Raw genomic sequence first — 72089 nt, 5'->3', positions numbered from 1 at the left:
ATACTGTAAGATTTGAGTACAGATGAAGTATGATAGTACTTATGCTTCTTTTTTCTTGTAAAATCAATATGAATATATTTGTGTTCAAAATACACCAGAAGATCATTCAATAGTCGAATTGAAATGAGTAATGTATCTATAACTTATAATTATGGTTCGATGAAAAGCACAGAACGACATTGTATGTTTACTAGCAGTAAGTTGGCCTCACTGTTTGTTTGGTATCACAACATGTAGTTGTCATTCGCTGCCCAGAAGCCAGTATCTCAGTATGTGCATAATTTAAATGATTGATTTTGTGCTTACTATTCCTGGTTAAAAAATTAAAAATATAATTAGTTAAAAATATTTATGATTCCCGTGCACGGTTTTTATCAGAACTACTTATAACTACTGCAGATCAAAACGTCTAATAACTACTCGAGATCAGAACTACTATAACGACTGCATATCGGAACTGCTGGATCTTTGTCACTTTACAAAAACTAATGTAACCTGTTCGTTCAATCGACGGGTTCAACATGTATTCTTAGTTTCTACGATCCAAACACTTCGTTATTATAGTAATAACGATACATGACACTTGAAAGAAAATTTTAGATCACTTGCACATATCGCTTTCGCTTATAGATTGATTTATTATCGTCAGATGAGAGTCTTTTGGCTAATATTACATCAATTTCAAAGATAATTGTGTCAGAATATCAAATTGCAATGATCCACATTTAAAAATTTTAACTTGATTCATGGTTTATTTTTGACGTAGGAACACGGAATTGACAGAGAAACTCGCATACGTTCTTACTTTAGTGAGTTATTGCAGTGACAAATATAAGAAAAGGAAGAAACGTCCCAAAGGACACACATACACTTTCACTTTCTACATTATCCACTTTGTTCATTTAAATGATTTTTGTTCTGTGATGTTCTTTGTTTGTCTAATCATCTTAGACCTTATCTTTAGCTGTGTTATAATTGAATTTTTTCTCTTAAGGTCCTCCTCCATGTGGATTGATTTCCTAGATTCATTTTCTTATTGTGTTATCAAAGGATTTTTAGATTGGCTTCATTTTTGATTTACTAAATTGGTTATTCACACACAGTTGTTACATCTGGTACCATACTTACTTCAACTTCGGCTAACAACAAGCATACCTCCCACTCCCACCCCAACTGACTTGATATGATAGCCTGAATCTGATTCGACTGTAGCTGCAGTTTTATCCGTCGTAGGGTACAATTATGCTGCATAGCTGTTTCCTCAATTGTTGACAATACGAGTCCGTGATACAGAATGTACGTCTATCGAAACTACCAATATTCCAAACTCTGTCTGTAGATCGGTTATGGTAGATAGGCTTGTGTAAAACATAGTTCTTAAAAGAACAAAATAATTGAGTATGTAATTCACTACAGTGACGTCATAAATCCAATTTCATCACTTGCACGTGAAAAGCAATGCAGATTTGAACTGACAATCTATGAAAACAAAATCAGTGTCCGGTTATATAGTCCATGTATGTGTTGTTTGGTTTTCTTAAATGCCAATATATGCAAAGTATAGACCAAATTATTCATCATTTTCAGTCTTATATAATTCATCAGAAACGTTTTTGCACAACTCAAAATAAGATGTTTTACCTCATTAACATACACAATTATTAGGTGCTAGATATTTGATATTATATACAAATGAAAGGTTTGTTAATTTGAAAAATTCTTCTTGCTTTTTATCTACACGATATAAACTGATTCTGCAAACTATGTCTTAAAGATAAAAGTTTAAGGATTAACTAGATCTAAAGAAAAGAGAAGATATTAATTCTGTATATATAAAGATATTCAAGTGGAATCTGTATTTTACTTGAAGAAACAGTACAATTATCATTTGAAATTTATGAATGATGTATGTTACAATCCACCATTTTCTACATAAGAAAATGTCTGTACCATGTCAGGAATATAACAGTTGTTGTCCAATCGTTTGATAGGTCTGAGCTTATGATTTTGCCATTTGATTATGGACTTTCCTTTTAGAATTTTCCTCGGATTTCAGTATGTTCGTAACTTTACTTTTTGGTTGGCTTAAAACGATAAGTTAAATGTCAAAACTTAGTAAACTATTATATACACTTGGAAAAAGATACCACTTCAACCGGGTTTTTCACACAAATCAAAACATTATAGTTATGTGATCATTTATTAGCCCGAAAGTATAGAAATTTTGCCATTTAGCTTTTTGATCAGACCATAGGCATGAAACCAGAATTTAATTAAATGAATATGTTGACAAACAAGAGGATGTTCTTGGTACTAAAACTGGAAGTGTTTAACTGTATGCTAACAAATAGAAAAGTTAAATAGCATAATTTATTTTGTTCCGAAACGAGAATATGGTTCAGTTGACTACAAATACCGAGTGAAACCACCGTTCTCAAAAGTCATCGAAACTAATAGTCTTCTCCTCCCATTGATAAAAGGTTGATTTGGTTGCTGTGGTAGGTATTTTTCAATTACTGTTGCATTGCTTGAGCTAATTCTGAACAAGTGTTACTCTCTCATTTTTCATGACGACGACAAATCATGTCCCAGATATGCTCAGTGAATGAATTATCACAGGATTTGCGCCGGAAAGGAAAACAACTCATACAACATCAATATCAAAGCTCAATTCATAGAATGACAAGACGGTTAGCATCGGTGATTCGCCAGAACGATGGTTCACTCGGGGTTTTTATTTTTGTATTTATTTTTACCACTGATACATGTTCTAGTTTTCCTGAAAAGGTAATTGTACTATTGAAATTTCTAGCTTGAAGCACCCATAGTTACCAATTTTACAAATTAAAACATTTCTTCTTGTTTCCCGAAATATCATATTTAATATGTACAAATTATACTCTTTACTTTTTCAACCCGTTTCTTTTATGTATGTCATTGGTTGATAACAAAATTGCATCATTTATATACATTTTCAGCTATATGTAATATCAAAAATTATAATAAATTATTTTCCTTCGTGAGAAAAATACAGGGTTATGCAATACTTTTATAATGTGTATATTTTTGTGTTTTTTAACATTAAAAGTTGATTTGTTTCTTTAAAAAAAAGTACATTTTCAATGCGTTTTTTGTGGATAATATGTAAGTGAAAATGTAGTTATAATCAGCACACAATCTTTGAAGGTTCAGTTAAATCACAAAAATACTGAACTCTGAGGAAAATTCAAAACGGAAAGTCCCTAAACAAATGGCAAAATCAAATGATCAAACACATCAAACGAATGGATAACTATTGTCATATTCCTAAATTGGTACAGGCATTTTCTTATGTAGAAAATGGTGAAGTTATCAAGTCATTAAAGACGTGGTAAGAGAAGATACTAAACTGTAGATAATATACTTACTCTTTAAAGTATTAAACAAATATGGCTTAAATATTAATGATTCTCCTCCTTTTGACATTAAAATTAAAACTTAATACCCAAAGGAAGTTATGGAAATTGAAGTTCATGTATGCCACCCTACAACTTAAATCTTCGGTGTTGTATAATTATTCTCGAAATCAATAACCAATCCTAAGGGGGAAAAGTAAGTTTATGCTACAACAATCTTTTCAATAGTTTTTTTTTTATTTAAATCTTTATTGATTGATCTCATTATTTCATACAAGGATAGTTGATACCCTTTATTCAAAGGATATATATTATAGGTTTAAAAATGCCTGTTGTTTCTAAAGATGAAAAAGTAAAAGGGAAACATTATGTGATTAAAATATAATTGCATTTTTGAACGAGATCGGAATGCAAATACAGGGACCCACTATCACTGACTCACATTTATATCATTGTATCCATTGAAAAACTATTTGCATATACATGTTCTATATCTTTTTAAAGAATGGCAATACATGCAATCGTCTCCAATAGCGCAATATAAAGTTTTGTTGCACCATACGGGGCATGAATATAATTGTCAATTATTCAAGCTACTATTCCAATCTTTCTACCAGCAATTTCGAAAGCTTTTGTTCACCACGAGTACATGATAAAAGCGTTTGGAGGTTATCATATCACAACTTAAAAACAACTTTCAAATAATTTGAAGATTTTGCGTTACCAACTTTCATGGAATTTAAAGATTTTGATTTTCTATTTTAAGGTATAAATGAATTGTTTATTTCAAAACTGTAAATCCGGAGTTTCCAGCAATTTGAATATCCTGCCTAACCCATTTTCATGCGATTTAAAGATTTTGTTCTTCTTATTTTTGGAACCGATCAATTGTAAACTTCAAAATTGAAAACTGGAGTAAAAAACATTCTTTGCCATACTTATGCATGAAAAGAGCATTCTTGGATAATCTATATCAATAATATTGAATACATACAACTCTTGTGTAACGTAACCTGCGTGTCTGATTATCGATTTGTAATATTCTGGTTCTGGATTAAGTTTCATCGTAAGTTACAGAATATTACTTTTATAAATGAGGACCATTCATTGTGCAACGGATAAACAAAACTGTTTCTAAATTCTTTCGCTGTTTTACTATCTATGGACAGAACAATTGATTGTCATTTGTGAATATTGATGTTTAGATTAATGCATGTTTTTTAAACTGTTATAAAGTTGAACCCATATAAGTAGTCAGCATCATCTACAAAAAGGTGTTTCAAAAGTGAAACGAAGAACGAGTTTTTACCAGTAACGAGTTTTGAATGTATTTGTATTATTGTATTACAATTTGGTGCTTGATGTTTTTGTCTCGCACCAGATCGGAGGTAGGACTTCGTATTGTGTTTGTGGAAACGGGGAATGCTGGTAATATTGACAGTTTTAATGAACCTTTGTCGTCTTATTGGAATCATTTGACTCTTTTATCGGACTATGGATACAGTAGTGTAAAAGAAAGTACACTAAAATTTATGGTCAGGTCATGCAAGGATAGTTTTGTATCTATGAACACATCAGACGGCACATATGAAATAGTTATCGGAAGCTACGCAGGTAAACAAGTTTCTTTCAGATATAACAGAACTGGGATTTTTGACATTCCGCAACCTGAGCTGTTAAATTGTCATGGATTCCGACCATTTTGGATCCATTGGACAAATGAGTCTTTTTCTATAGGTAAAGGTTTTAATACAAGCAGTGGTAAAATTAAAGAATTGTCATGGATTCAGTCTCACATAGTTTCAGAGGTAGGAATTATGACAGGGTTTGGCTCAACAGGGGAATGGATAATCTACTACGGAGGTAAATATTTTGATCATGGTTTTTATAAATATAATATATTATAATTTTTTTGTGTTACTAACTTTCCGTTTTCTTACCTTTTGTTTCATAATCCTTGCATAGTGGATTCATTATTATTCCTTGGATACAAATATTCGTGGATTACGTGAGTACTGACGAACCATGAAATCAAATGTTCAACGAATAACACATTTTTGATAGGCTTGTTTGCAGACTTATATAAAACCACGAAATTAAATCTCTACGAAGATGCAAGTTTTTTTTTCCACGAAAATTGGTACCCACGAAAGTAAATCAATCCACAGTACTTGCGTATTTCAATTTATTGTACCTTATCAATCGCATATCAACAACACATTGTAAAATAAGGCTGTCGATCACGATTTGTTTTTGCCGTGGATTTGTATACATCATTATCATATACTTATAGAAAAAATGGTATAATTGTACCCCTTGATAAAACTAATTTGAACATAAAGTTATTCATTCAATTAGAAAAATTGCCTAAGCCGTGTGAAATAACTTTTGTTATCAACTGCGTCCGGTATATATAAACTGTTTCCTGTTAATTTTGCATGTTTTTCTTCAACATTATCGCAAAGCATTTCGACTTCAATCTGCAAATTCCGGACTATAAAACTCAGTGGTACATTTTTGTAAAAACATAATTAGATGATATAAAAGAAATATTAGGAGACAGGAAAATATATTATTAAAAAATGTAAAACAAATAGTTTAATAAATTAATTTAAAAAAAAAATCTTCTTTGTATGTCTTCTGTTGAAGTATATGGTAAAAAGAACATAAAATGTCATTTTTCATATCAGAGCCCTTATCAGCCCATGGTAAAAATCCGACCTCGAGTCTATCGGCTGTCGATCTGATATATTGACCTAGGGCTGATAAAAGGTATGATATGAAGAATGCCATGTTATAATCTATATATATACATATACAAGAGAGGCAATAGAAATTAAATAAAATCGAAACAAACTGACAGCCTTGGTAAAATACGAAAACAACTAAAAGACAACAACAAAACAAAAACAAAAAACTCTATAGAAAACTAACAACTAAGAAACACCAACACCACCAAAAACCAGGGATGATATCTGGGACTCCAGACAGGTAAGCAAGCAGAAGCAGAAAATCCTACACATATGTCACCTGTCTTGTTTCTCATGCATGTAAGTACATAATCGGTGATTAATCTTATACAGTAGTTGATTTTCGAGGAAAAGAGGACTCGATTATGGTCACGACCATTGATCGTATCCGTCGTTATCTGTGCAACAGATATTCCATACCGGTCAATCAATTCCTGATGGCGTCCATTAAAGGAGGGATGATCTTATTAGCAGGGTAAGAGTAGAATGATTTCAAATGGACATTTTAAACACTTTCCTTAGGTGAATTTCAATTGAAACCGTTGATGTATATACAGGGTAACACCGTCTTTATTTTGTCCAGTGTCCTCTTAGCTGAGTTGTCCCTCATATACTGTTTTACCTCACATTTTTTGATAATACGTATAATTTAAAAACTGCTTCCATTCGTGTATCCACCAAAACTGTATCTTCTGATATACCAAAATTTGTACAAAATGCAACTAGAGATGAAAAGTTTTATAATTCTATTTTCGTTGATTTTGGCAATCGACCAATATCCTTGCAGTCACATATTTGCATCATCACGATAAGCAGCAGCCGATTCATTATTATTAATTTCGACGAACTGTTATATCTCTTTAAATGATTTATCTCATATAAAAGCATATTTTATAAATTCAACTTTTACAGATTGCAACACAGATATACGAGCTGTTCCTTGGTCTTGTTCCTTGAACGAAAATAGTATGGGAACTACTGTTAATCAGAAAGATGGGATAACTGGTGCTAGTAATTACCACAGAAGAGATATTCCCTCAGATTTCAAAATAGACAAGAAATCCCTGTCGTCGTACAAAAGAAGTAAAACGAGTGCTCCTGATTCCAGATTTTCTGCTTCCTGTATTGGAGGCGTTGGCGTAGCAGTGATTGTGATAGTCTTGGTGTCTGTTGTCTTTATTGACGTTTGGTCGGTAAAGATGAAGACGTGTAGTCGTAAACAAGAATAGTAAACTATGGAAACAGTTTGTTTAAAAAGGCATATTAAACATGTTAAAGTCCATATTCGGTCTTTTCTCACAGTCTTTGTCTGCCGACTTAAGCCAATCGTGACATCAAAGCCGTCCAACCAACTAACAGAGTTACCAAATGGCCAAGATAATTAAGGCTACAGTATTTTATCGATGTTCAAGTCCTACAAATACATTAAGACAAATCAATGTAAAAATTGAAAATTGACGCATGAACTCAGAAATGAGTGTTAGTCAAATGGGCTACAAAGTAGTATCTGATTTTTCCCACTGCAAAGTTTTTCCTATAAAAGTGGAATTCACGGTAATCTACTTAACTTATTCACAACTGTTATCGTTACTTTAAAAGCAAAGAACACTATTGTTGCCTTCAGATATTTTTGATAAAACAAATATTAACAGAATCAGAAAACAAGAAACTTTATAAAAAGAAAAATCACAAAAATTCCGACCTCCGATGAATATTCAAAAAGGACAGTCCCTTATCAAATGACAAACATCAAAAGCTCAAATGCATCAAACGAGGGGATAACAACTGTCCTATTCCTGACTTGGTACGAGCATTTTCTTACATAGAAAATGGTGAATTAAACCTGGTTTTATAGCTTGCAAAACCTTTCACTTGTATAACAGTCGCGTAAAATTCCATTATATTGACAACGATGTGCGAACAAAACAAACAGACATAATAGGTTAAAATGTCAAAATAGGGGTACAATAGGTCAACAGTATGTAATACTCACTTTAAAAACAAACAAATATATAACAAAGAAACACAAAAAGCCATAATTATAACCAAAACACAAGAGCAAAAAACTTTAAAGAAAGACAGAAATACAAATATTTACCATTGCACAATATCACAATAACGAGATGTACAAGTACCGAACCACGAGAAAAGTGTTTTCCTTCTGTTGGGAATACCAGCTGTTTTTATATATACTGCTACAATGCAGAAGAAATTTAACGTGAGAGCCGTTTAAATATTGATTAAATTGTACCGTTGCTTCAGTACATATTTACTTGATACGTCAGTACTATTCTTGAAAACAACATCACCTTACACGAGCTTTTTTGTTCTCAAGGACGAACGATACAGTAGAGAACCATGCATTTACACAGTCAATTAATATTATTATACTTAATGTAAAAATGCCATATTTTGATTGGCTAATACAAGGGTGTTAATTTACTCTATCACATGGCTGAGAGGGTGACAATTTTTTTTTTAATTTTACCCTCTTGTCCAGAGCAATCAAACATCGATAATTTAAAGGACAATGGATTGCATTTACATCAAGTAATTAAAAACAGTGCTTAAGTTCTACGTTATGACTCAGATTTTATCATTTGAGGGTGAAAAAAACATAACACACTTTTTTTTCTAATACCCGTAACGTTGTTATGTACGTGACGTCGTAGAAAATACTTTTTAACGAATAAATCTGTAAAAGACAATAATGATAGGACATTCAGTATAATAAATTAAATAACACATTAGTGAGAGGGTGATATAGCAGATTGATACCCCTCGAAAAATTATTGTCACAATGTTTTTTCGTGGTAACAATCTGCTCTATCACCCTTTCAGCTTTTGTTATTTATATAATAGCAATGTCCTCATCAAGAAACTCCGTATTCTAAATATTCAGTTTCTCTTTGTCTGTTGTTTTTCGTTTGTTTTTATATTAGTACAGTGTCATTTTCTCAAATGTCATATGACAGAGGAACATTAAACTGTCATAAAAAGAACATCTAAATCTTAATTCAGTTCGACTGTTATGTTGTAATAAAACGGTTTGCCGAACATTGAAAAGCTTAAGTTGTATTAAAGTTAAACTTAGAGAAATTTATTTCACCGGCAGTCGATATCAATGTTAACTCACATTTCTTATTAACAACTACTATCGTAACCTTTAAATCCAAAATTAACACTAAACTTGTTGTTTCCAGATATATGTGTTCAATAAAATAATTAACAGCATCGGGAAAGGAAAAATTGTCTTTCGTTTGATTACAAAATGATTATGTAAATACTCCTACAATACAGTTTTAAAAGTTGACATTTAACTAAGCAGCCGGTTTAGTTCTAAATATTAGTACCGTTCACACATAGTATTTGTACAAGACCTATATCAATTTATCGAAGTAAACATTTACTAGCTTACGTCAGTTCAATTCTTGTGAACAGGGTTACCGAAGACGTGATTCTTTATTCTTATGGACGATATAGGAAGGTGCAATAATAATTGGTGTGTTCGGTCTCCAGAAGCTTCAAATTTTAAAGATAAGACGAAACTTCCAAAATAAAGGCTATGCATTGTCCAATTTTTCAATACAGCTTAATTATATTGACAAAACATTTTTATGCCCCATTTATGGGCATTATGTTTTCTGGACTGTGCCTTCGTCTGTTCGTCCGTCCGTTCGTCCGTCCATTCGTCCGTCTGTCCCGCTTCATGTTAAAGTTTTTGGTCGAGGAAGTTTTTTATGAAGTTGAAGTCCAATGGACTTGAAACTTAGTAACCATGTTCCCTGTGATATGATCTTTCTAATTTAAACGCCATATTAGAGATTTTATGCAATTTTCACGGATCACTGAACATAAAAAATAATAGTGTGGATGGGCATCCGTGTGCTTGGGACACATTCTTGTTGATTCTGTGATAACTTGGACAGACACCCCATGAGGGCCCTCAAACTTCTTTTGTAAATACTTTTACAATTAGGTTTAAAAAGTGGGCATTGAACTTAATAGCCGATGTTGTTCTATATATTGGTACCGTTCATACCTGTTATTGTACAAGACCTATATACTTTATGGAAGTAAATATTTACTATCTTACGTCAGGTAAATTATTGATAGTGGAGACACCTACGACTGATTCTTTATTCTTATGAGTGATGTTGAAATGTGCAGTTAATTTATGTACTAGTCAATCATCAAAGACATTTTTCTATCGAGAAACTATGTCTTCCTCATAATCACTTCCTCTTTGATGCTGTTTATTCTATATTTAAAACAGTGTCATTCTCTCAAATGTAATATATAGAGAATTTATCTATAATTGTCTTAAAAAGAGCATTTTTCTTCCTATATCCGACGCAGTTCTTATAATACTTGATTTGTTTAGTCTCCAGAAGCTTAAAAGGGTTAGACGAACCATCTAAAAATAAAGAATATGTATTGTCTGCTTTTCAATAAAGCTTTATATGTGTGTAATTGTTTTCTTTTGTTCGCATATACTGTAGACGCAGAAATTTTCGTGGAGGATTTAATTTCGTTTATTTCGTGAAAAGAATATATCCACGAAATTAAACCCCCCACGAACATTTAACATTTATTTATCACTTCCATTTATTGGAATCCACAAAATTAAATCCCGATGAAATCTTTTTAAGACACAAAAACACGAAATTTTAACCCCACGAAAATTAGTGTTTCTACAGTAGTTGCAAAGCCGTAACTATTACAGAAATTTTTTGAAATATGATTTTTCAGTTGTAAGTTTAGTTTTCGATTCCGAATCATAATTTTTTTTTCAGCCTACTATTCAAATAATGATATGCATATCAGAAGTCAATATAACTACTGTAGTAATCATACATTTTCAACCAAAAAGTAAAGAAAATAATTCAAGTCCAACCCGAATGTAAAATAATTCTATATTTGTAATATGCATTAAAGCAAATTTTAGTTCATAGGCGGAAATTCGAAAAGTTTTACTTTTATGATTTTAAAGGTCAAAGAATCAAATAGTCATTTGTTTTAACATTCATGTTGGGCTTAAGGAACTGATATTAATTAAAGGGAATTAATGGGACATGTTATTAAAACAGTTTTTGTCACTCTTATTATTTACTCTAAGGGGTTCGTTATGACGAACTTGGGCGGACGTTTGAAAGAGTATTAATTTAAGGATTGATATTATATTGGGTGGTATCTAGATTTTATGATTTGCTGATTACGTACATGTCTATTAAAGTCATATAGGAGCACTATTAACAACAAAACAATGACATTTAATAAGAACAATACGCTCGATTGTTCGAAACATACCAGGGTATAACAGCAAATTAACTTGACTACACACAGTTTGCGAAAATCCAAATGCTATTCAACACTTCGATATACCTACGAAAACACATACACATCTAAAACAAGCAAACACAAAGCCGACTAAAAAAAATAGTGTGATTAATCATGTTTTTTTATTAGATCTTGTCCACTCAAGTTTATATTTTAATATTTAGTTTAAATTTGCTTATTTGTAAACTATTATAATAGTAACTTTGTGATACTTTAAATACCTGAAAACAAAGAAATGATAACAAACGTACCAAACTTTAAATTTACAAAAGATGATTGCAATAAAAACTTAAGCCGTTAGTTTTCTCGTTTGAATTGTTTTACATTCGTTATTTTGGGCCTTTTAATATTTATCTATTCGGCATTGGCATTTCTCATTGTTGAAGGCCGTAAGGTGACACAGTTGTTAATTCTTGTGTAATTTTGTCTCTTGTGAAGAGTTGTCTCATAGGCAATCATACCACATCTTGTATCTTATATGAATCTGGCACTAACAAGAAGTCGTCCTTTCGAATGCAAAACTATAATAAAATATTATCGAAACATTAAGAGCACTGACACAATTATCCAACCTAAGACAGGTGGGAAATTATTATCTTCATATTAATCAAGTATGGTCAATATAAGATTATACAACGACGCCTATAAGAGGTTACAAGGTAATGATATACGAATGAAAGTTCCACCTAACTATGTCAACAATACTTCATGGGTCCTATAATATAATTCTAGCTGTGTCATATACTATATGCTTTTTAATCAGCCTTCTCTCTCTAAGGTAACAGAACTTTGCCAGAGATGAAACGGTAAGTACATTTGATTGTAAAGAAGTCTTTGAAGTACATTATTTTAAGCTTGAACAAGTGTCGCACCGATAAAAATTCTACGGTCGCCATCACGAATGGATAACAAAATGTAAATAATGTCACATTAAGTGCATTTCCTACTTCTCAAATAGGTATCGTTATCATATTTTAGGCTAAGGTTGTGTTTTTTTTCTTTGTTTAACAGAAGAAAAAAATATGCTTCCGATTTTTTTTTAAATTTTGAAAGAGTTTAAGAAAATCTTTGAGAATTGAAAAATACATATATATCATATAACAAAGTTTATAAAACTTAGTGCATTCGTAGCGCCACGTCTTACACTTTGAATGCTAATGACAAATAAGTATATGAATATGCAAAGAACTACATGATCAAATCGACCAGTTGACTTTTCGTCATTTTTCTGTCATAGAAAAACACGTAATACTATACGTATAGCATATATTTTTAGTAATGAATCTATTTTTACGTTTTTTGGAAAGTTTCACTCTTGCTGGCTCAATGCCAATCATACCACACTTGCTCTTATTTTTTAATGACTATGTTAGTGTTGGCAGGTAGGAAAAAATAATTTAATGGTACAAGTTAATTAATCAGATAGTTTGACAATAGTCCAAATTAGCGATAGTGTCATTTATTTGTAAAATAGACAATTATAAAAATAAAGATTTTGTTTAGCCTAAATTATGATTTCCCCCCTATTCTTAGCAGTCATATTTAAACGAATTTTGAGGTATTAAAAAGAACTGTATTAGTACGTAAATTGGAATAAAACATAGTACACGGATTCCCTATTCGCGCTATCATTTTTTATGTTCAATGGACCGTGAAATTGGGATTAAAACTCAACTTTGGCATTACAATTAGAGAGATCATATCATAGAGAACATGTGTACTAAGTTTCAAGTTGATTTGACTTCAACTTCATCAAAAACTACTTTGACCAAAAACTTTAATTTGAAGCTGGACAGACGGACGGACGCACATACCGAAAAACATAATGCCCATAAATGGGGCATAATATACATATATGTTTGTCCAAATAATTATGACGTCTTTGAAGGCTATTTTTAAGGTAGATTCATGGTATACCGCCATCTTGGATTGGACAATCGCAGTACAAAATCGGTCCAATTATTTGCCTAAATCTGCAAATTTGGAGACAGATTTGCAATTCAATGGTTAGACTGTTTTTTCTATTTGAAGACAAATTGTTAATTAATCGTATTATTCAAAATATTTTAACAAATATCAATTGTTTTGGTATAAAAATTATTTTTTTTCAAATGAGCCATTTAAGGGGAAATAACTCTTTTAGTACAAAATTTATACTGGGCTTATAGGGAAATTTTTTATTTTTACTTGTAGCAAGAAAACAAGTTCGGTGACACCATGTTTTCTTTTTATTTTCTTAAAACATATTATGAAACCTTTCTTCTCACAATTTATTTCAAAATTCTATCTCATAGAATTTTTTTATGCACACTAATGTGTTTTTTCATGAATAAACTAACCAAATTTTGGCAATTTTCAACGACCCATAGCTTAAAAATAGCACGGTGACCCATACTTTTTATTAAATTTTTGAAAAGAGCATAATAAAATCTTCATTTTGGCAAATTATGAAAAAATTCTGTCTCAAAAAATATATACTTGTGATCTACCTTAATTTTTGCTATGACGCTCACCTGTCGATGTAAGGCGTCACAGAAAAAACATAGCCTTTCAAGACGTCATAATTATTTGGACTAACATGTATGCATGCAATATTTTTTCAAATACCATTAGTTAGGTAAAATATAAGGCTCCTATTCGATGTTTTCTGAAATGCTAAACAAATTAATAGACATTTTAGAAAATAACATCACAAAAATACTGAACTCCGATGAAAATTCAAAACGGAAAGTCCCTAATCAAATGGCAAAATCAAATGATAAAATATATCAAACGAATGAACAACAAATGTCATACTCCTGACTTGGTACAGGCATTTTCAAATGTAGAAAATGGTGAATTGAACCTGGTTTTATAGCGCTAAATCTCCCACTTCAGTCGCATCAAATTTCATTATATTGACAACGAAGCATGAACAAAATGTCACAAATAGGGCACAACAACAACTCGAACCCCATCAAAAACTGGGGTAGGTTTCAGATTCTGCTCCACATTTGGCACCCGTCGTGTTGTTCATGTTATTACAAAGCCGGTAAATGTAGTCTAATTTAGTAGGTCACATTCGTGTAAAGGGAACGGGTTTGTACATGCAAGGAAAAGGTTTGTATACTTTCAGTCCAAAGATACAGTATGAAATTGTTTGGTTGTGGTTTGTCATTACGTCGTCTAATCTTTTAATTACCAAACGTGACTTATTCCAGATTGTGACTGTTTTGCTGAGTGTGAATTCGCATTACTATAAGACGTGTTACGTTACTTGTCTATCCCAAATTCATGTATTTAGTTCAAATGTTTAATGTTATATTTGTAATTCTCATCGGATTTTGTCAAATGTGTTGACGTCTTTTCTATTATATTCATGTGTTATGGTAAAGAAAATTAATCACCGCCTCAATTTATTAGATTTGATTTTGTTCAACGTAATCTGTACGATGTTTTACGTTTGAAGTTAGATTCACAACAAACCGGACATATCTATATAATATGGTTAATTGCTACCTTAGTTTGCTACTAATAAGTATTGAAATGTGCATTGTTATTAAATGTAATATCAGTATTTAGTTCAAATATAATCTTAAATCAATCTTAATTCTATCTTATTCATTCAAATGTGACGTAGTTTTTCATTTTTTGATGATCTGTTTTACAAATTCAAATGTGACGTCATTTTTTGGTAATTTTTTACAATTTTACAATTTCTAATATGACGTCACTTGGCGTTGAGGTTTTAACTTATTGGGATGTGTCTATTTTTTTGTGTTGCAATTTGTCGGGTTATGTAATGTATTTCGGTTGTTTCCTGTAATTAGTTAATACTTCAGTTTTATCATGTATATCTCTTGTATAGTCATTTTATAAAATTTACTGTTTGCAAAAGTATAAATTATTCTAAATAATAGGGATGTTCTGGTACCTAACAAAAAACCCCGGCCGTTTTTGGCACAACTTTTTTTAACTTTTGGTCCTCGATGCTGTTCAACTTTGTACTTGTTTCGGCTTTCAAACTTTTGTATATGGGCGTCACTAGCGACTAGTAAGTCTTGTGTGGACTTCTGGCGTATTAAAATTTTAAACTTGTTGCCTTTTGTTAGCTATTATTCGTGTGTTTCTTTGTCAATTGTGTTCTCCTATTTATTTATATTGTAGTCCTGTAATGTTGTGTTGTCATTTTAATGTTATATTTCACAGAACATAAAAGAGGGAGGTTTGGCATGCCACAAAACCAGGTTCAACCCACCAGTTTTTCCTTTAAAAAAATGTCTTATACCAAGTCAGGAATATGACCATTGTTATATTATAGTTCGTTTCTGTGTGTGCTACATTTTAACGTTGTGTTTCCGTTGTGTCGTTTGTTTTCTCTTATTTTTGTGTGTGAATGCACATTACTATAAGACGTGTCACGGTACTTATCTATCCTAAATTCATGTATTTGGTTTTGATGTTATATTTGTTATTCTCATAGGATTTTGTCTAATGCTTAGTCCGTTTCTGTGTGTGTTACATTTTAATGTTGTGTCGTTGTTCTCCTATAGTTAATGCGTTTCCCTCAGTTTTAGTTTGTTACCCCGATTTTGTTTTTTGTCCATGGATTTATGAGTTTTGAACAACGGTATACTACTGTTGCCTTTATTTGGCGAGTGTGCAACAGGAAATGTGTTGATATTGTGTCGAGCGACTGGTATTCCAATACAAATGTGTTGAATAACTGTCATCTGTTTAACAGATTTTACTGTATTCTTGATACAAAACAAATTTCTTTCAACGTTTTATCAGATTTCCACCACAACATCGACTCAATTTGCTAGGTTTGTCGGATTATGTCATCATGCTTCAGTGTCTAACTTTATATCGTCGTATCAAATATTTTGCGACATAACAAAGCCCTGATACTGCATTTTTCAATATGTTTGTAAGCAGTCATTTTAATATATTAAAAATACACCGATCTATACGCATATTTTAACCAATGTTATTATTTTTTTTACTTTCATTTCCAATCAAATTAGTTTTTATTGTTTCATGCATGTTATGAAAAATACACCGATCTATGTACATATTTTAACCAATGTCATTGTTTTTTTTTTTTTTTTTTTTTTACTTTCATTTCCAATCAAATTAATTTTAAGGGTTTCATATGGGTATTTTATATTTTAGATATACGTTACTGATTGTTCTGGTTTGTGTATTGCCATCCGTACTAAATGTACCAATCAGACGTGATCTTCATAGCTTACGGATGGAACAAACGCATCCAATCAAAAGCATCTTACCAGTCAGAGTTGCAATAACAACAACCAATGGAAAACAACGACAAAAACGCTCAGATTTGATTTCCATCAGCTGTATGACACAAGAATGTGTAGAGCGTCTAACACAAGCTTTGGCCATCTTAAATCAGACGAACATTGATGCAGCTAGACCAAGTGGCAGATGGGGATGATACAATAGATAACCTGTCTGAAAAACGTTCGTTGAAAAGGTGAAAGACGCCGGAAAATAATATGAAAAATAAAGAGATTTTGTGATGAAAGTCGCTTTTTCTGTATTTATTATCAATCTGCGGGTTTTTCTTTACTTAAACTATTGTTTGTGTACGGAAAACATATTGGAATTCATTGCAAAACACATTAGACGTTAATAAAACGTAGTTTTTTTATTTTAACTTTTTGTTCAGCATATATCTTCATCGTCCTAATATCTTCTCTGTATCACCTTAGGGCTTTGCTGTGAATTGACTCAGTGTCTGTATGCAAAATATATCATTTTCCCGACAGGCAACTAGCACCGTTTGATTTGAACTTGTTGATGGAAAAAAGCCCATGAAGCTTCTTCTCTGTCGGATGTTTTGCAATTCCACAGGATTGTTGCTTTTTCTTATGGTGTTACGCTTGCGCTGGATGCTCTTATGGCTATGGTTTATGGGCATCTTGATTTTGTCCATGTTTTTAATTTGTTTGTTCTGAATATTGCTATTCTGGTGAAAAATTCCTTTTCTTTTCCTGTTACTTTCTCTTAAGTGTTTATACAAGGTACATTCACCAAAATAAAACAAAGCAAAAAATAATAGCAGTATCCTTACTCGATTCATATCTTCTTAGATTTAGATTTAATGTACCTATTAAAAAATGAAAAATAAATGGATGACAAATAAATGAGTGACACATGTGATAATAATTAACTAAACACAAAAATACCTATATAAAGATAAGGAAATATGTTATAATGAGACAACTATTCACCAAAATTCAAATGAAGTGGATGAAAGCAATTATAGGCACACACGCAGAACTATTTCCATTTAGCTTTAAAGCTCAAGTAACCATGTAGGTCTCTCATCAATCTTGGTTAAATTAAGGGTAAATATTATCCTGCTCGTGTCATGACTTTATGAGAGAAGGGTAGTAGTTAGAGGTTTAGCGCTATAAAACCAGGTTCAATCCACAATTTTCTAAATTTGAAAATGCATGTACCACGTCAGGAATATGACAGTTGTTAATTCCATTCGTTTGATGTGCTTTATCATTTGATTTATCATTTTATTTTGCCATTTGATTAGGAACTTTCCGTTTTGAATTTTCCTCGGAGTTCGGTGTTTTGGTTGTTTTTTTTTCATATAATTTTACTGTGTGAAGCTAATGTACAAGATAAAACCGTCAACTTATTTCTTAAAAACGATAAAGAACTTGGCGATCACCAACTCTTCACGTACACAAGAGAAATGAACAACTATAGATCATCGTATATTGAGTTCTGATGATTTAGAGATTGAAATATTTGAATGTGGTTGTTCCACGTGCTGAAATAGTTTGTGTTTTCCACTGGCGTTGGGGAATGTACTCTTATTTTTTCATTTTCATTTTTTTTTTCTTTTTGTTTGATAAATTTTCTTTAATATCTTATCTTATTTTCACTTAATTGATAAAATTGAGAATGGAAATGGGGAATGTGTCAAAGAGACAACAACCCGACCAAATAAAAAAACAACAACAGAGGGTCACCAACAGGTCTTCAATGTAGCGAGAAATTCCCGCACCCGGAGGCGTCCTGGTTTGTTCTTGCTCTATTCCATTCGATACTATAATAACAGTAGTAGTGTGTATATTTTAAGGATTAGAGCAAGAACACCGTATTAGAATAAGTCCCAAAATATGTTTATGTAAAATAATATTAACTCTAGATAAAATAAACCCAGTTTTGATTAAAAAAAATTATTGAGGTCCGATCTCCAAGCGGCTGTTGTTATTTTTTTTCTCTCATTGTAAGTTCATCTTTATGGCTTGCAGTGAGTTTGGTATTTACAATAGCAAGAAATGTAACATGGTACTGATACGCCTTGCCTGAATTTTATATTAGTAAAATACATTTTTTTAAAGGTCTAAAATCATCATTATTTGCTACGAGATCCCTTTGACCTTAATAAATGTTTTGGGGCCAAATAGATACTAGTATGATAATATTCCAGTATTACTCCTTCACAAATACATAATTTAAGGTGTCACAGTTAAAACATATGAACAAAAAAGATGTGGGACAGCAAAAAAAAAAAAAAACGACAAAAACCATATTTGTGATACGAGGCCGATTTGGACAAAACTAAGACATTTTATTTAGGAAGTTTATTATGTTAGATATCTAGTGAGCGTCTATCTATAATCTAAATTACTCAAATACAAATACATCTTACCTTTCAAAATGCTGTAGAAAAAGACAATACCATGAACAGGGAGATGCATTTTTCTATCTTTTATAGATCGAGCATGATGTAGGAATAATCCGTCCGCCTTTTTAGACACGTAAGAGATTTGCTCTGACCACAATTGCTTATATAATCACTTAAAAGTTGTTTGAACTGCCTTTATAACTTTGACCTAAGTTAATTATCCAAAGTACTTCAATCGAAATCAAAAGTTAACATGGTTAAGATACAAAGGTGAGAGAACTTAAACAAAGCATGGTTTATTTTGAGAACCGATATCTAAATATGACACATCTCCTGTGATACATGTTTGTCTTTTCTGGTGGCATTTAAGACTCTTTTTTTTTTGTGGCTTTTCTCCTTTCTTAAATCTTAACCCATGTAGCATTCAACATTCACTTTTTTAGAATATACTGAATGTACCTTAATGTATACTCGCATATTTCTAGGATTACATTTTTTGTCAGGTCATTGCTCTTAATTTATATTTAGGTCACTTATAGCTGAAAAAGTTTTGAAGAGATATTTGAAATTCTTCTTGTTTTTGTATTTTTAGCTTCCAGACGATTAACTTTCTTCTTTTAAAAAGAAGATGTGGTATGAGTACCAATGAGAAAAATATCCACCACAAATCAAATAGAAAAGTTGAAAATATCTGTAGGTCGCCTCACAGCCACCAACAAAGATCCAAACACATACCTATAGTAGCATTAAAAGGCCATGACTGTACATACGGGGCGCCGAATGGGACTCTTGTTGTTTTGTAGAAAATTCAATTCTGTCATAACAAAATCATTTTTGTCTTACAAAACCACAAGAGTCCCATTCGGCGCCCCGTAGTACAATGTGTAAAACAATAAAAACTGCAAAACTTGTTGGTTTGATTTATGTACAAAATTAAATTCTGTCATAACAAAATCATTTTTGTCCTACAAAACTATGTGATACAGACTTATTTTATGAGAACTTCAATTTTGTGATGACAAAATTCATTTTTATAGACATGACAAAACGGTCATTTTTGTCAAAAAGGTATGCAAATATAAACTTATTTGCATACAAAATTGACTTTTGTGAGACAAAATTCAATTTTGTATGATAGAATTCAATTTTGTGAGACAAAATTCAATTTTGTGAGACAAAATTCAATTTTGTCAATTTTGTCTCACAAAAGTTAATTTTGTGACGACAAAAGTCAATTTTGTTGAATTTTGTGACGACAAAATTGTATTTTGTGAGGCAAAATTGACTTTTGTGAGAAATTCAATTTTGTCAATTTTTGTTTCACAAAAGTCGATTTTGTATGCAAATTTGTTCACAGAATCCAAACTAAACTAATTTGCATACAAAATTGACTTTTGTCGCCCAATTTTCAAATTGGGTAACAAAAGTCAAGTGTGTGTAACAAAAATGAATTGTGTCATGACAAAAGTGACTTTTATCCACTGAAAGATAATTTTGTATGACAAAATTTTAAATGTGTAGTATGCTACAAATTTTGTTAAACTGAACTCATTTTTGTTGAACAAAAGTCACTTTAGTCCGTACAAAATTGAATTTCGAGTACAAAACCACAAGAGTCCCATTCGGCGCCCCGTAATACAATGTGTAAAACAATAAAAACTACAAAACTTGTTGGTTTGATTTATGTACAAAACAATAACCAAATGATGAATAAGGTAGACAGCATCTAACACCAACCACTGAACAACATGCCATATCCCTTAACTAATTTCTTACACTAACGACGTGTGCCACATGTGGAGCAGGATCTGCTTACCCTTCCGGAACACTTGAGATCACCCCTAGTTTTTGGTGGGGTTCGTGTTGCTTATTCTTTAGTTTTCTATGTTGGGTCATGTGTACTATTGTTTGCCTGTTTGTCTTTTTTTATTTTTAGCCATTGCGTTGTCGATTTATTTTCGATTTAGGAGTTTGACAGTCCCTCTTGTATCTTCCGTCCCTCTCATGGGCGGATCCAGGAATTTGGAAGGGGGCGAAGTTTTTAAAGATTTATTTTTTTACCTTTTTCGGCCGTAAAAACATAAAATAAGTGTAAATGCACATTTTAAACGGTTCCTTGCGTGGGGCATGTATATTCTATAGTTGCTGTAAAGTGTAAGTGTTGGACATTTCACATGCTGTTTTCTCCCTATTGATATTCTATCATAAAATGATAGTATGGATCCAAAGCTATATGTACTGATATATTTGATGTCGGACTTGTCAGTAAAAAATAAACATGGAAAATTCTCGTTTTTTTTTTTTACATGTATGTTAAGTTAGCATAACCTCACATATTTCTTGTTGTAAACAAGAAATACATCGGGCTATAATATTCGATGAAATGTTCAATACGACCGATACGAGTTAAAAAGTCAAACAAGCAATTTTCATTCAAATGTTTGGTTGATATGTTTCACCCGACAAAATTAAGGGAGGTGAGGGATTCCAAATCAACCAAAGGCTACGAATGAGTCTGAAATGACAACGAAATTATGAATGACGGCCGACAAATGGAGACATAAAGGCCTATCTCAGCAGTCAGGTTGCAGTCTGGTCTTGAAAAAAGTATTCAATATATCAGTTCGGCGAAACAGACATTCTGCCGCGTCAGACATGCAAACCCCGGCCTAAAAAAAATACGCCCGTTTTTTATTCATCATGTTCATTTAATGCTAAATAATTCTGTTGGAAATTTTCGTTTCTAAAAGCAAAAAAGTGGACAAGATTGTTGTTTTCAATCCAGATACGGCCAGAATTTTTATTTAATGCAAAAGTCAGAGTCGTATTTTTTTCTCTGAAATACATTAGACTGCCTCCTCAAATCAAATGGTTCGTACCTTAAAATCTATCTAGACTAAGAGCTTATACTGACTGGGGGTCATTATTCAGCTATCAAGTTATTTCAAAATAGGCTGGTGCGTTATGGGTTAAACATGTTTACGTAGGTAAATAATATTGCCGTGAAATTTTTTTTCATGAGAGGGTTTCTGTTTGGTTTAAATTGGGAAATAGAAGTCACTACTTTCGTTCTCAATCCTTATTCGCTTTGAAGGTATCATGGTTGTCATCAGGCATCAACCTAAGCAATGTTATACTGTAAGTTGAATTTCAAAAGACTAAGTGACGTTTTTTTTTTGACGCACTGGTCAACTCCATCATAGCGAATCACATGACTTTTACACCAGCGAAAATTATCTTTATAAGTAAAGAAATAATTGTCGCATGAAAATTAAATACACGGGAAATGTCAAAGTTCACGAAGTTTACGAAAAAAAAAGTCCGAGCAAAAGGGGGGGCGTACGCCCTCTACGCCCCCCTCTGAATCCGCCACTGCCTCTTTTACACTAAGCAGTTATAAAAATTAACTATTTTAAAAGTATTTATATGATCTTAAGTTTACCTAACAATGTTCACAAGAAGAATTTTATTCAGAAAATACAACAACTCTTTGAATTTAAATATAGGTATATGAACCTCTAAACTGGGCAAAAATTACTATGGATACAGTGGCGGATCCAGCCATTTTAAAAAGGGGGGGTTCCCAACACAGACTAAAGGGGGGGTTCCAACTATATGCTCCCATTCAAATGCATTGATCGGCCAAAAAAAGGGGGGTTCCAACCCCCGGAACCCACCACCCCCCCCCCCTGGATCCGCCACTGGGATACATAAAAATTCGTTAGATACCAATTTTCGAGGATTTAGTGCGTACGTGTGAATCATGAATTCAAAATACAATGTTTTAATTGGTTTGTATGCAGATGTCTGCAAAACCACGAATTAAATATCCACAAAAACGCAAGTTTTTCCCAATCCTCAAGCAGATGCTCCACAGGGCGCAGCTTTATATGACCCCAGAGGTCGAACCCTGAACAGTTGGGGCAAGTATGGACACAACATTTAAGCTTGATACAGCTCTGAATTTGGATTGTGATTAAATAGTTGACACAACATAGGTTTCTGACAAAGAATGAATGTGGTCTAAGAACTTAAACTTAAAAACTTAAAAATTTTAAATTGGACATTTACCTATCATGGTCCAATATCCAAAATCTAAATACATGGTTAGATTCAGCATATCATAGAACCCCAAGAATTCAATTTTTGATGAAATCAAATAATGTTCAATTTTAGACCCTTTAGACCTCACTGTGGACCAATTTGATAACCGGGCCCAAATATTAAAAATCTAAATACATGGTTAGATTCAGCATATTGAAGAACCCCATATATTCAATTTCTGTTGAAATCAAACAAAGTTTAATTTTGGACCACGATTTGGACCAACTTGAAAACTGGGCCCATAATAAAAAATCTAGGTACATGTTTAAATTCAGCATATCAAAGAACCCCAAGAATTCTATTTTTGTTAAAATCAAACTTATTTGGACTCTTTTTGGCCCCTAATTCCTAAACTGTTGGGACCAAAACTCCCAAAATCAATCACAACCTCTCTTTTATGGTCATGAACCTGGTATTTAAATGTCATAGATTTCTATTTACTTATACTAAAGTTATAGTGCGAAAACTAAATGTCTTTGGACAACGACGACGACGAAGACGCCAACGTCATACCAATATACGACCAAAAAATTTTCAATTTTTGCGGTCGTATAAAAATTGATACTCACAAAAATAAAAGAATCCTCAGTATATAAAAGTTTCGATGAATTTTCGGCAGTTATAGTTTCAGAATAAGGTTTTAAAAGTCATATGAAACCTCAAAATAAGAAAAATGATGCATATGTTTTTTATAACAAAATGGATAGTTTTCATTATTAGACTTATGTACTTTTTTTGAAGAAAATTCTGTAATTTGTCCACATTTAGAAGAAGTTTTCTTTTTCTTAATTGCTTGCTTCAAGGAAGCAATTCACTGATATATTTTCCATATGCAACGTGACCTTAGCATGAACCTTACGTAAAAATCTGGTGATCACAATATGCATGGATCACTGGTGTTAAGCGGATGGTCGTAACTAATTAAAGTTACGACCATCCGAAGATGGGAGACAACTCCAGGGATAAATTTTTCTTTTCCGATTTTCGTGCAGTAAAAAAAGGTTTCAGTCAAACCGCTTATCTCATACATACTAATCGTCAGTGCGTTGATATTGAAACAAAATTTGATACATCAAAAAATTCCAATTTTCGTAAAATGATCATTCAATAATTCGAGCATGATGGTCGTAACTAAAAAAACAAAAATGATCAGGATGGTCGTAACTTAAAATTGTGATGGTCGTAAATCTTTATTAAGTAGGACCGAATAAGACAAGTCAAGAGTTTTAAACATGTCTTTTGTTATATGAATATATCATATGATATATTTGTGAAGTTGATCTCACCAAATGATAAAAACTAAAAGGGGTGAAGAGCGGGATACCTGTAAAGTGCGAAAGGAAAGAAATTTGGAACGAATTGAAAAAAAAACCAATACAAAATGAAATGACCAGTCACTGTTACTTAAAATACAAGGTATGAAATTAACCAAGAGGCAACTAATTATAAGCGGTTAAGTTTAGTAACAACATAAATTTCTCAAAAGTGAAGAATTCATTTTAAAACAAGAAACACAGCTCTGGTTATGATCATTCTTAGTTACGAATTAAGAAAAGGCGTTTTTAACAAATTTGACATCACATGAAATAACAGTATCCTGATTTATATTCTTTATATTTTGCATGTATTGAAAAGATAAACTTTTTAAAAACTAGTATGTACCTACTAGGTGGAATTTAAAAGAAAAATCTACAATTTAAAATTGATACTTTAAGTCGAAAGAGCATAAGTAAGGAATCGAAATAATGTTATGGGGGTCGTTATCGAGACTAGACCATATCCGCAAATTCGAAAATCGATTTAAAGAACATACGTCTTATTCTTAGCCTGGATTTTGAGAAGTGGTACTGTCATTTGGTATATAGTCAAGCTGATTATAAGGTGCAATGCCGAAGTTCAGATATAATTATTACCCGTGGTTTTAGAAAATTCTGAATACGCCTATTGGTACCATGCTGTCCGCTATACATATTTGTCTTTCTTATGGAAATACCATGAACCCTGGACCACAGGTTTTTTATTCCCAATTCATAAAGGGAATGATGCATCCGATCTTAATAACTATCAAGGAATTACAATTACTGATTCATTGGGGAAGCTTTTTTTAATAAGATATTTGATACACGTCTTTGTAAATTCTTAAATATCAAACTGGGTTTACCAAAAAAAAAAACACAAAAAAAAACACGACCATCTGACCATATGTTCATTCTAAAAACTATTATTGATAAGTATTGTAATACAAAAGAAGGTAGAGTGTTTGCCTGCTTTGTTGATTTTCAGAAGGCTTTTGATACTGTCATTCTCCCAGGGATAAAACTTAAGCTATTGAATATAGTTGCAGAATATGGTAAGAGATCCCTTTAGAACTAAAGTTAGAGTAAAACAGGGAGACAATTTGAGTCCAAATTTGTTTAAAATTTTCATAAATGAACTTCCTGCATGATTGTGTTAAAAGTTCCCCTGATCCAGCTGTTGTTAATTCACGACCAGTCTATTCTTTACTATACATATGCTGATGATATTGTCACATTTTCAACTTCAGCAAAAAGACTTCAAAGTAAACTTGATGGATTTGAAAATTAATCCCATGAAAACCAAGGTGCTTGTATTTAACAAGACAGGCAGACATATCAAACATGATTTTTATTTTAATAACAGACTTATTGATTGTGCTCAACATTGTAAATATTAAGGAATAACGTTTAGTGCATCTGGATCTTTTTCCTCCGCTCAGAGAGAATTGTATAATAAGGCGTTAAAAGCCTACCATAAGCTACACAAGGACTTTCTGTCACTGAATCCAAGTCTAAAATCAGCCTTCATGTACTTGAGCATACAATAAAACCTATTCTCTTATATAGAACTAAAATTTTTGGATATTTCAACCCTTTCAAAAAACAAAACAAAATCTATGACTACAAATGTAGATCAGGCTTATCCTAAGATTTTTTCAGAAAGACTACGCATTGAATTTTGTAAACATTTACTTGGTGTTACCAAAAAGAGCAACACATTTCGTCAATCTTTCTTAACTCGGTAGATTCACTTTGTATTTTGACATTGCAAAGTCTATGATCAGATATTGGCACAGGCTTGACAATTTGGGATCATCTTTCCACTACTAGAGGAGGCATATTAAGAGTCAAAATTACTACACGGGTAAAAAAGTCCTTCATGGTATGGATCCTTAAACTTCTTTCTAAAGAATATTAAAGGGGTTAGCAATTTACAATGTTTACTATATGCTGATAATAATGTAATTTTTTGAACTTCAGCAAAAGGACTTCAGCAAACAGTATTCATACATAGCTTGTAGCCAGGATACTATTTAAAAGATAGAACTTTATGCTTCAACTCAGCGTGCTGGTCTTTTAAATCTGGGTACATTCATACAATATAAACATATAGCATAAACGTTATGTTCAACCTGCATTTGTATGTGATAGTTGCTGCAGTACATTTAGTTCTATCTTGTAATATTATCCTGGCTACAAGGCTGGCTACAAACTGCCAATATTTGATCTTACTCTTAAATTCAAAGCGTGTAGCATTGTAAAATATATACCTGCATATGTATGTAATATTTGCCGCAGTACATTTAGTTCTACCTTGTAATATTATCCTGGCTACAAACCTGTCTACAAACTACTAATATTTGAAATTACTCTTAAATTCAACGCGTGTAGCATTGTAAAATATATATCACCCTTATTCATACTTTCTAGGTTCACACAATGTTCATTGCGACACCATTGATTAAGTTTTTATTCCGAACCAATACTTAGAACAACTATCAATGATATACCGCAAGATCGTCATGCAATCGATAAAAAATAAAGACAACACGTTAAAAACACCAGGCATTTGTGGATTTTCATTAATCATGAATTACCAAAAGCCGAATATTCGAAAGCCAATGGTTTATAAAAACTGCAATAGCTGATTAAAAATTAAAGATGATTGTTCAAAATTGTGCGTTCAATAATTTCATCTGCCGACATGATTCCAGGTAATAAAAAGTCGTAAATAAAAAAAAATCTGAAAGCAAATACTCAACAATTTTATGCCTTAACGTACAGTAAAAAATATATTAATACTCAACGCTAACATACTATTTTGCTTAATGCGAGTTGATTAGTTTTCAATGTTTCTCCTAAATGATGGTCGTTTGGAATATATCAAAAAATTATGTTTGATAATTCTTTAACTTAATTTCTGCATACCAAATGAGTAACAAATGAAATAATATTTTTTGTAGTAAACTTTATATAACAACTGAGTTTATTAACATGGTTATGTGCACAGTACTTTTAGAATAGTTTGATAAAAGTTCGTCTAAATACTTAAGTTACGGTCATCTTTCAAAGTTACGACCATCTTGTGTCGGTTACGACCATCATCCAAAATACTATAGTTGACATTACGACCATCACAATTAAAAGTTACGACCATCAGGCTCAAATTTTTGAATGACTATTTTACGAAAATTGGAATGATGTTATGTGTCAAATTTGGTTTCAATAACAACGCACTCACGATATGTGTATATGAGACAAGCAGTTTGACTCAAATGAACCTTTTACTGCACGAAAATCGGAAAAGAAAAACTTATCCCTAGAGTTGTCTCCCATATTCAGATGGTCGTAACTTTTAGTTACGACCATCCGCTTACCACCAGTGATGGATCTGTCATTGAATAATTATCTGATTATTATTGTTAAAACATGAGGTCAATATCAATGCTTTTTGTTGATTATTTACTATAAGGTGACAATTGGTAAACTTAGATGTCAAAACAGGACATTTAATAAGCTGCCATATTTGTTAAATCACAACAGACAGAGAGAAAAAAAATTGACTATTATACGATATATTTGCGTAAAAAGATTATAAAATCGTGCACAGAAGACTAAGTTTATGATATATATGTTAGCGGCAATAAGTGAAATTAGAAATTAAGCTTAAATCCTAGGCAATAAGCTAATGCCTAGGCAGTAAGTCTATTGCCTAAATGATGTTAAGCATTAGTCTTAAATCCTAGGATATAAGCTTAAATCCTGACAAATATGTGCAGGCATTAAGCTTAATGCCTAAAACATAAATGCGAGTAAATAAAAGACATTTATTCATTTAAATAACAATATATTTGTTAAATAATAACATTATGAGAACTGGGGCCTGTTTATCGAAACTGTCCTAAGATCGATCCTATAAGATATTCCTAGGACAGAAATTATGATAAAATTAGGACCGACTTACCACATGTCTCAGCATGCACATTGAAGTTATCCGAGGATTATTTTAGCTAGGATGTCCTAACCGCATAATTGACGTAAAAAATAGCAAATGAAAAAAATTAATATTGTATCAAATTTAACCAACAACTTTAATTTAAAAACCAACTAATTATTAGAAAATAAATATTAGTTTTAAATTATAATAATTTGTACATTGTAAACTATATGAAACAAAACATAAGTAAAAAATATAACTACGTTTTATATTAGAATTGAACAAACTAACTGCAAATAGTTAAAATTTTACATATAATCAGTAAAATCATGCTTTGAGGGAGCTGAAATGGAAGTGTCACAACACTCCACAAGAGACTGGAAATAAAATCACTAATAAGATATGTTATCTATATTAAAATAATAATCTAAAAATATAAAAACTTGATAAAAATTTGTGTTCAAATAATTTTGTTATCACAAGTTGTGAAACTGTTAATAAAGAAAACTTACTTATCCTATAAAAAAAATATTGAAAAATGGTGTGAGCAAAAAAATCACATTTTAATTTTGTCTACTTTTGACCAGTTTAAATCAGCTCGACTATAGTGAAGTGAAAATTTTTTCAAATAAATATTAGAATTATTTTATAGAATCTCCCCCTTGTTTAATTGGATTATAACAATCACTTTTTTAAATCTTTTTAATATTTTGTAATATCACAAAAACATGAAAAAAGTATGTGTAAATTCTGTTTTTTAACTGCTAAAATTACTAAATAAACTTACTAAATTTGAAGATCTGTCAAATGAATGTATATTTACACATGTTATATTAGAAATAAATTAAGTAACTCCTTTATATCAAGAATAAATCACCAAATATGCATTAATTCCAGATTTCACTTATTGCCTAAAATTATGTTCGGCATTAGGATGAATAATCATCATAAGATTTCAGGTAAGAAGCTTAATGTCTGAAAATTTCAGGCAATAACTTAATGCCTAGGCGTTAGCTTATTGCCTAGGATTTAAGCTTAATGCCTAATTTCACTTATTGCCGCTAACATATGTGCATTGGTTCAAGAATTGGATAAACATTATTTTTCACCAGTCACTCGTTTCATATGACTTTAAGTTTTGAACTGAAATGACTGCCTTTTTATTTAAACTTAAAGTTTGTTTCAATTGCTACTCTTTTCTTTTAATATTAATTTAATTGACTCTCAGAGTTGAACCTAACTTATTTAAATATATTACAAATATTAAATTTATACTGTGCATATATTATAATTTTCTTTTTTTAATCTCATTTTCAGTGCCCCTTTAGCTATATCATGATGGCCAGTTTTCATTGGTAAAGGAAGCCGCAGAGAACCATAATTTAAAAAAACAATTCAGCATATCAGTCATGTGCAAAGCAGGGTATGTCTTATATCATTCCTGTGTTATCTGAATATGAATGCAATAATTTACACTGGCTCTTATGCAGCCACAAATTTATCAATCCATCTACCCCAAAATATGTGTATTGGCCTACTGATGAAACACAAATAGTCTATTATTACATTTATTGGTCACATATAAAATATATATTTGTTCACAACATAACAGAACATGTACACAAATGGATTTTTATATATCACAACCAATTCGAAAATGATAATATATATATATAATGAAACTGTGTAGTAAATTATAATGGAAAAATGTGGACACAGAACAATGTCAATCTGCATCTGGAAAATGACTGATAGAGTTGTACCTGAAACTTTACCTGAAATGCACTACTGTGGATTTCTTTTATTTCATGTGTTCTATTTTTAGATTTTTAGTGGATTGAGAAAAAAAACATATCTACTTGGATATTCAGGTGGTACCTAACACTACAGGGAGATAACTCTGTAAAGTCAGCTAAACGTTTTAATAACGTTGTGTTGTAAAAGGAATATTAAGCTTCTCAATGATTAACATAGGTGTTTGTCAAACTGCTATATAACCAGTGTAATTTTTCTGACAAAACGGTTGGTTAAAACTTTTTGAAATTTTTTATTTTTGTTAAAGGGTAAAAGTAAATATTTTGACAAAATTTCTGAAAATTAAACAGGTCAAATTGATTTTAGTGCAAGTGTTGGGTACCAACTTAATTTCATGGTTTTAATAAAATTTGTATACAAGGCTATAGAAAATTTGTACTTCATTGAATATCTTAATATGTGGTTTCCCTTCATCCACAAAATTGTTAAAAATTGGTATCTCATGAATAAAATGATTCCACAGTATATACTTACACAACATATATACAAATGTTAATGATAGTAGGAATGTAATTTAGACAATTTAAATGGGGTGATTATAAGATAAATTGATTGGATTTAGATTTCAATAGACGTCTTATATCTATAAATAGTCAATATTATAGCAGATTCTACAAAAAAAAAAATTTTTTTCAAGAAAAAAAATTATCAAAAATTATTGTCAATGATAACCAAGTAACTTTGTAAAAAGAAACAATTATTGTTATCTTTGCTACAGCAAAATAAACTATATTAGTACAAGTTATTCTACAGTTAAGATGGTACCTAACACTACAGGGGATAACTCTGTAATATCAGCTTTTACGTTTTAATCATGTTGTATTGTTAAGGAAATATTAAGCTTCTCAATCAAAAAAAATGTCAAACTGCTATATATCCAACCAAATTTTTCCGAGAAAGTGATTGGTTCAAATTTTTTGAAATTCTTATATTTTTTTCAAAGGGTCAAAAAAAAATATTTTGTCAAAATTTTATGAAACTTAATTCTGGTCAACATTTTTGGTACCCCCTTAAATTCATTCTACAAGATTTAAAACGACAGTGGAAAGTAGAATTCCTTCAAAATCAACCCTGTTTTTACCAATCACCAATATGTATTAGCACTTTATTAGTTATTAATAAGAAATAGTACAGATTATAGATGACAATGCTTTATGTAAACAATATTAACATTGATATTGTTCTAAAGAAAATTTGTATATATAAAAAAATTATGTTACATAGGTTAAACCTTTCAAAAATGGATAGAGACTTAAACAGATATAACTATATGATTTAAGGGAGGCTATCACATTCAGTTGGATATGCAACAGATTGATATGTATAGTTAATAAAATATACACATAGTGTAGATATGTATTGTTTGATATGTATAATTAATGTTGTATTAATGATATTAGAAAAAAGTAAAATTACAAAAATACTGAACTGCAAGGAAAATTCAAAAAGGAAAGTCCCAAATCAAATGGCAAAATCAAAAGTTCTTTTTGGCATTCTTTTTGTATAATAAGATCTTGCGACTTTTTTTTTGAAAAAAAAAAAATGGATGATTTTAAATTGATTGTAATTTTTGTTCACTTACATTTATGACTTGGGAGAATTTTTTTTGTTCGTAAGATTTTATATGAAAAGATCAGCAGGTTCAGTCTTTATCTATATCTATATCTCTTACCATCACCTCACTTTTAAACCAAAACGTTATCATTTCAAAGTACTAAAGCCAAGTTTATACTATACACAAACTTTACAGAAGATCATCAAATCAAGTTTAAGAATTTTCCAATATCAATCTAAAATATACAAAAGTGAGCATGTGTCCATAAATAGATATTTTGATTCTTGTAAATATCAATAAATGTTAAATATATTTGTACAATTAGTTTTTGTTGATTAATATGCCCACCATGCTCTGTTATCATATGTAAATCTGCATAAACTCAGCTACTTAGAAAAATAAATTCTTATTAAGTATAAAAACAATGAAGCGTAAGGAAAATACAGAAAAGCTGAGCAAAATTATTTTGTGCCTGGTCATTATTAAATGAAAAATATAGACAGTGAGAAAAGCTATGAAAACTTATACCCTTTACAATATAATTTATAAGATTTTTTGTCTGTAAACAAAATATTTGGGAAAAGAATGTCTTTAAAATCATACAGATGTATAGCAATTTAAATTACTCTTAAAAAAAAGTCCTAAATGTATACCAAAATAGAAATGTTTTAAAAACAAACAATACTTGCATGGTGTATAGAAAAAAACATTCAAAAGTAAAAGTTAATATTACATATAACAAAACTTATAAAAGGTAACATTATTCTTTTGTTATGACAATGCAAATCATATACTTAACTTATTAAAATGGCACATAAAATACATCTGATTACATTAATATGAAGATGAAAATACACTTTATCAAAACATGCAAATAAATTACATAAAACTTATCAAAAGCCTAGAAAGATTCAGAAGAGACATCATGCATATTTATGAGATAGAATGTGAATTTTAATGAGCTGGGTGGGACGTTAGCTGTCATCTTGATCCTCCATCTCGACTGTTAAGTTCTAATTCTTCCATGTCTACAGCATCACGGTACTCTGTTAGTTCTTTAGAGATCTTTAATCTTGTGTAGTTTGTGGCAAGGGTTAGAAGAAAATTTGTCTGAAAAAAAAAATATAAATATGCAAAGAAACAATTACATGTCATGTTCAATGATAACATTCACAGTTGATTTAAATAAAATAAAACAAGGTAAATTTATTGTTTGGACAAGAATTTTCGTTATGTGTAGTATGAGCCAAAATGAATACAGACTATGACCATTTTGTTTCTCTCTTTTTCACTATAAAAATTGTAAACATGTAAGCCTATTATTCAAGTGTAAAAGTTATTTTAGTTATTGCTTTCAATTTTCCATTTTATTTAACAGAAGTAGATTTTTAAATGTATAGGTCACTTTATAAGGCCTTGCGGTCATAAAACTTTTGAGCTAGATTGTCGTACTCAGAAATCAACCAATCAATAACTGGATTTGATGTTTCGAGCACAGATTCATTTTAAATAGTATTTCTTTTTGCAGATCACTTACCATTCCCATAATAATTACAATAGCTCCAGCACATGCCACACAAAACAAAGGCCCTGCTTCAGCAATCTGTGAAAGTTCAAAATAGCATAGAATTAATTAGCTACCAATCCTCATATTCTCACAATAATTTTTAAATAAAAAGCAATAATTTCATTCATAATCCTCAGCACTACTGTTTAATAATCAAAGAGGAAAAAAATCTGTTTGGATGTCTTATAAGGGAGACAACTGTTTTTGCAACTGATTTTTAATTTAAATAAAGAAATCATTATGATTACATTTAATAACTTTAAAATAAATACAGAAACCATCCTATAATGAGAAGATAATTCAGATAAAAACATTTTTATTTTCAATTACCGGTATATCATTCTAAGAGGAAATAACTCAGATAAAGACATTTTATTTTTGATTAAATCTTCCTTAGAGGAGATAACTCAGAAAATGTTAGATTACGAATAAAAATATCCTGACAGGTAAATTCATCTATTTTGTAATGAAATGAAGCAGAAAATCCAGTATGTTGATGGCATTTCTTTTTTTGCACCTAATCACAGAAAGTATGACCAATTAATAGTTTTATTTCAAGTCACAAATGAACGCAGTGTTTTAGCAGTGTATACTTGCATAGTATGCTAGTTATGGTACACTCCACATGTACACTGAACACAAAAATAGTGACACATAATTTTTTGATATCTTTAAAATACATTTTAATCAAAATGTAAATAACTTTTTACAAATTATATTGTTTTCTGTTTATATACCATACTGTCTCAAAAATAATATGAATGAATGTTGTTCAATATACCTTATCACATAACCTCCTCAGGTCATTAGGGTCACAAACACTTTCTTTTCCTGGAGGCAACTGTCCAATAGCAATGTAACTTTGATTTCTATAAATTCCTGTAAAAATATAATAATTTAATTTGTTTTGTAAAAAAGTATAGTACATGTACACTTATTTTGTTGTCAAGATGTCATAAATGTACGTTATTCAAATGTTATACATACACAAGGTATGATATTTTTGGTCATTCTTGTTCCCTTTGTTATATATTATTACATCTTATTTTGCCTATCACATCAAGTAATAAATTTAATTCCTATCAAATTGTATTGGTTATAAATAACATTATATACAGAAAACCTATTATATAGGCTATATTTTTGTGACAGAAAAAAACTGCCAGAAATAATTAAAGCAGATATTCATAAGTCAAGGTCATGTTTATTATTTTGGGTACAAAGTCAGTGTTCTCCACAGAATTTTAAATCGCACCATGGAAATTAACATAGCACTGGTTTCCCAAAAATATAGTTCCATGACCCCTATACATCAAATTATAAAATCATCCAAGATAGCACCATGGTAAAAAATATAGCACCAAGGTACCATAGTGCTTTAAGGCTCTAAGGAGAACATTAAAAGTAAGTCAAAAACAAATATTCTTATTTCAAAATGTAACATACCATAGTGGTTAAGATTGATACATGTAACTTGACCAGTTTGATATTTGTTGTATACACTATTATCACACCTGGATGACACCATCAGGTATGCCACAACAGGGACGACCCCCACTCCTAACATACCAATCCATACCAGATTTAGTAGGTATGATATACACATAAACTGTCAAAAAACATGACATAGTGAAAATACAATGTTGTTAAAATATGAATACATATAAATTGTCAAAAAGATAATGTTGTTTAAATAAAAATCACTTGGAGAGTCATCTTTAAATTACTTAACATGGCATATAAATCAATGAGGTTTATTGTAGGTAGAAATAATGCTTGTTGTGCAAGGGGTTTAAATGCATGTATGAATTATTTAAAGGAAAACAATGTAAAACATAAAAGTTATCATTTGATAAATCATTGTGGTACAACAGGTTAAATTTTTCATTAAAATTAAAATGACCAGTGGTTATATAATATCAATGACCTCCTTATTTTTTAATATTTTTACTTTTTCACTTTTATTACTTTTAACTTACAAATCCTGCAGACACTCTTCCTCCCATAATGCATTTGTTACCAGAATAAACATTCTTCCTGGTAGCCCCTGTAGCTAGGAAACCAAACACCAAAAGGAGAATTGCAAACAATCCCATGACAACACCTATGACAACAAAAACAATCTGTATGACTTCTAGCCTGAAATTTTAAAATAATGATTATGTATTTTATTCATACTAGAAATACTTTAAGGGTAGCTGATTCCACAACTAGAGGCTCTAAAGAGCCTGTGTCGCTCACCTTGGTCTATGTGAATTTTAAATAAAGGAAGCAGATGGATTCATGACAAAATTGTGTTTTGGTGATGGTGATGTGTTTGTACATCTTACTTTACTAAACAGTCTTGCTGCTTACAATTATCTCTATCTATAATGAACTTGGCCCAGTAGTTTCAGTGGAAAATGTTATTTCGGTCATGTTGACTTATTTGTAAATCTTACTTTGCTGAACATTATTGCTGTTTACAGTTTATCTCTATCTATAATAATATTCAAGATAATAACCAAAAACAGTAAAATTTCCTTAAAATTATCATTTTAGGGGCAGCAACCCAACAACGGGTTGTCCGATTCATCTGAAAATTTCAGGGCAGATAGATCTTGACCTGATTAACAATTTTAATCCAGTCAGATTTGCTCTAAATGCTTTGGTTTTTGAGTTATAAGCCAAAAACTGCATTTTACCCCTATGTTCTAGTTTTAGCAATGGCGGCCATCTTGGTTGGTTGGCCGGGTCACCGGACATATTTTTTAAACTAGATACCCCAATGATGATTGTGGCCAAGTTTGGTTTAATTTGGTCCAGTAGTTTCAGAGGAGAAGATTTTTGTAAAAGATAACTAAGATTTATGAAAAATGGTTAAAAATTGACTATAAAGGGCAATAACTCCTAAAGGGGTCAATTGACCATTTCGGTCATGTTGACTTATTTGTAAATCTTACTTTGCTGAACATTATTGCTGTTTACAGTTTATCTCTATCTATAATAATATTCAAGATAATAACCAAAAACAGTAAAATTTCCTTAAAATTATCATTTTAGGGGCAGCAATCCAACAACGGGTTGTCCGATTAATCTGAAAATTTCAGGGCAGATAGATCTTGACCTGATAAACAATTTTACCCCTGTCAGATTTGCTCTAAATGCTTTGGTTTTTGAGTTATAAGCCAAAAACTGCATTTTACCCCTATGTTCTATTTTTAGCCATGGCAGGTCACCGGACACATTTTTTAAACTAGATACTCCAATGATGATTGTGGCCAAGTTTGGTTTAATTTGGCCCAGTAGTTTCAGAGGAGAAGATTTTTGTAAAAGTTAACGACGACGGACGCCGGACGACGACGGACGCCAGACGCAAAGTGATGGGAAAAGCTCACTTGGCCCTTTGGGCCAGTTGAGCTAAAAAGGGTTCACTCATCAGCACGCTGCTAAAAATCTCCAAATGTGTGCACATCATTTATGTATAACCATTGAAACCCCATCCAGACCCTCAATATCATGAATATGGCAGAGAACGTCACATTGCTCTATAATATACTGTTGAATACTATATGTTCCAATCAAGATATTAAATCAAAGGAGATGTTGGACATTATATCAAAATAAGACTAAAACCAAAAATAAAAAATAACCAAAAAAACATGTGTCTGTCATCTAGCGGTCAAAACACAGTTTCAACAATGGAGCAATATTTTGTTTTGTTGTATCTAAGGATTGCTGTCTCATTGACAATACTATAAGTTATATGGTTCGCTACTGACCCCTACAGATCCATTGAGGGTTAGTAAAATCCATAGGGGGTGAAATCACCCTCTATGGATCCGTAGGGTGTCGGTAGTTAACTGTATAACGAATTTATTGCATGCTAGACTTTTTCTGCTGTGTTTTGTTGAAAAATAAACAATGAAACACAACAACATTAATAGATGATGTCACCATTAACACGTCATAAACCCCCTATGAAATTTACTAACACCCTACGGTCTCATAGGGGATCACCACGTGACGGCATTAAACCAATCACAACGTGATAATTTACCTGCGGTGCGATAAATATAGAATAAAGGACTTTTTGTTTTTGATACTGACTTTATCACAGTAAAATATCAGGTGAGCCCGAAGGGCGAGCCTGATATTTTCTGTGATAAAGTCAGTATCAAAAACAAAAAGTCCTTTATTCTGTTTATCGGTAATTAAAAAAAAATAAAAATTACTACAATAATAGAGAAAATAACAAACGAACTTCGTTTTCGCGTCGAATCACGGCGAATCACACTTGACGTCACAGGCTGCATTACGTCATTTGAAATTTTGTCACAATGCAGTAAACATGGCGTTCTCTTGCACAAAGTATTGAAAAGGAATTATTGCATGTGTTCCATTAATATTCTGCTTTGGGCATGATTCTAACAATGGCAAATATAATGGTAGCATACCGGTAAGTCAGATTTCTTTATTTTTCACAAAGCATCAACATACAGGGGGGATAGGAGGGTCCTGATCCCGAAATCCCGGGTTTAAAAACACGAAATCACGAGGTCCCGAATTTAAATCACGGGAGTTTGAAATCCTATCAATAAGGGGTTAAAAATATACCAAAGTCGACTATCACAGTAGAGCTTCTCTAGAAGAGGATATACCAAAGTCGACTATCACATTAGAGCTTCTCTCGAAGAGGAGCTCTTCTAGAGAAGCTCTACTGTGATAGTTGACTTTGGTATATTTTTAACCCCTTATTGATAGGATTTCAAACTCCTGTGATTTAATTGTGATAGTCGACTTTGGTATATTCTCTCGAAGAGAGCTCTTCGAGAGTAGCTCCAATGTGATAGTCGAATTTGGTAATTTCAAACTCCCGTGATTTTTAAATAAAGTAAACCCCGGTATCCCGAAATCACGAGCTTAAAGACACCCGATCCCGCAGTCCCAATGAAGGTCCGCTACCCCCCTCCCCCCTTTCGAGCATAGTAAGTCAGAACATTAGAATGATACGAGTAACGATATGAATCAGCAGATTTTCACCGATCATCTTTTTTAAGTTCAACGACGTCAAGTAATATAATTATACTTAAAGCTAGCTGCGGAACCTAAGAGCTACGGTTCCGCATCTATGGTCCGCAAATAGTCAAAAATTAGCATAAGGACCTGTAAGAGCTACGGTTCCGCAGCTAACTTAAAGCTGACTGATTTGTAAATAACCTGAACAAGCTCATTTCTTGTCTACTTCATAATTATTTCAAACATTTTAATAGATGGTGCCCCGGTTACCCCGTTTTTAAAATTTATCCTAGATCCGCAGAATAAGTTCACTTTTTTGTTCTTTGTTCTATGAATATCTGTCTTTAAATTGACAATGAAACCACATCTTTTAAAATTGTATATGATGGTCCCACAAAAATGTCGAAAATGCGTAAATTTCATTTTTTTCTAGCTTCACTCATGCGATAGCGGTACCTTTTTGGTCACTATTTATGTGTTGCGTTTAAATATGAATTGTAACACTTTATAGTGACTGAACAGGTAAAACAAATACTTCTCAAGAAACAGAAAAAGAATACTACTTGGAACAGCACCAGGCTAGGGGAATGTATATTGGTATTGTATGAATAAAAACTCGGATTGGAACACCATGGACCATATGTTAGTTGTGCTTCATATATAAATTATAGATAACGCATTTTTTTTAAGTCTGTCGGCTTTTTCATGCATTTTCTGTTCACATTTTCACAACAAAAAAGGCTAAACTAACTTTGTGAAAGTTATAATCAATGTCAAGTGTTTCATTCGCCAAAAATCTCGTGCGTTTCTGCGATAAAAATCACGCGCAATTTTGTGAATGAAAGGGGAAAGTAGATCCTTACGCGTTGCATTCGCGCATGTCATTTGCGTACTAACCCAATAATTTTTATATCACGGCCAGTCCACTGATACTGACATTATCAGCGAGTACACATCAAAGGAAAAATGTGCAAATTACCGATAAATGTATATATCGACAGCCAACATTATCTTTAATTCATAATTTGTAGAAGAAAAAGTTTGGACTTTTATTTTTCATAATATTTTACCATGGTACATTAAATCCAAAGATATCCTCCAGAATCTGCGTAATAAATATCTGTAAGGCTCTGTACAGTGTTCCACAGTATACACCAACTCCAAAAAATACCAATAAGGCTGATATCAACGAGGCAAAGGCACAATTGCCAATGTTCTCACAAGCTGTAAATTACAACATAGATAGTCAATTGCAAAATCAAACAGTTTTCATGTAAAAACTCTCTCTTTTCTTGTTGTCTTTGGTACTCATTTCTTTATTTCTTCGTCTTGAACCTGTAAATGATTCTGATACTTCATGCTGCATTTTGTTACAGAAACCAAAACACTAAATTGAGTGATTTATATAACCCAGTCCCTCTTTTTAGTTTATTATATCTTTTAAATTTTTAGTTTTTATCTCTTATAATCTATTTTTTGTTGTTCTGTATTGAATAGTTCTTTATCATCCAACTCTACAAACAAAACTTGTAATCTGGTCTTTCCACCTTTCCGTGGAAAGACCTATTGAATATTTTTTATTTTTATTTTCTTCCGCCTAAATTTTTTCTTGCGTAGTATTGATGTTTCAAAAGATGTCGATTAGATATTTGGAATATGATGTCGTATAGTTTATACGCTTTAAAAATTTACAACTGCGTAACAAAATACTCTACATTGTAAGAGTTATCTCCCCAAACACTGTTTTTCTTGTGGCCACTACTCCTTCGCAACCGATAAAGATTACGACAAATTTATTTTACTAAATTGCTTGTTACATCTTCAGGATTAGGATATTCATTTGGACCGAAGCTTTACGGAGACTCCATATGAGAGTTATTCCCCCTTTTCCATTTAATTAAGTGATATGCATTTCTAAATGATAAACCTTAAGTGATAGAGACATAGGGTTTTTAGATTTGAGGTCATTGGTCCAAAAAAATAAAAAGTAGGTCAAAGTCAAAGGTCAAGGTCATATTCTTAATTTTGATTTTGGTTTATTTTCATTTAATTTCAAAAACCGTATAAGATATCGACAAATTATTTTCAATAAATTGTTAGTTGCAACATGTCCTTACTTGTATATTTTGATTGAAAGGGTGCGCAGACAATTAATGGGAGTTTTTGCCCATCTTACATTTAGAATTACGCGTAAAGTGATATTACTCATTAATCAAACTTATTAAAGACCTAGGGTCTTTTGATTTTAGGTCCTTGGTTTGTGACCTTGAAATTGAGGTCAAGGTCATAGGTTAATAGGACGTTCTAGATTTTGACCTTTGCTTTAAATTGATATTAATACATCATAAAGCCATAAGAACTAACATTTTAAACTGATTTTTCATATTTCAATATCAAAATAGATCTTTACTAGTGGAAAGACCTTCAATTGTTCTCTGAACAATTGGTTTTTAATTGTTATTGACACAGCTACATTGTATACTGTGTAAACCAGTCATGATTGAATACTCATCAGTTAGTGGATTTTACCTCAATTGATCATGGTTTCATCTTTTCACAAAATGCAAAAGTCAGAATGATTGTCATAAGCATTTTTAAAATGTCACTTATGAGTACTCATCAAAGTTTAAGATGGTATTTATTTATTCATGCATGTTATGGACAAATTTAATTAGTCTCTCTCAGCATGCTCAGTATACATTGTTATACATGTATTTATATGTCAAAAAGTTAATTATTAGAGAATTGAGGTACAATGTACAATTCACCAATCAATGGTTATTCATGACCTGATAAAGTGTTAAACTGTTTAACATTTTTCGAATTTTTGTCAGTGGCCGTTTTTATACACGTAGCTTAGTCTGTAAGGTTTCATTGTTGCAGCACAGTGACCTAAATTTGCTTATATCTAATCTTGTGTGGGTAACATGGCTCATTGACGTCACAATCATACCAAATCTCCTTAATTTTATAGTGAGCATATTGAGTTCTACATATTTATGATATTATATATATTCACCCTCTATGGTCCGTAGGGGGTCAGTAGTTAACCCTATAACAAATTTATCACACGCTGGACTTTTTCTGCTGCGTTATGTTGAAAAATAAACAATGAAACACAACAACATCGATAGATGACGTCACCATTAACGCGTCATAAACCCCCTATGAAATCTACTAACCCCATATGGTCTCATAGGGGTTCACCATGTGACGGCGTTATACACCAATCACAACGTGATATTTTTTCCGCGGTGCAATAATAGACCACAGGGAGTTGTATTAAAGATGTTTTTCAGGTTGGAAAAAAATATATCAGATACATGTATGAGTCCTTCTGAAAGACTGATCAGATGTACTACATTGTACTGCCAGGTATATTATAATGTGTCCTATTTCATAATCTGTAGCGTAAAAACTAAAGCTTGTTTACCTATCATTTAAATACATTAGTTTTTCAACATATCACAATATAGATGTATTATACTACATTTACTAGACAATGTATGATATTTTTTTTATGATTTTTTCATTTTAAGACCCATTTACACCTTCAGCTTGATAAATAAATTTTTGCTAGCTCATACATGTACATGTAAATGTATGATGAATGACTTGTACAAGCAAAGGTCTCATGTTTATCAATTAAACCAATGTATAACATGTCTATTGAAATGTCGAATAATTTAAAAAAAAAAACAACAACATGTCACCCCCATGTATGCATGCTTTAGTTGCGTTAAAAGATTGTTATGTAACTAGTATTTAACAACAGCCTACATGTATGACAAGAACTCTTTTTAATATACAGCTGCTAGCTGCTTTATGGAATGATGTACCCGTAGTGATGATTTTAGAAAAATGCTTATTTCAGTCAGTTTAAAAATATTTCAAAATCCAATTTGTTATATGTTATGCTCTGCATTTTACCAGCTTTCTTAGTATGTTTAGTTTACATTTATACATGACCATGCTTAATTTAGCTTAAATACTTTATATGCTTTAACATTTCATACCTAATATGCTTTTAGCATGTTTAGCTTTTAATCATGCTAATACTTAATATGCTTTAATCTTTTGATACTTAATATGCTTTTATCTTTTAATACTAATATGCTTTTAGCATGTTTAGTTTTTAGTACATAATATGCTTTTAGCATTTAATACCTACATTTGAAATGTACAAGGTGGCTTAGTCATCATGCTTATTATTTGCTCATTACCACCATGATTATAATTGCTTCATTATTTTATTAATTTATTGTGTAATTTATTGCATTTGTATTATGTCATGTGTATATGTTGTTTTGTTGCACTTGTATGAACACTATGCCGACTATAAATAGAGCTCATGTATTGTGTAGGCATCATTGCACCAAATCTAACCCATGCAGGATTGGTGTTTGCATCAGTTAAAATATCACAGGTGGACTAAAACAGTAAAAAGGATAGGATCCTTCCATATCTTAATACTGTTACAGGTACACGCCGCTATCATTAGCATGTAAAACTTACCCATATTTTAACCTTTCAATTCTCACGGGTTTCTAAGTTAATCAAAGGTTGTTAATTACATTTGTAACATTAAGAAATTTCAAATTCTTCTCATTAATCATGTTTCCTGTACAGGTGTCGCTCTAGTTCCAGGTGTGTTTACATCTGTGTACATTGAAAGCTTTAAATTAAACTTTATAAAATGGTGCTTCCCTTTCAAACGTTGCGATGATTCTGTTTACAGGTGCAAAATATGCAGGTGTACAAAGTTTCAGCCACATTGTTCTCGTTTGAAACTCCTTTGTAATACGACTAAACCACAAAATAAATCTAAAAAAGATGAAACCACAACGAACTTAACAGGATAGACACATGGCGGGAAAAATGCTGTCCATTTTATATATATTTTTTTTTTTAAAGTCGAAAATGGAAACTGTGATATCGGCAAATTAGAATACGGGAAGACAATATTTCAACAGCAGTCATTCATGAAGATGTTATGACATATATAGCATTTTTTTTAACAAGAAAGTTCACAAACACTTGTTTTATAGTAAAACTTTTTTTAAATTTGAAGTTTCACAATATGACCTTACTAGAGGTAACGTTATATACAATTTTTGTTATATAAATGTGTCTAATGTTTCTGATGAATTTTGGTACCGTTCTAAACTGTATACCTCCATATTTTGATAATGCAGAGCAACCTATAATTTCTTATTCGTAGTGGGGAAAAGTATAGAACTTTGATTTTTTTTAAAATTATACGTCTATTCAGTAAATCAGACATTTACGTTAAAAAAAATTCAGAGAGTGTAAAACCTCTCGAAAGTTAAAGTGAAAATTTCGAGTTTAAGTCGAGATAAGACTGGATTTTAAATGTCAAAATTTCAACTTTGGAAAACAGGTTCATTACCGATTTTATCAATTTTACTATTGTACCTTATATATACGCTTCTTTTTACTCCAGCATATACTGTTAATAATGCTCCTTCAACACGAGACTGAAACATCGACGCATTGCCATGTACTTACAGGGAACCTCAGCTTCATTTACGACCGAGGGGTTTACACTTTCTGGAGAAAAAAAAAATCGTTAATTATCGCATATCACATTTCGAAAAATGGTTAATAATTAAATAAAACCGAAGAAGTACGTCCATTTCTAGGATTAAATAAACAATATTTTTAAAGTTTTCACAAAGCCTAATTTATTGTTCCAGAGACATATGTATATATGTTACAGTGAATTTGTATGATCAGGGATTATGTAGAATCCCTAAAATTTTCAGGGATTACGTATAATCACTGGTTAGTTTAGGGATTATATATATAATCACTAAAACTTTTAGGGATTATGTATAATCACTAGAAAAAAACATCAGGGATTATACAGAATAACTGAAATGATACTAAAATTTATTATTAAAATATACTTAGTAGTAAATAAGATAAATTGTATGTGTAATACAATCATTGGCAAGCTTGCTGTATCAGCCACCCGTGATGATATCGATATCACCGGCACGGTTGCAAAACACTTTTTAGTCTTTGTCACACCTTTAATATGTATGACGTCACGTCATCGATTGCAGTCATTGTTGCAAAGGCTTGCACATCCCTAGCCTGGCATCCGGCCCAATCTAGCTGCGCGTCGTATACTGACAAGATTAGCCAGGACCCCAGGCTAGCAAATCCCTAATCTGTATAACGTCATGTCAAACCTATAATCTGTATGACGTCATTTCAAACCTCCTTATCTGTATGACGTCATGTTACATAAAAAACATCTGCTTGAGGTATATGTATATAATAAAGTGTATATGATATGGCTTTTTCAATATCACACATCATATCAACCCTCAACCAATATAATCCATCGAGCAGAGCTCTTGGGATTATATTGGTGTCTCGGGTTGATACGGATGCGATATTGAAAAAGCCATATAATATTCTCTATATATAACGTGAGGGTACCCAAATTGCACCTATTTTGACAGTTTTTTAACCTACGTTTTTTTATGCTTCAGACAAAAGTTTTCATTATGAGTTTATTTTGTAGATGTATCATTATTTAATATATGATTTCACCAAATTAATTTTAAATCCATATAGAATCATAGAAAAAATGGTCTGAACTGACCTCCAAACCATCAATGATTCTGTAATGAGGAGTACCCAAATTGCATCCATGCTTAAATTTGCATCGTCAAAAGTCGAATAACAGAGTTGTCGTTTAATTTCTTCAAATATTTTTAACAATTGAATATTAGTCCATGCTTACTCTTAATTTTTTAACAAATAGATACTTTTAACACATTGTATTTGCTAATTTTAAAAAGATGACGTTTTGATGACGTCGCACGGTGACGTTTTCGTACATTTTGCTTTTTCAGTAAACACTTCATCTGTTGATAAATACTGTGAACATTTTGTGTATATTTAAATAGTTTTACCTATGTTGAAAGACATGCATGATATAAAATCATAAAAATTCAAATTGTTTAGTCTCTTGGGAATCAATCTTGTAAGATATCCGCAGCTATTTTTGGTAAATAGGTGCAATTTGGGTCCTCGGTGCAATTTGGGTACCGTTACGTTAACATTATATAAATAACACATAGCTGAGAGGGTGATAGAGCAGATTGGTACCCCGAGAAAACATTGTCAACCGCGGCGAAGCCAAGGTTGACAATGCTTTTTCAAGGGGTACCAATCTGCTCTATCACCCTCTCAGCTATGTGTTATTTAATTTATTATACTAAACGTCCTACCATTTTTGTCTTTTACAGATAAATTTTATTTCAAAAGGATTTTCTATGACGTCACGTACATAACAACGTTACGAGTATTAGAAATGTAAACAACAAGATGTTGTTTTTTTTTTATTTTGACAGTTAAATAATAAAATTTGATCCAAAACGTCAAACTTAAGCATTGTATTCAACTACTTGATGTAAATTCAATCCATTGTCCTTTAAATTGTCGATTTTTGATTGGTTGAGACGAGAGGGTAACATTCAAAAAAATTGTCACCCTCTCAGCTATGTGATAGAGTAAAATGACACCCTCGTATTAGCCAATCAAAATATGGCATTTTAACGTGAAGTATAATAAATTGAAATATCTTAAAAGTTAACCTTAATATATCATATAATAGAGTGGGGTGCGCATATTCGCCGGGGACACAATTTCGCCGTTTTATAATTTTGAGTTGTAAATACTTCAAAAGATGGCTGAAATGGAAGAAATATGCCGGTAACTAAGATTTTTATAACAAATATGATTTTATTTTAACCTACGACAAAATTGCGGCACTTACCGCAAAGGACCGAAAAATGGATAACGATTTTCGGCCAATTTTCTGAATGAATAACACGATTTCAAAGAAGTATTTCTTAGTTAATCTTTGACTGATTGCCCTAAATTTCAGTTCTGTACACCTTTAAAATGTCTGCTATTGCCATCTATAATGAAATTGATTTGAAAAATATTGTTTAAAGCTGCTGTTATTTGGGTTCAAAAAAAACTTTTCAGATGATTATTTTCAAACAAACAACTTTTCAAGCTTAAGAATATTTTGCATTTGAAGTTATCTTCATATAGAAATAACAGTATACTTCAAAAACATATAGACCTGAACATAAACTGTGGAAAACATGGAAAGATATGGCGAAAATGAGCACCCCACTCTAATATTAACCTTAATATTGTAAAACGTTAGGCATAATTTATTAACATGAAAGACACAAACATATTGAAATGTTATACACAAAATAATTAAATGATAAGCACAATATAAATAAATTATAAGCAAAATATATATAAAATAATTGATGTTTTGTTTTTAATACTGACTTTATCAGTAATAATATCAAGCGATCCCTTTTTGATATTGACTGTATTAGTATCAATAATATCAAGCGAGCCCACACGGGCGGGTTGATAAGGTCAGTATGAAAATATTAAATTGCATAATGATTATTCTTTTTATCATATTGTTTTAGCAATTGTTTTTAGGTTGAGAATATGAAATAAAATGAAATTGTCATTAAAACTATGTTTATGCGTACAGTCGTTTTGATAAATGTTAATGTTATGTATAATATCCTTCTTCATTCTTCATGACGAGATTATGCAAGCTGCCAATTTTTTCCTTGGCAACATTTATGTACATTACGTTTCGGCAATTTTATCGAAAGGTTATCTATAGGTATTCTTATGGGCATCATCTATGCTCCTTTAATAATAGACTTTTTCTGTACTGTTCGTCTGTATCCCAGTTTACATCCAAACCCAGTAAAAAACGTCTAATTATATTTAATCGATATATTCAACAATACTTCCGTTTATACCTTGATGATATTTCCCAGTTAAATAATTACTGTCAAAATTCACCCAAAGGAACTTACTATAATAAATCATATACTGACAGCAACAATTTTTTTTTAGATATAGATATTTAAGTTTTACACTTAAAATCCTACACTAAAAGAATTAAGACAAAAGGGACAATGTTCCCCCTGGCCCTGTTGTTAATTTTTCCCTTTTTTGGACGGCGATGTTCCTTTGGCACCGTCTCACAGTGTTAACACCATGCGAATGGTTGATGATGGAATAAGAACGAGTTTAATAAAAATTCCATGTCTGTATGTTTACCCTACGTAAAATTGTTCAATTTTGTATTCGACACAGGGATATATACCCGAAATCTGGTCAATGGGAATAATTAATTCCATTTATAAGAATAAGGGAGCTCTTAACGATCAAGACTCGTATCGAGGTATTACACTGGTATCATGTTTGGGTAAAGTATTTACAGCTATACTAAATAACAGACTAGATATGTTTGCGCAAGAAGTAGAATTACTCTCAAAATGCCAAGCGGGATTTAGGAAAGGGTACTCCACACTTGATAATATATTTAGTTTATACTGTTTGATTCAACTTTATTTACTCTCTGGAAAGCGTTTATTCTGTACATTTGTAGATTTGAAGAAAGCCTTTGATACTGTATGGAGGTTAGGACTGTGGCAAAGCTTAGTTCTAGTAACATAACCGGCAAAATATTTAACTCTATTTATAACCTCTATTCTAATGTCAAATCATGTGTAAGACATAACTCGAGTTGTTCAAATTTCTTTCCGTGCGAAGTTGGAGTTAGGCAAGGTGCCTTGAAAACTTATCACCCTTTCTTTTTTCGCTTTTCCTTAATGATCTTGAAAGCTATTATTCAGCATGATATAACAGGTTTAGAAAAGGTAAATGAATACTATCTAAATGAACTAGGCATTAATATTCGAATTTTCTTGTTATTATATGCTGATGATACAATGTTATTGGCAGAATCAGCTAACGATTTACAAATAATGTTAAACAAGTTTGATGAATTCTGTACTGACTGGAAACTAAATGTAAACATTGATAAGACAAAAGTAATGGTGTTTGAGAAGGCGAAGCGTAAAAGAAATATGAGATTCATGCGAGGAGTTACAGCTCACCGACAGTTATAATTACCTGGGATTATTAATAAGATACAATTGTAATTTTAATTTATCAAAGAAAAAACTTGTTGAACAATCACAAAAAACACTGTTTGCATTATACTATAATAAGTTAAGACATGTAAACATCCCTTTAGATCTGCAGTTTCGACTATTTGATTGTATGGTCGCTCCAATTTTACTTTATGGGTCGGAAATCTGGGGTTATGAAAATGTTGACATGATTGAAAAGGTGCACTTGAGTTTCCTAAAAAGAAGACGAGTTGTATATATATATATATATATATTTATGGGCGTTTTTCAATAAAAACGTACTTTCTTGTCCCAGCCACTTTAAAAAAATGTGTTTGATCTGTGCAAGTAATTTTTTGTGCAGTCAGTACATTGAATTAGATATAACATTTTTAAGCAAAGAAACAGTTTATTTTTTAGAGGGATTGATAAGATATTGATTCCTGAATGGTCCAAAACAACCAAAATAGCATGTCCCTAGACCGCCTGTTCAACATTCATACTCTCAAATATCGTAAAAAAATGTAGAAACAAATATTAATTTTACTTAATATAAGTTCTTTGATAATTCAAAAGTATGTTTAGAGCCAACATATTTTAATAAACAGCTTTTAACCTAGGATTTTTTTTATTTTAGAAGGTGTGTCCCTAAGGCTTAAATTAAAATATTGTTTGTTTGCAGTTTACCGACCGACCCTTGAAAATCCTCCCGACTGTGAAAATTTTATTGCTTTATATTTGAAGAAATTTTTTTTAATACTTCTATTGACACGATCCGGAACTTTGGGTCCTTTCCGGAAATGATTTAAAGTCTGGGTCAATTACGCATTTCAAGTTTTTCTTAGCTTCCCGGCAAGCGTTCATGTGACCATTTAATGATAAAGCACATGGAAATTGTTTACAGGTATCCATGAAGTCACGGAGGAGTACTTTACGCTGTCGTCTCGTGTCAATTTTAAGACAAATAACAAACAAAAAAGTTTATTAGTAAACTGTTTATACAGATTCAGGCACATGTAATGATGTGTGATGATATCATTGACGATGATGCAGGCGGATATTCATAACTGACACGATAACCATTCTGTCTCAAACAAATCGGGTACAGAATCTGTGGAGCTAGTCCAAATAATTATGACGTCTGGCAAGGCTATTTTATTTTTTTTCTGGGACGCCTTCCCAGAAAAAAAATTAAAAATAGCCTTGCCAGACGTCATAATTATTTGGACTACTGTGGAGCCTGACTTTATGGAACCAATTTCAGTGGTTAAATAATTCGACAGCAGCTTGAAGTATGGCATATTTTCTACAAATCGTTGTGAAGACAACAAAGATGAAACCACTCCTCCGTGACTTAAATCTTCATGGATATCTGTAAACATGCCTGTACGGAGGAAGCCTTAGGCTCATTTGAAATGTTAATGGATATAGATCATGCCAAATCAATAAGAAGCAACCCTAACTACACAAAGATGTAGAGAAAATGAATGGTTAGCTTGAAAAATAAATATACTCTCTCTATATTACATCTATCTTCGATTGCAATGAGTATGCTCCTTTAGGATAAGAGGGGCTGCCCCACTCATTGCAATTATACTCTTTCTTACAATATTAAATATACCCAAACTGTGTGGCCTGTGTGAATTCAATTAAAACATGTCCTTTTTTTAGGAGCTATGCTGCCAATTTTTTGTATGCATTAAAAACATTTCAGTACAGACCATTTACTTTTAATGGGGTGCTATGGATTTCACCCCAAACTTTAGATTTTTTTGGTTTTCATTAAAGCCTGGCAAAAATATAACCTTATCACATATAATTAAATATTGTTAGAAATATGAAAACAGTCGAATGTCTTAATACTTTTTTTTCAAGTTGCCTTTTTTTTCAATTGAGGAAGCTAGATTCAATGGTTATTTTTTTTTTTATTAAAATACACTCTTTAATACATTGTCTTATAAATCTTTAATATCTACATTTTTCTGATGAAAATACTCTACTCATGAAAACGTTCTAGTCCAGAAGCATACATGTCTGAATATATTTCTTTAAAACAGTTCTAGTCATAATGACATTCCTTGTTTATAAGTGTTCCAGTATTTAATAATTAAACCATATTTTATGTCATAAATTGGATAATGACACTATGTTAAAGTTTCAGTTTTGGTTAAAAAGTTTTTTATCTGAAAATGCCTGTTCATTTGATGTTGGTTTTCGGCATGTCCAGTGTTTGTTGTTTTAAAATGTTTTTTTTTTCTTGAAACTTGGTTTAGTGTAACTGTTTGTTTAAACTGTATTTTGGCTGATAAAATAAAATATTTTTCCTACCTACCGACCCTTCAGTCTGAAGGTACAGTCGGAAAACTGCAAACAAACATATTTTTAAGGTTGGCCTAACACAATGTCCACTACGAAACGAAGTCATTAAAACTTGCTTATAAACAGTTTTATAAAATCAATGTAATTTTGTGTTTGCAAGAGATATAAACATTAGGGTCTTACAAAAGAAGTGATGCTTTTATAACGGCAATTAAACTGTTGGTAAGAAAAATTGAGCACATCAAATGGACCAGAGTGATGCCGTATTTTTGTAAATGTCCACTACGAAACGGGTCAAATCTCCTTCAGTAACTGGTTTTAAAATTATGAAAAAAATATCAGTGTACAGCTTAATAACGCTTTGATGAATACAGTCAGTCTTGTTACTATTTCAATATTGGGGTTGTGAGAAAAAAATAAAACATGTGAATACGTCCCCTACGAAACGGTCCCCTACGAAACAAGTTTGGGAGAAAAACGTTTCGTAGTGGACACTACCACTACCATGCAGTCTTTTTTACTCTTTTTTCAATTATATTCGTGCAAAGCAAATAACAAAGGTTAGTTTCATGTAAGTTTTATTATGTTTTTATTAACATAGAATAGGGTTGATGTCAACTACGAAACTTTTTGTCCACTACGAAACGGTTTTGTCAACTACGAAACGCATCAAAATGTCCACTACGTAACATGAGTTGTACCTTCATATGTGAAGTACTGTCTAATCTTTATCGATAAAAAATGGTTCTCCAATTCAGAAAAAAATGAGATTTTTCTAGTATATAAAGTAAACAAACTGGAATGTCTATAGGAAACATTTAAAATTGCAAAAATATGTGTGTTTAGAAGCAGTTTCGTTTTTGTCCCCTACGAAACAGTACACAAATTATGAAAATAATATCATTTTAAAGAGTATTTAAGATTGCACTTTTTGTTTACAAACAGGTCTATAATAGAGGTATTCAAAATAACTCTTGAAAATAAATTTTAGAATAGTTGATTTTCCATTTTTTTTTGGGTCTGAAAGGAACGCTTTTATTGAAAAACGCCCTTATATATTGCTAGTGCCGGTCAAATAGCCATTTCTTTAGAAATATGTGCTATTTTGACGGCTTGTATTAAGATATTTAATCAGAGCCGGTCAAATAGCAAAAAAGCTACTGCCATTTTAGTTTTAAATATTTTATTTTTTCAAAAGTGCACAAAATACAATAATACAATAAAAATACTGGGATTCGGAAAAAAGAAGAACTTATAAAAATCCGCTTACCTTCACTGCCGTTTTGTTACATCTTGTTCGTCATGCTATATTAATCTTAATTTCGCAAGGATTTCTATTATACAGCGTATCACTAGGCTACACATGCATGTTTTTTCTTTTTCTTTCTTTCTATTTTAAATCATTATTTTTTGTTCATTATAAAGCACAAATTACACCCATACGAGGGCCAATTACGATACGCATAACAATTACATGTTTTAATAGAAATATAATGATGACAAGATTTACGTTTACAGTTTACCCAGGGACTTTCTATACTAGTCTGAGAAAGTATAAAGAGTCCCTGTTTAGAAGGATGTCGCAATCACCGGTCTTCTTCTTCTTTCGTAATTCCCTCCTTTTTAGGAGCATTCGGATAGGACCGATAAATGTTAAGGATGTATACCTCTGAGGAGCCGATCATTTCTAGAATTAAACTTTTTTTCTTAACCTGATTTTTGGGTTTATAAAACTGTAACAAAATAATCGGCGAAGAAAAAAAATCATATGGTGGTGCACTTCCTTTTTTGCTACGGCCGGTTGAAAATGCCTAATTTGATGATTTTCACATTTTTCATCGATTTTTACCTATTTTTGGGCTATTAGCGTTGAAAAACTAACAGTTCCAAAATTAAACTTTTTTTCATACTTTCTATAAAGATGAAGTGGTCTGGACCAGTCTGAATAAATTTTACTTTAAACAAAAGTATAGGTAGGTGTTAATATAAGAAAGTTTTATCATATTTTGACGCTTTTTTGTGTAAAATTTACCATCTTGTCAATTTTGTATTTTTGTGATTTTTCTCAGTTTCGAGAAAAAATGCATATTATTTCAACTTATAAATGATTGAATAAATACATATCTAAGAATTTGAAAAGACCAAAATTTATAGAACAAGGTGATTATATATAGCGGTATCGGTAATCCCAGTCTAGTCTGAAAAATCAGATGAGTATCAATAGTAACCCAACGACAACGGAAAAAACCCGAATTTGTGTCAGTAAGTTAGAATTTTTGAAAGGGAAATAACTCCACTCCGGGCGGGGAATCGTGGAAATTCATTTTGCATCGATAAAAAAATAGAGAAACTGTGACTCATTTCAGGTTGTCACTGTTTAACGAAGAGGTATTTATATAGTTTACGAATTGTTGTTGTTTTCCCACATGCCGAATGTACGTTTGATTATTAAATACATTGCAATAATAGAACCCCAAAGTCAGAAGAAAAGTAAAAATTGGAAACACTTCCGTGTGTAAAGACTCTGTTGACTGTCATGTATTGACTGGTACAGTATTTTATTATTTAGTGTCATATTGCTGCTCTTAGTTTTTATTCAATTAAAGTGTAAAATCTAGTTAAAAACAGATAAAATAACAAATAAAATTGTTTGCAAAAAAATGTATTAAATGGTTGGAAACGGTAAACGGACAGAAAGTCACAGGACAAAAAGTGGTATCAGGTCCGTTCGCGCCCAATACACTTTCGCACCCTACACTTTCGCACCTCGCACGTTCGCATCCAAGGTCCGTTCGCACTCTACACGTTCACCCCAATTTTAATTCAAATTCCAGTTGAATAATTGGAAAATCATGATTGTTGTTTTAAATCGCTTTGGTGTAAATACTGAATGTATTTATAGCTTGGTATGGGTAAAACATTGAAGATTTTTTGAAAATGAAAACACACAGCTTGGTCCCTTTGATCTGAAACAATGAAACAATAAAGTATAGCAATACACTATCATTGACTATTATAACCAAAACATGATAAAATTTATTCAACATACAAAAAAAAAAAAACGTAGTCAGAATTTCACCGTGCTTTATTTATAAGTCAATGAAACAAAGTAATAGTTATAACAATACCCTAACCAAAGCATGATTAAGAGTCCTCGTTATTCTAATTCAACACAAAATAAAACTTTGACAGAATCCCACTTTATTAAGAAAGGATTATCATTTTTTTTTTAACAATAAACACTGTCTCACTTTATTTTGATACAATGACAACAATTATAAAAATATTGCCAAAACTTGATTACAAAGTTACTAAACATAAAACCAATTAAAATTTGGCGCGAACAATATATATTTCTTGGCACCATGAAGCCATTTAAGTGCCAAGCCATTTTGACATTTTGTTTTTTTTTAAAATTATTTGATCATCTTTGATATTTTTTGGATAAATTTTGTTAACAAAGTTGGTTTATATACAATAGTTCAAGAAAAATACAAAAATATTTTTCTAGAAATAAGCATGATAAGCAGTTTTTATTCAAAGAAAATAATCAGAAAAAATGAATTGTGACTTTTTGTCCTGTGACTTTTTGTCCGTGACTTTTTGTCTGTGACTTTTTGTCCTGTGACTTTCTGTCCTACATTCGTTGGAAACAACCCCTGAACTACTGAAGGGAGATATCCCCTGAATGATAGATTGGAATCAGCTGCCACCATAAATAATGTCATGCAATACTGTGTGTCAGTGGCGGATCCAGAAATTTTCATAAGTGGGGGCCCACTGACTGACCTAAGAGGGGGCCCGCTCCAGTCACGCATCAGTGATTCCCTATATAAGCAACCAATTTTTTTCCCAAAAAGGGGGGGCCCAGGCCCCCTGCCCCCCCTAAATCCGCCTCTGTGTGTACAGAGATTTGGTCAGTATGATCTCAGAATCTGCTCTCATTCCTAATTTTCTATCCCTTTACTATTATTGTTATCATGGTTATCAAATGTATACAGATTTATCTAAATGTTATTTTTCAAATGTACACACTTTTGATTTTGTTTCTTTTTTGACTGGTTACCCTGTAAATTATAAAAACAAATTATAATGGCAGACTACACGAATGAATTTTATTTTTACAGGACATTCGGTCTGGTAAGCATCCTAGCTTTACCAGACCGAATGAAATTTTGCCAGACCAATTTTTTTACATCTAATTGTATATTATCCGACAAAAAACAACAAGCATATGACTTTATTGTGCCCTACTCCTCCCCAAAATGCACAAATTAAAACAAAATGATGTAACAAGAGGGTATATTGTTATGAAAGTTGTGCACAATTGCTTGAATGCATTTCAGTGAAGAGTAATGTCCCATTTTATTGGATTTTGACAATGTTTGTGAACTAAACATAATTTAGAGTTTCTGTGTACAATATTATTTCCTGTTTCTTCTTTCTTTTTCATGTATCTTTTGGTTTTCAATTCTAGTGTTTATATTTCATAGCTAAATTTTGTGATCTGCTTGGATTTTTATTCATTTATTGTATTTAATCGCCAAACCCGGATTTATCCTTATCCGTTCCCAGAATCTTATCCGGTTTTATTTACATTTCCGGTTGTGCCAATGATGGCATCCATTGTTGTTTTTGACAGTCAGATACATTTTTACCCAGATTTACACATTACTGGTTGGTGATGTTCGGCATAAAGCTAGGGGTTGAACAAAATAAACATTGCTGTGATGAATAATAAAGATGAAAATGAATTTAAGATCGTTTGGCAATTTTGCTAGAATGTTAGAAAAATCCATGAAAAAAACAAACTGGACATTCGGACTGGAATTCAACAAAATTTTACCAGACAGATCCATTATTCACCGGATTTGTCCGACGGTCCGACGTATTTCGTGTAGTCTGCAATGGACGCCTGGCGAATATCTTCAGTAAATGAAGAATGGCTAGACACTGAAAGAAGAAGAGGGAATCCTATTTTTTTTGATAATACAGAGAAGATATAAGAACATTTATATTACAAAATTATTGGACAATATAATACCAGATAGATCATTAGATGTCTAGTTCTTTTGGAAAAAGTTCTTCAAATAATAAACAAAAAATGTAAATATATGCCCTTTTATACTGAGAAATGTTTTTCAAAAAGCAACATTTTCGATCACTTGAAATCATATATATGGAAATGTACCCCTCATAAAAGGGATAGTTATATATACACATTTGAAAAAATTATTTATAAGATTTGAAATGTTTGATGTTTTCAGTTGTTTTAATTGGTTTTGTGTTAGAATTATGAAAATCATGTACAAAAAGAAAATATGTATTGCATCATCACAGTACTTGTACCAAACAAATCACAAAAGTGACAAAACTAACAGGGAGGTCAGATGTTTATCTGCAAAACAATTCAAAGTGCTCTCCTTTCCTTGGAAATCAACAACACATCTAATTGTTGCAATTTATTATCCTACATGAACATGTAACATGTATAAATCAAGCTTGTTACATGACTGATCACAAGTTTTAAGAAATTTAAGCATAAGTAATCCTTTATCTCCATACATGTTCATACATTGTCATTCAATGTCAATTTTTGTCAAGCCTACAACTTTTGTCACAGAAAGCTCAACATAGGGATAGTGATCAGACCGTTTTATATTTTAGAAGTTGGAAAATGTATATAGATGCCATCATATGTTAAAAAGTTTCCATCTGTCACATGTTCATTGTCCTTGATCAAGACCTCATTTCCATGGTTCAGTGACTATGTGAAAAAAAAGTTAAGAAGTTTTGTTGTTAATTTATCTCTCACTATCTGACTATGGATTCATTTATTTTGGTATGTTCCAATTCTAATTTTTTGAGGAAAACTTGCACATTCGTGAATATTTAAATTTGTGGATTTGCAAAGTCTGTTTAAATTATGTTCCTTTAGAAAAAATGCAATTCGTTGAATATATAAATTCATGGTTTCTCTGTACAGGTCTACAAAATCCACAAAAATTGGTATGTAGCGAATATTAATGAATCCACAGTATTATGAGTAATAGGATAACTATATTTGGTATACATGTGCATAACTTGCAAGGTCCTTTTGTCTGTCAGACAGTTTTCATTTGACCTTGACCTCATTTTATGGATCAGTGAACAAGGTAAAGTTTTGGTGGTCAAGTCCATATCTCAGATACTTTAAGCAATAGGTCTAGTTAATTTGGTGTATGGAAGGGTTGTAAGGTGCACATGTCCATCTGACAGGCATCATCTGACCTTGACTTCATTTTAATGGTTCATTGGTTAAAGTTTAGTTTTTGTGTTTTGGTCTTTTTTTCTAATACATACATGTACTAAATTCAATAGGTTAACTATGTTTGGAGTGTGGAAATATTTTATTATTTATATGTTTTGGTCTGTTATTCTCAAACTATAAGCAATAGGTAAACTATATGTTGTATAGAAGGATTATAAGCTGTACCTGTCTGCCTTGCATGGTTCATCTGAACTTTTCCTCATTATATTTTCTTGGTTAAGTCTGTTTCTTAGAAACTATAAGCATGATAAGCATTAGTATAGGTCAACTATATTTAGTGTATTGATTGATTGTAATGTGTACATGTATTTCTTGTTTGGTTTATATGACCTTGACCTCATTTTCTTGAATCATATTATTTAAGTTTAAATGTGATAGTTAGTTAGTAAAGAAGGCGAGACATCTCAGTGTGTGCACTCTTGTGTTATAAAGTAATTCAGTAATTAAATTCCTTGTCTGAACGTTCTTAAAAGGTATTGATAAGATAAAAAATTAAATAAAGATCTAAAGTCAGTTATTCTTGCACTTACAGACATGTGATTCTTCCAGCATGAGTAGTAATCTCCCAATTCTCAAGCCTATAATTTTGTCCCTCCTATTCAAAATTCAAATCCATATTTTGAAAATTTTGATCCCCAAAAAGTTACCAATCTCTGTTTTTTTTTACATTCTTAAATGTAGTTTAAATGAATTTAACATTTTGTTGAACAGAAATTGCTATGGTTTTTGTCGAGCCTTCGACTTTAGTCGAAAAAGCGAGACATAGCGATCCTACATTCCGTCGTCGTCGGCGTCGTCGTCGTCGGCGGCGTCCACAAATATTCACTCTGTGGTTAAAGTTTTTGAAATTTTAATAACTTTCTTAAACTATCCTTGAATTGTACGAAACTTTGACAGAAGCTTGTTTATGATCAGGAGATAGTATCCAGAAGTAAATTTTGTAAAAATAAAATTCCATTTTTTCCGTATTTTACTTATTAATGGACTTAGTTTTTTCTGCCAGGAAACATTACATTCACTCTGTGGTTAGTTTTTAAAATTTTAATAACTTTCTTAAACTATCCTGGAAATGTACAAAACTTGGCCAGAAGCTTGTTTATGATCAGGAGATAGTATCCAGAAGTAAATTTTGTAAAAATAAAATTCCATTTTTTCCATATTTTACTTATAAATGGACTTAGTTTTTCTGCCAGGAAACATTACATTCACTCTGTGGTTAAAGTTTTTAAAATTTTAATAACTTTCTTAAACTATCCTGGAATTGTAAGAAACTTGGCCAGAAGCTTGTTTATGATCAGAAGATAGTATCCAGATGTAAATTTTGTAAAAATAAAATTCCATTTTTCCCGTATTTTACTTATAAATGGACTTAGTTTTTCTTCCAGTTAACATTACATACAGTCTGCAGTTAAAGTATTTAAAACATTTTTAAGATTCTTAAACTAGCCTGGATTTTTACCAAACTTGGACAGAAGCTTCTGACAATCAAAAGATAGTATTGAGAGGAATAATTTTATTGATTTTTTTCATCATTTTTGATGAGTGTGTGATTAACAGCAAAAGTAGGCGAGACACTGGGTTCCGCGGAACCCTTACAAATTTTTTCAATCTGACATTTTCAAAATGGAGAAATATAAAAGGACTACTGGTAGTCAAAAGTATATTATTAATTACAGAATTAGATTTGTAATATTCACCATAAAATAAGGTTTTGGTTATTCTAGAATGACTGAGATAGATTCTGCATATTCTGTAAGTTACATATATACATATGACAATGTATGATGTATGTACAGTTATGGGTAGTAAACTAACTACATTATGTGGGTTATTACCTTTAAGTCATAATATGGAAAATAACTATTGGAAACTTACAGTTTCTTCCTGCTGCATATTTAGACATAAACCGAATGAGGATATTCAACTTCAAATATAAATAGTTTTATCCACTTTTCACACATGTAGATCTAACAAAAACCCTTCAACTTAAAAATTTAAACACTCATTTTTCTCATTGTAATATTATGTACCAAGTTATTTGTTAACTGGCGAAACTTTAGTTTGCCTACAAAGCCATGTTTATTTAAGCTAGTTTATATATTAAAAAGTTGCGAGTTACAATGTTTACCTCTTTAAAATAAGAATTGTCGAAAGGATGTTAAAAGTGTTTAAAAGTAAAATTATCAGGGCATCTAAAGTACTAATCATAATATATACATGCATTAACTGTACTTGAAGGAAGTCTTCCTAATAAAGGGATAATATATTATTGACATTGTTAGATAAATAAGAGAGAACTTAGGTAAATAGTTTCCTGTATATCACTTCCTGTACAAGGGTTTGGATTGGAGAACAGACTTTGTACATGTAATCTGAGTTGTAAGTTTTATTTTCTACTTTCAAATGAATTTATGTGTATATTAGTATATTTATTTACAGTACAAGTTTAATGCTTTAATTTTGTATGTTGAATCTTTTAGGTGTGTAATAAGATAGAAATGTGTATCCATTTTAAAATATTTTTCTTGTCTTATTTTGAAAAAAATGTACCTAGCCTTCAAAATTGTGCTAAACACCACAACCAGAGGTTGTTTGTCAATCATAAAGGTTACAACTATTTGATTTTCCCCTTTATTAGAGGGAATGTGAATTTAAAACTTTGTGAATGTGTTTATTTAGATTGTAATTCTCTTTATGACTAATATCTTGAGAGTGAAGGGTTGACTTGTTGTGGCTCACCTAGAATATTATAGTACATTAAGTAAGTTTTTTCAATCTGTACATCTGTCTTGTAAGTTTGTGTTTGTCAAGTATGTGGTGAAAGTTATTGTTTGAAAGTACATCTAGTTCAATTACTATGAAGTTGTGGTCACAATGTTTACATGTTCATTATAATGTGTACTTTTAAATAAAAATATATATATACACAGTTTTGACCAAGATTTTGCAGTAAACTAAAGCTTGACTGGGTTGATTCTAGTGCACACCATTTGACATAATTTTTTGGTGTACAAAGCATCTCTTATTTAGCCTCACTCTACTTGACTTTATTGTTAAGATCTCCCTCTTCTCGAAATCTTAGCACCTTTGATGGTGTTTAATGCACACATTTTTCTCTCCCAATCTTGAAACAACCAGTTTTGATTTCATCTACATAATATTGTAAAGGACTCTCAAGTAGTTAGTGAATTCTCTTCTTGTTTTTCCCAAATTTGACTTAAATACACTTATAAATGTAAAACACAGTTATATTATATTTATTTTCAAGTAATTATATAATGATTAAGGGAAACAAATCAGTAAAGTCATGAAAGTGTTCCAACAAAAATAATTAGTGATGCACTTAGCATTAAAAGGATTTGAACAAATATAATTGGTGTTCTAGTTAAATACATGCATTGTAAAGTAGTCTTAATAGCAGAGGTCAGGAATTTAATCAATTATAAGTGCATAATGCATTTATAGATCACATTCCAGGAAGTACTATCTTGTGTAAAACGAATGTACATTCTACAATAAAAGGGTATGTGATATTTTTTTGTTTCTTTAATATCTACCTCCTAAGAAGATTACAAAGATTAAAACAATTACACAGTTTAAGCATGCTACATTGTGTGTACATATCAAAATTTGTATTCAAGAATTTATTGATAATACATTAAATAATAAAAAAAGGGGGGGGGGGGGTGACCCATTCTTCTGATATTTGTGAAAAGGGGGAAATGAAAAATTAAGATACATTCTCATGTAAAAGTTTGAAAACAAAATCTTTGTCACCCATTTTGGAATTTGATTAAAACTGGAGCAGAAGTGCTCTAATAAAAAAAAAACGAATCCAGGAGCAAACATTTGGAAGTATTTTTTTTTAGCTCAATGGGCCCTTCCACCTGAAGTGAGCTTTTCTTTAAGTGATTTAATCCACTATTTTCTACATTTGAAAATGCCTTTACGAAGTCAGGAATATGACAGTTCTTGTTCATTCGTTTTTGATGCGTTTTGTTATTTGATTTTGCCATGTGATTATGGACTTTCCGAATTGATTTTCCTCTAAGTTCAGTATTTTTGTGATTTTACTTTTTTCTCTTGGCATGTCGTTCTTCATCTGTGAACTTATACAAAAATATTCTGCTCTGAAACCAAACTTGGCCTAAGTCATGTAAATCATCATTGAGGCATTAAGTTTTTTAAAATGTGTCTGATGACCCCTCCTGCCAACCAAGGATGCAGACATGACCAAGATAAGAACATAGGGTGGGGTACAATGCATTTAGTCATGGACTGTTCTATTTAATATAAAAAAGATGTGCAGGTATGATTGTCAATGAGACAACTTTTCACACAAAAATTTACAGCTATATGTGACATGTCACCGTACGGGCTTCACCAATGTGCAAAGCCCATACCATATAGTCAGCTATGAAAGGCCCTGAAATGACAAATGTAAAACAATTCTCAACTATACTATACATGTAAAGACTGAAATGTGAATCAATGATTTGTAAGGGAGCTACCATTTGATTTTTATGGGGGGGCTAGGATGAAATTTGAAAAAAATAGGCTGGACAGGAGTTTTGAGTAAAAAAAAAAGGCAGGATGAGAAACTTGTTAAAAAAAAAAGGCAGGATGACAATTTGTGTAAAAAAAGTCAGGATAAACTAGTAAAAAAAAAGGCAGGACCGAAAAGAGTAAAAAAAAAAAAAAGGCAGGACAGAGATTACAACTAAAAAAAAAGGCAGGACAAAATTTTTCATCCTAGCCCCCCATAAAAATCAAATGGTAGCTCCCTAATTCAGCACAAAAATCTCTCAATCCTTTCGATCAGTTATTTCATTCCTTTTGATTTTTGATACTGCCTATATCTAATGAACATGATGAAGTTATTTGAAATTTAAGTACAACATGTATTAAAGTAGTCTAGTAGATTATACGGAGAAACATTAAACATGTACACGCAGAAACTGTGACAAGTGTACATAATTGATGCTCTTATAAAAACAGATAGAAATAAATATTGATTTGTTTTTAACAAATACAGAGCTAGATTACTGACATTTTAGTACATAAGCCTACATTTATAGAAACCTTTTAATCCTTACTTATTAATAACAATATAATATGATATACAATGGACACTGGACATCAACATGAGCTGTTGATCTATGTAATAAAACCTTGTCATGAACAGATGTTGTCATTATAAAGGCATATTATTTTATTTTATAGGACAAATCCAGCAGTGAATTGAACTTGAAGATTAGAAAGGAATTGTGATTCGTCCTTGCATAGAAGGTTTGTACATGCACAGATCTGAATTTTAATTGATTAAAAAAATTTTTGTTGGAATACCAGCTGCATTAATTATATTTTGTAATTGTTTAAATTCCAATGAATATTTGATCAAGCCATTCAAGGTCACCACTTCAATAATATTGTATATTTGGAAAGTAAGGGAGACAAATAGACCACTTTTGAATTTTTCCATCAATGAAAAAAAACTTGTCAATTCTGTGCGCCTTTATGATGTTATTTACCAGATAGAGGGGATCGCCTGTATCCCTGCACTATTAGCATTCATCAAGCGTCTTAGTGATCGTCATTGTGCAGGATAAACTGGAAATAATATTTGTTCCGTAGGTACCTTATCACATTTCCCTTATGATAGCAGTGCTGAATATCAATTACCGTATAAGAATTTAATTTGCTGAATAATTCGTGCAATATAGCATTATCATTTTTACCTCTGATCACTCAACAAAGAAACGGGAGTGATGACGCCCCTAAACGCACAAATGATGTTCACTAAAACCAAACTTTTTGACGGATTTGCATTGAACTCAAAAGTTGTCTATTAGGGCAATAAAATAATGCCTTTGTTTCTACTACATGATGAAAAAATAAATGACTCAAGTTTTACCAAGGATCGCAAGTTCATGTACTGTTGAAGGTGTGAAAAGTAGCTAGTTTTTGAAGAAAAAAAAATGATAAAAATTCAACAGATTCCTTATCAGTAGCTATAGACTTATACAATAGTCCTTATTATCTTATACATGTTATATATATATATATATGTGAAATAAAATATCAGAGTCCAGTTATGTAAAGATTGCACATAGATTAGCACACCTGAATTTCATTCCTAATTTTAACCATGAGTTATAACAGTCATGACAGTGCATTTTCTTTGTACTATACTCCTCTTATATAATACAAAATGTACATGTTTATGTGACACATTTTATTTGGTGTATGTATCTTACATATCCTATACAGATATTTTGTATTTCTATCTCACAGAAATAAACAAAATGAATGTCTATCGCCAACCAGCGCAGTGGGAAGACAAACGCACCAAAGATTTACGGAATCAAGTTACACTACTGAATACACATCTTGGTGTACAAAGGTCAAAGTTGTCATCAACGATACCAGAACTCGTGCAATACTGTGAGAAGCACGCTGTACAGGATCCTTTCCTATTTCCTATTAGAGACAATCCTTTTAAACCGATAAGACGACCGTGTTGTATTATTTAGAAGATAACGGGATCAAAACATGTGTGAATGTGATAAATATGTGGTAAGTATACAATATTTAGTACACAGTTACAAGGAGAAGTCATACCCGTAGCCGGGGGGGACGAACCCCGAACCCCCCCTTGAAACCAAATAGAACTGTTAAAGTCAACGTTTTGTTCAAATTGTTCAAACTGTTAAAGTCGAGTTCATGAGTCCAAATAACCCCCCCCCCCCCCTTGAAAATTCCTGGCTATGGGCCTGGTAGTTGATTTAGATATTAGAAGATGTGGCATGACTGCCAATGAGAAAACTCTCCATCCAAGTCACAATTATTAAAAAGTAAACCGCTATAGGTCAGACTACAGCCTTGAACATAGAGGAACCTAAGCTCACACCAAACAGCAAGCTATAAACTTAAAAGAGCCCTAAAAATTACTTGTGTAAAACAATTCAAACAGGAAAACAAACAGTCTAATCTTGATAAAAAAAAAAACCAACGACAACCAATGAACAACAGGTAGAGGTAGGAACATGAATCTGTCTGTTCTGTTTACAGTTTAACAGACAAAGAGAAATAACTCTGCATTATCCAACGTTACCAATATTAAATATTTATAGCTATCTTCACCATGTTTACCATTCAGTGCTCTCAACCACTTAGATTAATGATAGGAAAAGATATTTAATGGTTTAGATGTATCTTACTGGATCAGTAAGTTTCCAATGATATGCTCATATAAATAGTTTTGTTCTTTTTGACATTTACCTTTAAAAAGCTACATGTATGCCCTTACCAAACCAACATTACAGTGCATATTGTTGTGCGTTTGTTTTTATCTACATTGGCTAGAGGTATAGGGGTCTAAGGGTTGAGATCTCAAAAAACATGTTTTACCCTGCCGCATTTATGCGTCTGTCCCAAGTCAGGAGCCTCTGGCCTTTGTTAGTCTGGTATGATTTTTAATTTTAGTTTCTTGAGTGTAATTCAGAGTTTAGTATAACATCCATTTTCATTGAACTAGTATACATATTTGGTTAGGGGCAAGCTGAAGGACGCCTCTGGTGCGGGTGTTTCTCCCTGCATTGAAACCCCATTGGTGGCCTTCGGCTGTTGCCTGCTCTTTGGCTGGATTGTTGTCTCTTTGACACATACCCCATTTCCATGATTTCCATTCTCAATTTTATGAACATTAGTGTTTTTTTCCTTTCTTGATGATTATTTAAAAAAGTTCCACTTTAACAATTCAAAAGACATTTGTAATACATTGTTTTGAAACATAAAATATAGGTAATTTTAAATTGAGATAAAAGATTTTTTTCTGCTGGCAAGAGTAAATGTGATCACTTGATTGCATACATGTTTCTAGTTTCTGTTGATGAATTCCAAAGAGGCCTTTTGTCTAATGAAATACAATCTTATTATTTATAATGAGGTAAATATTGACATGCATAAAATAAATAGTGAATAACATATTTTTTTTCTTTCAGATTCAACAAATGATAGCAGTAACTGTAATATATATATTTTCCACGAAGAAGAAATTCTATTGTTGTAGCTGTTAAAATAGTAAATGGTCAGTGGAGCTGTTCAAGATGTTTATTGTCAGTGGCTTATATATGATGCTATTAATTGCCTTCAAAACTCTGTCAAAATTACTATAGTGCCATTGCTAAATAGAAAACCAAGAAAATCTTTTGAATTATTTTAAACTAAAATAATTATTATAAAAAAATTATATATATTCATTGCTTAAGAAATCATGCCAAACTAGATATTTGCTTGTGTGCCTTTAAGTGTGGGTGCTAATATAGACATTTTCAAGATCTTTATTGTATTCCTATCGAAATTTGTGATTTGTGTGATGTTTATATTTTTTTATAATGTGATTACTGTATTTTTTATGATAAATCATCTTTTTGACTATTTGTGCCAGTAAAATTGCTTCAAATTCAAAACGTTAATTAAAAAAAATGTATTAAATCCATTATCTATTCAAATGAAAATTAAGCTGTATTCTTTGTTGATAATTAACCATAAGATTCCAGTTTATTTTTTACTTGGATACGAAAAATGTATGTAAAAAAACTGACTTGCTATTGCCAAAGATGATTTCATTTGGAAAGCTAATATGGTTTTTTTTAAACAAAGCAAATAGTAACTTCGGACAACAATTTATGTTAGTTCTGTTCTGTTAAGTAAATTTCTATTTAACTGTTTGATTGTCATTTATTAAAGTGCACAATATTAAATGATTGTTAATTTTCTGCTCAACATTCTTTTTTACCGGTAGTGGGTTTTAAATTCACAATTTATTTCTAGGGGCCAAAACTGTTTGAATGATTCCCATTCCATAAAGATAAAATCTAAACCAGTGGATATTTTCACAACGTTGTCTATGAAAAAATAAGGAAATATATTCTGTTCATAAAAACTACATTTACTAGTACATTGGTGTGTAGTGTTATCATGGTACCTTAGCTTAAACATTTTTTACTTCTAAGAGCTAAAAAAAAAAATAGAAAAAATTGTATTGTGCTAATCAATTGTTTAAATCTAATGATATATTGTAATAAAACATAGTCATATAGTCATACTTTTTAATTACAATCATTTTTTCACATAATAACAGATGGTTGTAATTTGGCATTTCAAATCTATATTTTATTTGTTCAGCAGAAACCACACATCGAATTTCTATCTGTCAGTTAAAAAAGTCTTTAAATTATTTTAATAAGTTTACATTCTTTAAACTTTAATCTTCATCATATATTTTTGTAAGTTCTCTTTTCTTTAACTTTGGCATTGGAAAATTATTGGGTAACTTAAATATTTAATTTTTAGTGAATTTAACTCAGTAAATGAAACATTTTTCTTTGTCAGTAAGTAATAAAATGATCCTCATACAGCAGATGAAAATCAGATTTAGGGGGGGGGGGGCAGGGGGCCTGGGGCCCCCCCTTTTTGGGAAAAAATTTGGTTGCTTATATAGGGAATCACTGAAGCGTGACTGGAGCAGGCCCCCTCTAAGGTCAGTCAGTGGGCCCCACTTATGAAAATTTCTGGATCCGCCACTGAAAATTATTTCTCTTATGTATGTAATGACCTTGTACATGTACATTCATGTCCGACCCATTTATAGAATCTATATAGGAATTGATGCAGGTAAAAGTCAGAATTGCCTCTTATAGTTTCCTGAATTTAATTTTTGAGAAGTAGTGTTTATGAAACAATAACTATGAATATTTCAGCAGATTTTAATAAATATGATAGTGTGTATTATTATGCTGCTACATTTTCATTCTGTTGGGCACATTGTTATATATTTATAATTTATATGGTTTGTAAATGAAAATTAATATATACTTATATATATATGTTATGTTATTAAAATGCTTTTTTGTCATTCACATTTTTGTTGGTATAAAAGAAGGGGAAAAGAACTTTTATATTTCCTTTTGCTATGGATTTTTTTTAACAAGTTATATATCTTAATATTTTAGATGTTCTATTTACTTTCTGGCTTAAAAAACATCTTTAGAATACTTAACAAAACTGTTTGTGTTAACCTTAGCTTAACTTTAGTGAAAAGATCCCCTAGCTCTCACTCCCTTAACAGTAGAAAACTTCAGTTCAGATAAGTACTGAAAATGATACCATCCTCACCTGGCTCTACTAATACTATAAACACTACAGAGATTAGACCAGGATACCAGGCTAATAAAATGTAAAGTTAAACTTCACAGTCATAGTTATCTTTCTTGAATCAGATAATGTTAGGAGAGAGGATATATTTTAAATGTTTGAATAGGATATTCCATAATAACGGTTTATAAGGGTTTTTGCAGTTTCTTATAAGGTAAATATTCAGAGATGCATATTGAAAACTATTTTTAAGTTAGGTAATTTTCTGAAATTAATCTGTTTTTCAAAAATGATATACATAGATGGTGAAGGGTGTTTTATGTAATGTACAAGAAACAATCAGTGTTTACTTGTGTAAATTTGCAACTTGATTAACTCCATAACATATAAATACAATGTATTTGTCTTAATACAGTCATGTTTTTGTAACATATTTTATTATCATTACATGCAAAGAACCTAATGATATGAAATCAAAATATACTATAGCAAAGAGCTTTCACATGTGCAATGTTGTAATTTATATTTGTAAAGGACTACTGTGCAATGTATATTTATGTGTAAACAATTTTTCTGATACTTTTTTGTTCAAAAGTTAAATTTTACAAGTGATCTGTTTTACTCTGGTTTTCTGCAGTGTAACAATTGCAATTCTTTTTACTTTTTCTACATTGTAACATTTTAGATTCAACCTGGTAAAATGATATATTGTGCATGAATTAAAAAAACCCATTTGAATTGACCACATTGTATTATATTAATTTTAAAGTACAGCTAGAAAATGATAATATATGCACAAATGACATTGTCATAAACAAACCACAATGTCACAATGAACCAACCACAGTATCATATTATATTTGTTGACAATAACCAGAGTATTGAAAAAGAACCAATGATTGCCTTGTTTGATTATAGTGATTAAAGTAATACTGTTTTATCTGTTGGCATGTTTTTGTTTATACTAACTGTTAAAGTTGTTTTCGACTATTCCAGGAACCTATGCACAATTATGTTTTGGGGTTATTCCATTAAGATTGATACGGGAGGGTTGAAAGGAATTTTTTATTTTTGGAAAAGGGTCTTTGTACTGATGTATGTACATTTGACCTATTCAAAATTACAAAAAGTAAGTAGTAGGGAGAAAGGGAGGATTTTGAAAGTTCCGTTCTTCCACTTTTAATACATCCTTTATAATAGGATATTCAAACTTAAGTCCAAAATTGATGCAATTTTCAATGGTAAATTTGTTGCTAAAATTGCAAAGGCCCGACCTGTTAGGAGGTCATAGGTTCCTGGAATAGTCTTTCCCTCGTTTGAATGCAAATGAAAAAGAGAAGTTTGAAAATCAGGCAGGTTATAGTTTTAGTTATAGTTGACTTTTATTTCTGTGAACTCTCCAATGATCCAATCTAATATTGGCTTCAAAATGAATTTTAAGGAATAAGTATAATAAAAACGCATACAAAACACTCCATAGCTTTAATTTTTTTTAATTTTTCATACAAAATTAGAGACAGGATAGGATAACTCTGAATCATTTGGAATGAAAGTCAGCTGTTATTAAAAGTTTATTTGTTACAACCATACAGGTAAAGTCATGGGCATTTCAATATGCTGATGTCTAGTTTTACATAAAAGTGGAAATAGCAGAATTAATCTATTCAAATGAGATGTGGAGTATATATCAATGAGACCGCAACCTAACAACACAATCAAAACAAGAACAAATTTAAGTCTATTTTGTAGACTACGGTACATGTAAAGCTCGCTCAACAAATTGTGAGGCGATCAAAGATCAGTCATTACCAATTCAATTAAAAAACCCATTAGGGTGAACTTGAAAACATTCAGCTGTATATGAGTGTCCTGATTTTTGAATAGGTACTTAAACTTTAGCCAGGTCACACAAATATTGAATATTTCTTTTTTAACATTTTTAATCTTTTTAAAGGGATAAAATATATGCATTAAAGAATTCACAACAAATATTAATGCAGAGAAACACAAAGAAAGGAACACCATAAAATTGGCATAAGAAACAATGAAAATGTATGTTTAATGATGTAATTTCTGGTCATGGAGTCTTGATTATACTGAAATAGCCACACTTTTTCATCTGTCTTTTTGTCTGTCCATCCATTCTAAGCTTACATCTTTTGTTCCATATTGAGAAATTATATGATATTTGGTCTGGAACTTTTAAATGCAAGATTCTAATGAAAATGATTTTCAGTGAGACTGGGTATTTACATGCAGTTTGACGATATTTGGAAATTAAAATATACCCACTGAGGATAGAACATTTTATCAATGTCTGATAACATGTAGTAATATACATGTACTTTGGTACACAATTCTTGTTTAATGTAGAAATAAGAGGATGTGGTATGATTGCCAATGAGACAACTCTCCACCAGAGACTAAATGACTTAGAAGTTAGCAACTAAGATGTTTAAAATCAACAGAAAAAAAGTATGGTGTTCAATCATAGCAGATGCTGACAAGGCAAACCTTTAATAAAAAATTAATTAACATGGACAATATTTACTTTTAAGCATGCTGTCCATGCTATTATTTAGTTGTGGTACAGTGTCAGAAAAGTCTGTCCAAAACATTGGAAATATCCTTAGGGACTTGTACATTTTGTTTGGCCGTCTTAATAAGCTATTTTTGTTATGTCAGTTCATATCATCACAGAGTTTAATTTTAGACCTTATGTTGAGAACTAATGTGTTAACTGCATGGCATTGAAACAAACCTAAAATTTTACTATAAAATTTCCCTTTTGTGGTCTAAATTTCTTAAATTTTTTTTCTCAACCCTCAAAATTAATGTAGAATCATTGTATAATTTGGTTTGAAATTGAATATTTATAAATTATTACAGCTGGATGAAACTCAATAATAGATCCTTTTTATAGTTCACACTTTGTAATAGTTCTACAATAAATAGTATTTAACAGCCTAGAAATTTCAAGTGAACTATAATAGACCATGTGTTCCCCGCCAAACTTTATTTGCTTTGAATTATTGTAAATATCTGACAAATTCAGACCTGCTGCTTTGTGCATTGTTTAATTTAGAATAAAATATTAAGGTAATATCCTATAGACGACATTCAAAATTGTTCACTTTCCTGTAAATTAAATTTCCTATGTCACAATGCTTTTGATATGACGTCACATTAGGAATCAATTATTTGATGATGTTAATTGTTCATGTGGATTTAATTACCTTCCGCATCCAGTGTAACTCATCCATAAAAAAGCACCTTGAGGCTTGTGTAATGATTTTGTAAATAGTAATTTACAGGCCGGAATTTCCATGGGGATTACATGGAATCGCAAACGCACCTTCAACAGTTACAATTCAAAATGCATAATGTCGACTTTAACAGTGCTTATTTATTTTCAAGAGGAGGTTCATACGCCCCCTCAAACCCCCCAGGCTATGAATGTGATTTAAAAAAGACCTAGATAGAAGCCTTTGTATTCTATTATGACCTCCAAGCTAGCCTCTACAGGTGAAGGTCAAATGATCAACTAAATAGGTAAATTGATTTCTTGGATTGAATAAAATAAGAAAAAAATAGAATATGGAGAATAGTTAGGTTTAGTCGTAATTAGATGGCAACTAGCCAATATGATATCCAAACAAACTTATAAATGTTGCTGCTTTACAGCAATAAAAGGTCCCAGATGAATTTGGAACAATATTTAATGGAAATGATGTAGTTTTCTCTTTAGAATCAGATTCTATAAATGATCACAGGAGTTACGGACATGAACCTCTCTGTTTCTATGTATAAACTAAACTTTAATCATAAGATGGCAAAATAAAGAGCTAGACACATTATTAAAGAATATTTAATGAGTTGAAAAAAATTAAACACAGAAAAAGAATAAGGAGGGCCATGGCCAAAAAGTTAACATATCTGATAGAAAATATATTTTATGCAAATTTGCTAAATTTGAACAATTTTATGAATAATTGCAGTAAACGAAAATAACTGGAGTGAAACTATAGTTATTTTATGCACACTGTAACATATATATTTATTTCAGTATACCTATAAAAATGTTCAAAAAAGCTCTTGGTAGATTTCTAAGTGAACAGTTACTAGAAGTTGGTTATATTACTGAGAATTAAACAGATAATTAGATGATGGTAACAACCACTGGACTTAAGGACATGCTGGACTTAAGGACATGCTGGACTTAAGGACATGGCAGAGGTATGATTAACAATATTGTGGTTCCCACTTGTTAAACCAGGTTTATAGTGCTTAAAATCCAGATTATTTGGGAAAGGAACAATAGACATTAGAAATAGATAAAGGATAGATATCATCTGAACAATGATAAGATACAGTTGAGACATTGTAAGATGTCATTTATTTCCAAGGAAGGGCTTGTTTTGGCTAATATAATGAATTTGACAAAATTATGAAATATGCCTTTGAGTAAATTTGATCTTTAAGGAAGATCAGAAACAAAGTTAAGAAAAACACACAAAAGCTCATAAACTGGTTTCGCCTTGGAGAACACTGAAAAAAAACTCTTTGTAATTACAGTAATAACCCCCTTTTTTCGTTTATCAGATAGATTTCTTGTTCTAAAAACACTTTGAAATTAATGAATCCTAAAGCTTTGTCTTGAGAAATTAACTTTCTTATAATACTTTTTAGCTCAACCTGGCCCGAAGGGCCAAGTGAGCTATTCTCATCACTTGGCGTCCGTCATCCTTTGTCCTTTGTCGTCGTTAATTTTTTACATTTTGAACTTCTTCTAGAGAAACAATGAATGGTATGAAACCAAACATGGCATGCATGTTAAGCATGAGGTGCTAACAAAATGTAGTTACTTTGTAGC

The 72089-nt window shown here is 31.4% G+C and overlaps 1 protein-coding gene and 3 long non-coding RNA genes across 5 annotated transcripts; 2 read left to right on the top strand and 2 right to left on the bottom strand.

The window, feature by feature from the left end:
* The first annotated feature begins 12154 nt into the window (after positions 1 to 12154).
* Positions 12155 to 17035, top strand: LOC143043235 (uncharacterized). Its single transcript, XR_012968267.1, has 2 exons — positions 12155 to 12291; positions 16640 to 17035. It is a non-coding gene; the product is annotated as an uncharacterized LOC143043235 (long non-coding RNA).
* Positions 17036 to 17130: 95 nt separating this feature from the next.
* On the bottom strand, positions 17131 to 19294 carry LOC143043236 (uncharacterized). Its single transcript, XR_012968268.1, has 2 exons — positions 19170 to 19294; positions 17131 to 17600 (listed from the first exon to the last, which is right to left on the bottom strand). It is a non-coding gene; the product is annotated as an uncharacterized LOC143043236 (long non-coding RNA).
* Positions 19295 to 32485: 13191 nt separating this feature from the next.
* LOC143085583 (neuronal membrane glycoprotein M6-b-like) lies at positions 32486 to 43075 on the bottom strand. Its single transcript, XM_076262034.1, has 7 exons — positions 42935 to 43075; positions 39490 to 39643; positions 35401 to 35560; positions 34868 to 35030; positions 34203 to 34300; positions 33392 to 33457; positions 32486 to 32964 (listed from the first exon to the last, which is right to left on the bottom strand). Exons 1-7 carry the CDS (start codon positions 42936 to 42938, stop codon positions 32836 to 32838), a joined length of 774 nt encoding a protein of 257 aa, XP_076118149.1. The 5' UTR covers positions 42939 to 43075; the 3' UTR covers positions 32486 to 32835.
* A 9949-nt stretch (positions 43076 to 53024) lies between these two features.
* LOC143085582 (uncharacterized) lies at positions 53025 to 68156 on the top strand. Of its 2 annotated transcripts, none has more exons than XR_012981370.1 (4): positions 53025 to 53136; positions 62282 to 62347; positions 63353 to 63634; positions 65062 to 68156. It is a non-coding gene; the product is annotated as an uncharacterized LOC143085582 (long non-coding RNA). The 2 variants fall into 2 exon arrangements; XR_012981371.1 differs by lacking the exon at positions 53025 to 53136 and adding an exon at positions 59296 to 59437.
* The last annotated feature ends 3933 nt before the right edge of the window (positions 68157 to 72089 follow it).

This window comes from Mytilus galloprovincialis, chromosome 8, assembly GCF_965363235.1.
Source record: "Mytilus galloprovincialis chromosome 8, xbMytGall1.hap1.1, whole genome shotgun sequence".
In the NCBI taxonomy this organism is placed as follows: domain Eukaryota; kingdom Metazoa; phylum Mollusca; class Bivalvia; order Mytilida; family Mytilidae; genus Mytilus; species Mytilus galloprovincialis.
This window is presented reverse-complemented; position numbering and strand designations above follow the sequence as displayed.

Coding starts and splice junctions, on each gene's coding strand:
- LOC143085583 (XM_076262034.1), bottom strand. Junction 35,031..35,400: donor GAAGAGTGTCTGCAGGATTT/GTAAGTTAAAAG, acceptor GTTTTTTGACAG/TTTATGTGTATATCATACCT. Junction 32,965..33,391: donor TTGTAATTATTATGGGAATG/GTAAGTGATCTG, acceptor TTTTTTTTTCAG/ACAAATTTTCTTCTAACCCT.